The sequence below is a fragment of the Bacillus rossius genome, chromosome 1, assembly GCF_032445375.1.
Source record: "Bacillus rossius redtenbacheri isolate Brsri chromosome 1, Brsri_v3, whole genome shotgun sequence".
Taxonomy (NCBI): domain Eukaryota; kingdom Metazoa; phylum Arthropoda; class Insecta; order Phasmatodea; family Bacillidae; genus Bacillus; species Bacillus rossius.
The window spans coordinates 291,580,788-291,652,876 of NC_086330.1; the positions used below are offsets into that span (position 1 = coordinate 291,580,788).

The following is a 72,089-nucleotide window of genomic DNA, read 5'->3' on the forward strand; positions in this document are numbered from 1 at the left end:
AGAGTTGAAGGTGGCTTGATATATCGCGAAATGAGTGTCGCACAACATGGGATTTCTAATGAACTGCATCGCGGAGTTCGCAGAATTTTTCCTCGTAGACCTGTGTTGACACATGGGCTTCGCGATTTATTACAGATTGATTTGGTGGAGATGATTCCGTACAGCAGGATAAATAGCGGTTTCAAGTACATCCTTACTGCTATAGATGTTTATAGCAAACGTGATTATGCGGTTCCAGTTAAATGAAAGACGGGAATATTAGTCACTGCGGCCATGAAGAGTATTTAAATGAGGCGGGAAGTTTTAAGAATATTCAAAGCGATGCTGGAGCGGAATTTTACAATAAACATTTTCAAGCCTTAATGCAAAAGTATGCAATTAATCATTACTCTAGTTATAGCGAAGTCAAGGCGTCTGTTGTAGAATGTTTTAATAGGACTTTAAAGGATATGCTTTACCGTGAGTTCTCGGCACAAGGAAATTATAAGTGTCTTACACTTTTACCGAAATTACTTTCTGTCTACAATAATAGGTTCCACCGCACTATAGGCATGGCTCCGAATGCTGTGAGGGATAACTCTTTGCTACAAACAGTTTACAGATATGTTAAGAAAATCGATTCTAGACGGTTAAAGGCTCGCGTGGGTTCGTACGTACGTATATCAAAACACAAGACAGTGTTTGAGAAGGGATTCAAACCGAGGTGGTCGCACGAAGTTTTCAGAGTGGTCAAAGTTACGAATAATTTTCCACGTGTGTTTCATTTGAGTGATTTGGACGGTAATGAAATTAAAGGTTGATTTTATGGTCCTGAGATTCAGGTAACTGCATATCCCGATACTTATTTAGTGAATAAAATTCATAAAAAGTGTGGCGAACGTTTCCTAGTGTCGTGGAAAGGTTTTCCAGTTTCCGTAAAGACTTGGATTAATTACTGTGATGTTAGCCGGTAGGTTTGTGGGTCGCCCGTCATTTCCCCCTCCGGCTTTTGTTTTTCGGCCTCGCCGCCTGTGTCCGGCATAACAACTCCCCCCCCCCCCCCCTCGGGCGTTCGCGGATGAGTCCGGGAGTGGCGCTTTCACCTTCCCCCCTTCCGGCCACGCGCCGCATCGGTAAACACTTTCACTAGCGTCACACTCTTTGTCAACAAGTCATCTGCAGACGCATCGCGGCCACCGGTGTGAGAACATGCTTGCAGGTCCCTACACAACATTTAATTTATATTTATTAGTTACATGTCGCCGGGGTGGGTGGGGGTGCGTTCCGGTGAGTTTTTATTTTATGTATGCTTATTGGTACATGTTACAGAGCGCTATTTGGAGGGATAGAACTGATTTTTATTTTAACTTTGCGTACTTTTTTTTAACTATGCCTATATAGTTTATTTCTGGCATTCGTGCCGCAGCTAATTACTTAACGCTTCGTGTTACCTGTAGGGATTCCTTAATACATTCCTGGTCGCACGAGCGAGGTTTACAGCATGGTGTTTGTAACTCGACGTACAGTAATGCTTAACACATTGGCCGAGAGCCAATTACTACAAAGTGTTTGTAAAAATATTATAAAATTTAAATATGTTTAACACATTGTTTATACATTATTATAAAAATATAACTATGCTTATTTTCTATATTTATAATATTTATTTTACTCGACATAATGTAATAGTAACTATGCTAAACACATTTTTTTAACTATGCTTATTACTTAAAGCATTTTTTTAAAGACATTATGCTTATAATATGATGTGGGGATTATAATTGCGCAGTTTACGAGTGACGCTTCAGCGGGCAACATCTCACTCTCTCTTAGCGGGATTTTTGAGGTTATGTTTATTTAGTCATAGCTAATATGGTGGGTGGGGACTTTTAAGCATATTGAAACATGGCGGGTTGTTTTCGAAATTTAAATATGGCTGTTGGAAAGTAAACATTGCGATTAAGCATACTTTTCCAAATTTAAGCATAGCGATATTTCATTTCTTTTCGAAAGTTAACTGTTTAGGCATAGCTAGTATGGCGGTAATTTAATAAACATGACGGTATTTTTTTTTTACATTTAAGCATAGCGGTATTTTATTTCTTTTCGAAATTTAAATATGGCGATTAAGCATACTCGTAGTGAGGGGTTGGAGACGTTACTTTTCGAATACAACATGGCGGTTAAGCATATTTTTTGAAATTTAAAGATATGGCGGTTGTGGAGTGGTGGGGGTTTATAGACATATTTTTTTTTAATTTAAAGACATGGCGGTTAAGCATAATGGTGGGGGGTTTGCTTTAAGCATACATCATGGCGTCAATTGTTTTAAGCATACAACATGGCGGCGGTTGTGGAGTGGCGGGGCTTTTAAGCATATTTTTTGACATTTAAACATGGTGGTTTAAGCATACAATTTGGCAGGTATTTTAAGCATAGCAGTTTAGGCATAGCTAGTATGGTGGGGGTTTCTTTTAGGCATACTTGGGGTGGGGGTGGGTGTGGATTTATAGACATATTTATTTTTCGAAATTTAAACATAGCTTCTTTTAAGCATATTTTTTTTAAGACATGGCAGTATATTATTTTCCAAATTTAAATATGGCGGTTGCTTCCTTTAGAGGGTGGGGGTGGGTTTATAGACATATATTTTTTTCGCATTTTAAGCATAACTAGTATTGCTTTTCGAAATTTTAAAGACATAGCTTCTTTTAAGCCTAGCTTCTTTTAAGCATATGTACGTTATTTAATTCCCCATACTTCATCTGGTCCCGTGGTCTAGTGGTCAAGGCGTCTGCCTCGTAACCACGACGTTGGTGCGTCCCCGGGATCGAATCCACCCAGCGCCCCGGATTTTTTGTATACAATTCCCGCCTTCGGAGCGATGGTGGCGCGCTCCGGTAACTAAAGGCTGAACTAAGATGGCGGCCTCCAGCAGACGGTGGTGCGCCCTGGTAACTAATGTCAACAACAATGGCGGTCTCCGTGAGACAAGATGGCGGCCCCCATGAAACAAGATGGCGGCGCCCATGGGGGGGTACTGGCTCTGTGTTTACATTTCTATGTTTACATTGAGCCAGAACCTCCTCGTCACTCCTACTAATAAGCACTTAAGCATCCCCTCAATAAATATTTTGCCCAGTGAATAACAACAATATAAATTACATTGTTGCAACATTTCGGAGTAAACAATATTTTAAATCAGAATCTGTACTCTCAGAATCATCATGCGGTCCTGATGCTTCAAGGGAGTGGGGACAGTCCAGTAGTTGTATGGCATCTGGCGAGAGTTGCTTGATTTTTTTCTGAGGGAGCTTTCGTACACTAAAAATCATCGGATCTGAAGATACGAGTAACCAACTGAAACATCTTCCATTGTCTTTATTCTGGAACATTTCCTAGAAAATCCTTCACGATAACTCTTCATATCCTTATGCTTAGCTTCTTGAGCATATGCACTTTTCTTTCGAAATAGGGCGTTTAGTTTATTGTTTTAGTAATACGAATTTACAATAACTAGCTGCTAATAGGTACTAACCTTTGTGCACATTTTTTCCTTCATTGCTGCACTGGTGGCGACTCCCTGAGGCTATGGCGGGTCTAAGCCGACCCATCATTGTTGACAATGTGCATAGCCCGTCCAATACCAGATGCCTTTTTTCTTATTCCTGCATAAGCTTCACTAATTGTCAGTTCATTCTCGACATCGTCATCGATGTCTGTTAAAGTCTGGAGAAGTTTACTAGTGGTGGTCTAGCCTTTCAGAAATCTTTGATGAAAACCACATGTAGTGTTGGTATAGTGAGATTTTTTATTGATACGGAATTTTTACTACTGGTAAGAAACAAATATAAAGTCCTTCAAAGTTGTTCACTAAGAAGGACAATCGTTTTAGATTTTCCAGCTGTAAAATAACCATTAAAAAATATATGATGGGTGGGTACACACAAACCCATAAGGAATTTATTAAGTTTATGTCTTGTGTTTTTTTACAATTCAATGATTGTTATATAATGAGATGAAGAAACTTCCTAAATTAGTTCACGAGACTGATGTATGCAATGATGGAATAGAAGAAATTGCAACAATTGAGAAATTCGAGCGAAGTTTAACAGCCTAGGTCTTCGGTGCCAGTGACTGTGAATTTGGGTAAAATCGAAACATGAATGGAATACAACAGTGAAATGGGAAGAACACCGAGAAAACTAGATCTTCTAGGGGCCAATTCAGTTACATTTCCCCCCTTAAGAAATTCCGGATCGACCATAACCAAGAATCAATCCCGCGAATAAGACATTATTCCTAAGAGTCTACTGTTGCGAACGCAAATGATCACTGAACAAAGAACTTGTAAACGAATTAACCAAAAACAACCCAATGTAATGAACAATTTTTGACATCTTAATTATGGTAGAATTTTGTTGACTATTTCTTTGGTATTTTCTTTTTTCACTATAACAGAATGGCATAAAAATATCAATGCATTTTATTACACTATTGTAATTATATTAAACAAAATGTAATACTACGGTATTATCAGACTAACTGAAACTGTTTGTTTACTATTTTACGTTCGAGGATAATTCCGCATCCCGGACTTTCGGCAGTGTTTTGTTTTGTTTCTCGCATGGCGGCGCGCGCAGCTCTTTCTGCGTCGTCATGACGACAGCTGATGTAAATAAATCGGACGGCTCTGGAACAGCTTCGACGGGCCTATGCTTGTTTTGAAGTGACGTGTAATTGGCCTACTTAAAAAGGACGCGTACGTGTCACGGCCGTGATTGGCCTATTTCAGTTAACAATACTTTTAATCTAGAGAGAGAAAAAAAAGGAGTGAAAAATGATGCCATTTAGTGCGTAGTGAAGTTAATTCCCTCTGGGAATATTAATATCTGGCGAGTTTATTTTCTGCGTTCGCATCGTGAGAAGTACGCCTTCTACAAGGGAAATTGTCAGAGCCACCCTGACATTGAATGCATATGTCAGGCATTTAATTTCCGTGAGTTAAGACAGATTTTGTGACGATCATAATCGTCCAGCTATAAGGTATGGCCGGCGTTGTCATTGTATAGGGACGCCAACGCGATTTTACCGTTAAATTCAATAACCATTGTTCGGACCAGCATTAATCTACTAGCCAATTACATAAACAGTGACTTTTCGGCAGAGATCGGTACACAAAACACGAATTATTGCAAAAGTAACTACACACAGGACCAGTGGTCCTGCAGCTAGGAATCTCGTGCTTGAGCAAACCAGCGCAACCCCAAAACCTTTACGTTTCGAACACTTTAAGGAATTTAATACATTTTATTGTTTTAATATATTTATTCATTTTTGTTTAATATTCAGACTGTCTACGAGAAACACCATAGACTGGACTACTTTAGCTATATCATATTTATTTTGTGTAAACATGACCCGAGGTTTTTCATGCTGAAATGATTAATTTAATAAAATAATTTTTATAATTTCTGTTGAGAATATTATTTTTCATTTCACATGTTGTATTCCTCTGGCGCCCTAAAATTAATTCCTGCATTGAGAGTTCAAACGTATTTAAAAAAAATATTTATTCAAAGACACGTTTGTGTACAAAAATGGTATTAATAATTTGTGAATATTATGTTTTTAATACTCCTAATTGTTTTTAATCTATGTTACTCTATTCATACAGAAAATAATCCAAGAAAGGACTCCATTACTGCAAACCAATTTCCCTCTTTCCCCGACCTGAACATTTTTACCTGCCAAATGATTTTAATAAGTGCCATTGCATTGCAGTCATGCGAAATTTTCAATTTAGGATCTGGAGAAGAACTGGCATATACTAGGAGGGAGCTATTCCTGATGCTGAAGGGCTTATTAACTACAGATACAAGAAATAGTCTGGAACACCTACAGAAAGTGTTGTCCGAGGAACGGGGTTGCATTATAACGATACCTGCGAGTGCAAGGCCTGCTTTGTCCACGTTTTTTTCTAAGCTAAACACTAAATGGAAATAATCTTCAAGAAACATTGACTATTTTCTGAATAAAAATCAAGCATGGCTCAGCAAGAACATTTGTATTACGGTAAGTAATCCCAGTTCTGGAGAGTCGGCAAAGAAACGTGGACGCCCTTCCGTGGAATTTTGTTCAAGTAGTGAACGAACGAAACGAAGGAGAACAGAGCAACTACTTACAAATGTGGACATGTCGATGTTGTCTTATGACACTCAGATGAGCCTTCGTTCGTCTGGTAATTTAGATGCTGCCAACATAGTAAAAGACATAACCACAACTACCCCAACAAGAGCTTCGAAATATCGGAAGCATTATAGTATGCATGTCGAGAAAACAATATCTGCAGATGAGGCTTTGTCTACAATGGTTGAAGCTAAATTGAGTAGGCATCAATACAGTGTAATTAGATCAACAGCGCGAAAACAACTGCAAATTTTATCCCAGTTATGAAGCAGTAAGGGAAGCGAAATCGAGGTGTTGTCCACCGCTTACGAGTATCACAGTTACTGAGAAAAGTGCAGAAGTGAAGTTAAAAAGTCTGTTAGATCACACCAGTTAACGCATTTTACTAGTCCAAGAAGAAGTGATACAAAGTTTACATCCCGAAGATGTGTGTGCATTAACTTTAATTTGTAAATGGGGATGTGATGGGAGCTCGGGACACAGTGAGTACAAGCAAAGATTCAACAACGATTCTGATTCTGATGCAAATGTTTTCTTGACGTCTTTTGTACCACTGCAACTTATTTCTTCTGAACCGAAATCTCGGGACGAAATTGTTGTATGGAAGAATCCGAGGCCTTCATCTCCCAGGTTTTGTATGCCAATCAGACTGCAGTTTCTCCATGAAAACACTGAATGCATTGTAAGAAAATTGAACCACTTGTTCCACTGACTGTAACAATAAATGGGAATGAGATATCTGTTGCATACAAAATGATATTTACCATGATAGATGGTAAAGTGTGTAATGCAGTGTCATCAACGACATCTCCATTGCGTTGCTATTTATGTGGAGCAACGTCCAAGAATTTTAATGACATTAAACAGGTCGTTAAGAGGGAGATAAACGAAATCCACCTTTCATTTGGTATTTAAACATTGCATATTTGGATTCGTTTATTTGAATGTATATTGCACATGTCATACAAACTAACTATTGGAAAGTGGCAAGCACGTTTTGAAGCCGAAAAATAATTGTCAATGACTGAAAAAATTTGATTCAAGTTAAATTGAAGTCGGAATTAGGTCTGGTTGTTGATCGTCCGTAACCTGGCTACGGAAGCACAAATGATGGCAACACTGCTCGACTTTTTTTGAAAACTCGGATGTGAGTGCATCAGTTACGGGTGTAGACGTAACTTAAAAAAAAGATTCTACGTAATCTTGCAAGCAATTTCAAGTGGTCACGACATTAATGTCAATAGTTTTGAGGATTATTGTCTAAAAACTGCAACAACATACGTAGAAAAATATTCATGGTATCCCATGCTGCCAGCTGTACATAAACTACTAATTCACGGACCCAAAATAATATTGTCCGCTTTGTTGCCAATCGGACAGTTATCGGAAATTATAATAATTGCAAATACATTAAAACTTGGCAAATATTTGTGTAAAACACAATAAAAAATGTATTTGAAGCTATTCGTAAGTAAATAATCATAAGAAATATATTTTTTCCACTGCGGCATCTCTCCTTTATTTTTGCGCGGCATCTTTACTTATGTTGAAGGAGAGATGCCGCACTTACGGACTACAGTAAGGAAGCGGTTCTTTTACAATGCTTGTACGTCAAAAAATTCACAACACAACACAGAAGTAAATAAAACCATATTAAGCAATAAAGCTGTGAAATACAAATAGTAACAATGCTTTATACGTACCTTCATTAAAATATTTCGAGCAAAAACTCCTTGCTTTGCGTAAAAAATCGGCTACCACAACCAATACGAAGCAGCTATCCGGAAGTACTAACATGGCATCGCTTCGTGGATACAAAACGCATATTCTGCTCGAACGGTGCTGCGATATGTGTTGCAGTGTAGAAACTATCACGAGTGCGGCATCTTACCTGCCGCGGCATCTCTCCTCGAATTACCCTACACTTTTAACACTGCGGCCATCCCTGATAGACCTTACTGCTGCCTCTAATTGTTGCTTGGTCCACTTTGCTTTATCACTTGTTCGTTTGCGAGACCGTGCCATCTAAAAAAAAAAAAAAAAGAAAATAGGACTGATCGCACTATTAGGAAGCATTTTTTGGTCAAGAAAGTTTTCTACCTAAGTAGGTCTAGGTCCACCTAGAAGCACAAAATAAAAAATAATATAGCTTATTCAAAATTATTAATAATATTAGGGTTTCGAAAGCCTACTGTGGATAAATATTACCGAAAAACAAGGGGATAAAGGATAGAGGCGGGATGTTGAATGCTAACCAGAAAAAAATGTACCCAAGTCTCGTATGTTGTTCCAACAATGGCATAGGTAAATACTTCGGCCCAATGTCAAAATTCGTCTTGGCCAGCATTGACTATATTTTTTGTTTCGATTACAGTTTATTTCCTACAAAATGCTAAGAAACTTTATGTTGTCAACTAAACATCGGCTAACTGTTGGCACTACATTTGACCATTAGGGTAATGTGGGGCAAGAGTCCGCACTTAAGGACACATCTGTAGTTTTATCACCTCTGTTGCAAATTTTAGAACTGAAACACACATTATCATACATCTACAGCCTTAAGGAACAAAAATAAATATTTAGAATTATTACTGGAGGTTTTATGAAGTTTTAACCTAACAAAACGCACAATCATGTAAATTAGGCAAGAGTCCTATCACTGTGGGGTAAGAGTCCTACTTGCACACATCGCATGTAAAAATACCAGTTCCCATGTAATCTGTACAAGGCTCTTCCCACCACGATCTACATGCATGGAACATAATCCAGTCCACGTTCGGAGGCTCTTCGTACACAGCACCACAACCCCCACAGCAGTAGTCACATTTTCCTGAACATTTTATGCCTTTCTTAACCCCCCATGTTAATTGACAACTTGTTCCAATACCTTTAATGGCCAACTGTCTTGGCTTACATTTCTTTGGCATGTTTTTCTGAGAGTTCATTTCTGTTTTGCTGTTCGACTGTAAAGAAGGAATCGTTTTAACGTAAGGAGATTGTGTGAGCAGTTGAGATTTTTTGGAATTTTTATGTCGTTTTTGAGGACTGCTACGTTTTGGAAGAGGTCTTATTATTTCTGGGGAAACAATAGAACAAGCGTTTGCAGGAGTATACATGATAGTATCTCCAGCATGAGGTGAAAGGTCAGGTAACCTTGGCCTATCTGAAGCACACTCAGTGTTAGTGTCTGTATGAGAAGACCTAGGGCTAGATGGGGTGCCTGCACCAGTAGTGCCACAACTTTCCAGAAAACAATGCGAAGAGGACGATGTAGACGGTTCGACATTGATGTTTGAGGCAGGCTGGTCAGTAACTGCAGATGGAAGGTAGTAGTCAACATCTGTGAAAACATCAGGATTGAATGGGATTATGCCACATGTTTTGAAACCTTTGGCTGCATTTCCCACAGATGCTGCTTTTTCATATGCCAATCGAAAGAGAGAAGCAATTTGAAACTGTGTGATGGAACGTCCATGATGAGCTGACATCCATCTGCTGCACTCACTTGAATAGTAAACTTTCAAAGGTCCAAAGAACGTTTTGTCCAGAGGCTGAGCTTTGAGGAGGTAGATAAAGCAGATGGATGTGATTATCTTGACAGAACATGATAGCAGGTATGGAAATATGTGAGGAATGATTATCCAAAAGTAACAGGACATGGTCGTCTCTAGAAGGCTTAGTATGTGAAACAAAATGTTGAAGCCATGCTGAGAACAGATCAGAATTCATTTATCCAGAATCAGAAAGAAGAAATAAACTTGATGGAGGAGCTCCATCTGAAAGTTCAACTTCATTCGCTTTCTTGGAAATATCATCCCAGGAGGGACGAAATGCCCAGCTGCTGACATGCAGCAAACAACTGTCACGGTCTGACCCCGCTCTCCAAACACAACTTTGTTTACAATCCTTTGACCTTTGGTAGATACTATTTTGGGAATTCTGTTGGGCACAGTGGATAGGCCACTTTCGTCCATATCGTACACTCTGTTGGGTTTGGTTAGAAAACTATGTTTCTCGTCTATTTCTTGAAGATTTTTTAAATAGAGATCCATTTGAACTTTGTTAAATCCAACAGACCGTGCTATCTCACACCTTCAGGCTTCCTTAAACTTAGCGATGGGTGGCGTGAAAGGAATTCATAAACCCAGTCCCGCCCTGCAAGTTTTATGTCCTTATTAAAGGGATGAGCAATGTTATTTTGTTCTGCAAAATCATATGCCAAAGCTTGAACTTCCCTAAATGTCAAACTGTAAAATCTTCTGTCAGTGTCCTGTAAGTAACTAACTCACTAGCTGTCGCTCCAATTCTTGTGAAAATGTTGACGAAAAACGGCCGCATGAAACAGCTGGGCTACCCTATAACAAATGAGTATTTTGTTTAGCCTAAATACTGTTCAATAAATTTAAAGCTTACCTGAAATGATTAAATGTATAACCATTAACTATTTCTTACCACTTTAAATCGTTTCCGTAAGGTGGATTCCTCTACGTTCAAATCCTCAGCAATTGCCCGAATTGAGTCACCATTAACCCTTCTCAACTTCGCTTTTCGTAGTGTCTCGGAATCAAGTGGTTTTCTATTTGTCTTTCTTTTATAGTTCCTCATTGTACACAAACGTGTACTTGAAGAAATTAATATTTTCTTTTAAAATTACGTTGGAACTCTAATACAGAAATTAAAAACAGGGCGCCAGAGGTATACCACATGTGAAAGTAAAAATAATATACTTTATAGTTATTTTTATTAAATCAAACATATCAACATGAAGAATTTCGAGTCATTATTTCACAAAAATAAATATTAAATAGCTGAATTAGTCCAGTCTATGGGATTTCGTAGACAACCTGACTCTTAAACAAAATAAATAAAAAGTATTTAAGTTCCTGGAAGTGTTCACAACGTAAAAGTTTTGGGGTTGCTCCGGCTTGCTCGAGCACTAGATTCCTAGCTTCTGTACCTCTGAACCTGTGTGCCAATAAATTGTGGTTCGTAATTAAATTGCCGAAAGTCAATGGTCACGTAATTTGATAATACATTAAAGTTTGTTCTAATAATGTTCAATGAAGTTGACGGTAAAAATTACGTTAGCGTCCCATTACAAAGACGATGCAGGCCATACCTTATCTCTGGACGATTAAGATCGTTCAGAAAATACGTCGTAACTCACGTAAATTGAATGCAAGTCCTCTGCATTCAATGTCAGGGTGTATCTGACTATTGCCCTGTATGCAGACGTAATTATCACAGTGCTAACGCCGAAAATAGCCTCGCCACGTATAAATATTCCCCGAGGGAATTAACTTCACCACGCACTAAATGGCGTCATTTTTCACGATTTTTTTTCTTCTCTATGGCTTGAATGTATTGTTACTTGAAATAAGCCAATCACGGCCGCGACACGTTAGCGTCCTTTTTACCTAGGCCAATAAAACGTTACTTTTTCACAAGCATAGGCTAGTCAAAGCTGTTCCAAAGCCGCGCGATTATTTATATCAGCAGTTGTCATGACGACGCAGCACGAGCTGAGCGCGCCGCCATGCGAGAAATAAAACAAAACACTGCCGAAAGTCCGGGAAGCGGAATTAACCTCGAACGTAAAACAATAATAAACAGTTTCAGTTAGTCTGATAATACTGTAGTATTACATCATTTTCCTGCAATAAAATTTGCTTTGATAAAATATTTTCCTAATATGTTCTGGGTTTAATACAATTGCAACATTGTATACCTGTATCAGTAAAAAATTAATTGAACTATAGCCGATTCCATCGTCGAAAATCTGTGCAAATGTCTATAATAAAGTAGTGGAAAATCACTGCCTGTTGTGTGGGATTAAATTCATTGATTGATAGGAAATAGCGGCCAGTCAGAGAATAAACAAGAAATTATTAAATGTGTAGTTATTTTAACTAGGCAATGAATGTATTGTAATATTATTTACACTTACAAATAAACGCACTTGTATCTCAAACCACTGCAGTACAATCTTTAGTTATTTAAATTTCATATGTGAAACATTAACCACTTTAATTGTTATATTAATTGGGACTGCACTACGACGGTCTGCTCCGCAGTATGTTAAAATAAATAAAATGAGTTATTACATAAAATGTATTGCACACTATATTACATATCCTGTAAATGGAAACCGCACTTTAAACACATTTGATCCCACATTCAGGATAAATCATATTCGAATGTTTTCACTAAAGAAAATAAGAATTTTGGGTTTTTCAATCTAATTTCGCGGTTTCTAATCAATGTTTACAAACAAAAATAAAAACAAAAAAGGAAATGCATACTTAAAAATATAGTTTTAGGCATTAAATACATTTTTCAAGACAAAATGGCTATGTGGGGCAAGAATCCGCACAGAATGTAATACAGACTCTTGCCCCAGGAATCTTGCCCCATGTGTAACAAAATGTTTCATCCACTGGCCATTAATAACCCGTTAATATAAAAACAAAAATTACCCACACCAGTAGATAATTTAAAACTTAGGCTACTTCTAATGTCGATGTACTTTCTGCAGAATAGTTTGAAGATTTAATGCAAATTTATACGCTCTTCTAAATATAATAAATAACACCACACACTGCTTAAAACAATAAACTGCCACCACTCACACTGAAATGGGGGGAGTACCGTGACAACCAAGCCCAGTGTGTAGAAACGCATTCGAATGGAGCACATGGACATGCCAGTGCTATCTAGTTACACTGACTGCTACGAAGGAGGACTCTTGCCCCGTGCGGACTCTTGCCCCACATTACCCTAATCAGTATTTCGAAATAGGATCCTCATAAAACGTACAACATTCACTGTATTATAGTAAATTACCCTTTTATAATCGATTTTATTAATGAAAAGTGCACACCCACATGCATATAAAATCTTACGTTTAGATATTTGAACAAAAATGTCGTAAGGATATTTTATTGAACAAATATCTATCATTTAATCATTTAAAAAATAAGTCCGCTTTTATAAAACTAAAAATATTTATGACTTGTTCTAATATTCAATAATTAGCATAAGCATTAAAATTGGTGTAATCTTGTGAATATTATAAATACCTTCTTTTAATGCAAAATTTAAATATATTTGCAAATAAAATTTGTTGGGGTAATACCGTCATTATTGAGGCAATACCGCCACCTTGCCACAGAGTAAATAAGTGAACCAGAGACGAAATAGAGGCGCGGTCTCTTTGATCTTGGCGAACTCGACAGTAGACAGTCGAAAAATTGGCCGCCATGTTTGTGGCGTGTGCGCTGCTCATAAACACATGTTGGATGCTACGTTTTCCTGAAGTATGGATCATTATTCCATAAAATTTCTACTCGACACATAATTATATTCAATTTGCCATTAAGGTTTAATGCGTGGACCATACGTAACGAATGCATTCAGTTACGATTCATGCGTAGATTGGCTAGTGGTGAAGTATTATGAGACGGTGATTTTTTGTTGTGTTAGAGCGTGTTTAATTAAGTGACGAGCCTATTTGTCCGTGTGTGACGGCGTGTTTGCATAGGCAACTTACGAAATATTTTATTTGCGTGAAATCAGAGGTTATACAGCACAAAATCCATGACCATATCTGCATAAAAGAAAAAAAATCAGTGGGAAGACCTATATCAAATTGTTGCATTTGATCCTCCAGAAATATTTTTTTAAAAAATACACAAATGACGTGCACACTAATTATTCCTTTCTTTTGGTACGTACCTAAGTAAGTAAAGCATGGAAAGTATTAGGCCTAGTTCTAGGACAGTAGGTAGTCAACCTGTTGCAATAAATTCAAATTATATAGTAAATATCAGGAATAGCTTCTCGTGCAAAAGTCTTGAAAAAAAAATCCCTGTTTTTACTAAAGAACTAACTTAATCTCATTTGGGTGAAAGTTCCGTATTGCGTATCCAAGTTAACCCTGTGGTCCTGATGGTACGATTCTGATAGCACGGTCTTGTACAGCTGACCATGTGGTACATGATGCTTTTTTTTTTTCTTTTTTTTAGCAGTGGGAGGGACACGTAGCGCTGAGGCGTAGCGCGAAACCTGATGTAATTTATCTTACAAATAATTTATTTTTTATATCAGCTTTCGCGCTGTAAAATGTGTTGGCGCTACGCTCATCCCCACTGCTAAAAAAAAGCATCATGTACCACAGGTTCAATTGTACAGGATCATGCCTTCAGGATCAAAGGTATATCTGGATACACCTGGATACGCAATACGGAACATTTACCCTCATTTGTCAAGTATGATAAGGTTAGATTACATTGGGATAAGGTTTATTAGGTTAAAATTATGTTTGGTTAGGTTTACCTTAGGTTAGGTAACAACTCATTATGTTTCAATGTTATGAAATCATTACTCAACACTATACATCTCGGCCACATAACATCACGGATAAGAAAATGTACACTAGCTCATATCCGGGCCAGATCTGCCCAACCTTAACACAGTCATGTAATAAGAACAAGAAAAGAAAGTGCCAACTATCCGTGATTTCTCTAAATTATAATAAACCAAGGGAAACATGTGCTACAAAGCCATTTACACTCGCTTTGAACACCTAAAACACACAAATCCAGTCACCGTGAAACTAATATGTTATAGTTAAAAACTTATTCAATTAAGAGACTTACCTGCAGCCTAAGACGATTAGGCCTACCTCCTAAACGATATGTTTGCATCAACTGACAGCAAGAGAGGTAGCATTTAAACAGGACAAGATAGCAACAAAGAAGCCTGTGATTCTTATGAAATGTACGAAAAACGGTAACGTCACTGTAGGGACATGTCTTTACTACAAATTTTTTTTACAAATTATATCGAATAAAACACAAAATTTACGTGAATAAAAATTATAACTGTACAGATTACAAAAATAAAAACAAGAGTGCACATAAATTAATTCAGACAAATTGCTGTGACAAAAATTTAATCATCTGAAGCTTTGTTGAAGAAAAAATTGCTGTCACACCAATGGAACCATCTGAAACTGTGTTAAAGAAAAAAATTAATATAAAAATGAAATGTAGATACTTTTAATTAGAAGAAACAAATGTAGCTAACTTGATTTTGTACACATTAATTTAAAAGGCACACACATACCACCCACAACAAAAATTAAGTAATTCAAACCAAGGCTATTTATATTGAAGATGAAATTTTTATTCCAATATAAATGAAATTAATTTCCATAAAATGCTACTGGAAAGTTACTGAAATTTTGAAACACCTGGAAAATATTACTTGAACCTATGTTGTTTCGTAGTGAGCTAAGTGGCTATATGACATACCTAATTTATTTATTTATTTCTCAAGATTAGATGCAGAAATATAGCACAGTTACAATTATCTCCCTGAGCAGCATTCTGCTCCAGGTGGAGAACATACAAGATGATTACACATGGCAGGCTATTACGAGTTAGAAACAAACATGAACACTTTTGTTACAATATACAATTAGGTTGAAAGAAAGATGTTTATTTTATTTTATTTTAGTTCACTACATTTGACCCCTGTATTTGCAGTATGGAGCAAGTCAATTGTACATTACTACATTCTAAATATACATTTATATTGAACCACCTTATTTACACTTTAACTTAATAAATAAAAGCATAAAGTTCATACAATATCAAGAGGTCAATAACAAAACCCAGTTCAACACAGAAAACATTTAGGTTAAACAGAAGTATTAAAATTGAAAATTAATTTGTTTTATGCTGTGAACACTGCAACTAAAACCATTCTTATAGTAAATTATCCAGACTCAATATATACATTATCAAAAAACGTTAAGCATTTTTGCAACTTATTTACAAAATCAACATTTCACCAAACAGAAGTTATGTAAATATGCATTCCGAGAAATAAAGTACATAAGTAGGAAACTTATGGCCAATATTATATTACAATAACACCTGAACTCATGTATACAATTACATCTATAAGATATTGTCAATTTCTTAAAGAAGTTTCGAAAAGATTCATATTTAGTTTTGTAACAAAGGATTCAAAGATCTTTATTTCTAAAAAATAAAAATATTGTTATTGTTTACTGAATTGCCCCAATTAGTTACTATATATGTAGGCCTATTAATCTGTAAATATAGAGTGAATGGTTGAAGGTAAGACAGTTGAATTCGCTTAGGCAAATCCAAAAATATTTAGCAGTCCTAACAAAATAACATGGTTGGCAATTATAGACAAGTGGCTATCTATGATGGTAATATTTTACAAACTACAACATGAACAACAACTGAAATAGTTTACAAACAAAGTAAGGAAATTCTCTCAAAGACAATTAAAAAAAGAATGAACATAAATGCTTCCTTACATTACGAATGCATAACCTTGACAAGTTTCCTATTTGTACGCCTTGGCTTAACCAAGCTTAACTGCAATTTTTTATCCTTGTTGACACGTTTCAGTGAGTGGCAAATCATCATACGAATGAACAGTTTCATGGCATACAACTTTGGAAATTAAGCGCAGGGGTGGCAGAACTGAACTTCGGAACACTTGGAAAGTATTGTATGTCCTAAATTAGGATGGTGTTGTATTTCACTAAAGAGAGCTGAGAAAATTTGGTTCATTTCATTGATGAAAGTGACAAATGACTCGGAAGGCATACATAAACCACCAAAATCTCTATCTTCACTCTCATAGGCCTTAAAATAACAAAATAACTGAGAAGAACTATTCAAATTTGAGTTTTCATTAGCAAAAGCAGTACATTTGTTGCAGGTATGTTTCTGCAAACACTTACGCATAACATATCCTGCCACAAACAACAAACCATTTTGAGCTGGAATTTGAATGTATCTGTAATCTTGAGTCTGGACACTAAGGCTGTAATCCGACTTCATATGTACAGCAGAACTTAATGTCAATACAGTATCAGACAAATCCTTCACACTCAAAATACACTGGTCAGAATCCCATGAGCAGTTTCCAGTTGACGAGTCATGAAGTTGAATTTGTAAGGATAGTTGCTTGAATGCGGACATGAACTGATTTGCAGATGGGTTGTCGCAATTACCACCACGCTGACGTATTTTGCAAAAGAAATTTTCCAAAGCATCCTGGTTCAGCCTTCGTGTTAACAAAAATGAAAAATCTTTATTTTTTAAGCATTCCCAAATACTTAAAATGGCAGAGAGAGAGAGAGTTTCCAACCATACAAGCATTTGATGAACTTTGAAATGTCTTTTCCATGTTTATCAACCACACGCAGTTCATCCAATAACAGAAGCATTTGCAGAATGAATTTTTTGTGGCAAGATGTATCACTGAGTGCTGACCTGTACTTCTTTGAAGAATAAAGTGCAGAGCTATTCACGCAATCAAAAATTTTGTCAAAATTGTCGATCAAATCAGATGTTCCTTGTGCTTTAGCAGGAAGTAAACCCATTGCAACATGAGTATTTAATGCAGCTGCAGTAGAATGGCTGAACACTTGGGCAGCATACTTCACCTTCATTTTGGAAAAGCCATTCAAATATATGTGGCAATCATAGAGTTTTGGGGCCAAGCGAAGTGCAAGTGTCTTGTCGTGAAGGTACATCCTCTCGATATCACTCCACTTTGCTTCCTTCCCAAAAAATTTGAAGCTATACTTGATCAAGTTGTTCCTGAAAGCTTTAAGGAGATGTGGTATATCAAAAAGGTAATGCACCTTCAAGCCATTAAACTCAAAATATGCGTGATCTGGTGTGACACCCAAGTTACGTGCTAGTTCCACAAAGTTCGAACCCATGTCAGAAACAACAGCGCTTACCAGAAATCCTATTTTTTGAAGTTCTTTCATTAACTGAAATAACAACGGTTTTATCTGGGTAGAAAGACATGACTCTGAAACAAAATGGTATGACACAGGCTGCTTCCAATTTGCAGAAATCCCTCTGATCATGAACACCAACACAGAAGTTGCCAGAACCTTCATCCTACATCCACTGCCCAAGTCTACAAATCCTGTGACTTCATCTTTTGAAATGCTGTAAGATAAGTTGGATTTGATGCTCATTTCATCAATGCAGAGCACACAGTTTTTATCAAGGTCATTCAGTGTACTGACCTTCAGTTTCAGTACATTGAGCATACACATACTTAGGCCTGGTATGACATCTACTTTTGAAATTAATTGCTGCAAACGTCGAGGTGTGGGTAAAGGCAAGAACCCCCTTAAAAACTTGTAAGTTTGTGGACTTATGAAATGAACAGAGAGTGCGAATTTTTTTACAGCTTGTGAATGTATAACTTTTTCTTCTTTCTTGAACATTGCAAGAAAGTTCTGCAGCATATGTGGAAGGTTACTCACACAACATTTGCAATGAACTTCTGGGGTAAGTCTGATAGTCAGGTTTACTTTTACGTTTGTATGCTGCTCTGTTTAGACGTAAAGCACGAGATCTCCACTTGCTAGCCAGCATTCTCAATTTCTTCCTTGGAGAATATACAGGTGACCCCAAAGATTCCCTTCTAACAGGCTGAATATCTTCTACTCTCTCAGGACAAGCTTCATTAACATGCACAGTCTCTGGCAATCCTGGAACACAAATGTAAGTTTGTAATACACAATATGAAACATTATACAGTGTTAACAACTATTCATATGTGACATTTCATCCTCAAATATTCTCTGGGTCTGGACAGTACAAATGTAGCATTTCTATCATCATAATACAAAATATGTCTTGGGGTAACGATATGTAAAGACAGTGGTTTTTGTAAAATTAATGTTGCAACAACTTGCGTTACGTCTTATGTGCACATTTACAGCTGTGCTACTAGGCCATTGATTGTTTTTAAGTATCGCATTTCTTGGGGTTATACCAGCAAATCACCAGATGAGTCATCACACAGTAACCTCATTTGGATTGGCAAAGTCAAAAGAGAGACGTGTCTTCACAAAAAGGCATGCTTCCCAATTACGATCGAGCACACACACACACACACACACCAACGAATAATATTAACCTAACTTACTGCAGCATAGACAAGCATGTAGACCACTCAAATTAATTATGAAATAAAATACAACAACAATGGTTGCTCTAGTAGAACAGAGATTGCAGTCTGACAGAAGCACTTTATCAAAAAAACAACAAAGTTTGGATAGCATAAATGTGTTAAGTAATTTCCATTAGTAATTTTTTGAAGGTAAATTAAACTGATAACTGTAGCTAACTTGTGTTTTGTAAGCAACTTCAATTCTTTCCGTTAAGAATGGACATGATGCATAACTAACCAACATTTTTGTAAACAATTTTTAAAAATTATGTGATTTAGTATCACATGTTTTGTGTGCCAAAATGTGTGCACCAAATATTAATGCACCACTTAACTTATACTGAGCTGCTATAATTTTTTACTGGTAATACCTGATGTTTTTGACAGTGGAAGAAGGATTTCTGCTGCACTTTCCACACCCACATCATTTCTTGCAACAGAACTGCAAGGCATGGAAATGCTTTCATCATCTGACACAATTTTAATTTTTTCTGAAGAAAAAAAAATACATATTATGAAAATTTTACTTTCCACATTTCACAGTTTAAGGTTATTACAAATCTCAAAAAATTGCAAGTTCCATGAAACTTTCTAAGTTATTGTAATAAGTTTATCACAGCAACACCTCGTTCGATGCTATAGTTGCTTATTAATTTTTTTTCAAATATTTGAAAAGCAAGTAATGTTGCACTTTAGGCTGGCAGGGATGAAATTGGATGGAAACCATTGAAGGACAGGAGGAGAATAGAGAATTATTAGGCTGTACAAGGTGGCGAATGGTGAAGGTGGATAGGGAGGTTCGGCACGTAAACTAACTGCAGGAATGCTCAAGGGAAGAGGAACAACAGTGAAAATATACAGAGGGCGTGGAGGACAACAGTAAGGGTTAGACAGTCTATGCTTGTGAGGACTGAGAGGGAGTAGAATATTCTGTGGGAGGAGTTGGTAAATGTGAAGGAGGTTGAGAGATTTAGGTAGGGTTTGGAGGATTGGTACTGTGGGGATAGTAACGAGATCACTCACCACCTGGTTGTAGCCCAATTGCAAGTGTAATCTTTTATAATAGTAATACTGGTATCCTAGAAGTGAAAATTAATAGATTTAGGGATTTCATTGGTTGAAAACAACATTCATAACAATGACAGGTGAAGGTTCCCATTAAAACTTGGCAATTATAGTTGTCCTGATTCATCTACAAATTAAGTTACTAGCAGCTAATGTAAATTAACTTAGGTCATTGACAACATGCATAACATATTGACGTCCAAATTGTAAGATTTCACTACAGAAATTTTAATTATTTTATTGCAAGTTACCTATTTTTATTTTTATATTGCTCATCCTTTTGTTTCTTCTAACTATTAAATTTGACAAAATTTGTTTATGCATTCATGTGTATTGTGTGTAATGTAATGGCATGAGTTTCAGATATTCAGTAAAATATATAAACACCCACACTACTCCCTGTACTCTCTAGCCTATAGGGAGCCTACACTAAGTTCAGTACATTACAGCATCTCTAGAGGAACAATGAAGACATATATGGTGTTATTTCCTATTTCATTACAATTACAAATTTTTAATCATGACACAAAGGCAATACTTACTTGCAACAGACCCGAGTTCATGACATTCCATCTTCCTTTTCACATGTCTTCTTGTAGAAGAAATACGCGGAGGAGGATTTGGTATGTTGAAGAGGGTGGGGACAGCATGACTATGTATTCTGTTCTTCAAATCGTTCAAAAACATTCTCTCTTCGAAGTGGTCGCTACATATTCTGCAGTTCTTGTACAGATATGCTGAACTTTTATCATCAAGGTCGGCACGCCTACATGCAACAACCCATTTCCTGCACCTAGTAAAATTAAACCAAACAGTTACATTTCCATATTTGCTTTATGAAACTAAATACAAAAAAAATCTACAAAGACTACAGGCAGACATTTCATAAACATATTGAATAACAACACGATTCAACCAAATGCTCATTATTTCATTTATTAGCCACACAAGAATACTCTAAGCAAAAAATTAATTTCTTTTAGAAATGTGATGAACAACTGTAAATTAATTTGTCGAAGTTATTTTTATAGCGGTAGGTAGTTAATTATTTTAATATTAGGCTTATGTTTGTCTAGTATGTAATATGAGCATTAGGGCGTACTGTTTGGGATCATTCAAAATAAGGTAGTCCAAAACTTGTTCCTTGGTGATTTTGAAAATCCCTCGTGTTGTAACACTATGAGGTTGGAACTTTAGACATCCGCCTAATATTACTGAAATTTTTTATTATTGCCCTTTTTTTGCATTGGTAAAATAAAATATGCTAGCGTAATTGCTAGGTAAACAAATTTTTATTATTATAAATATTATTATATGGCAAATGGGTTACAATTACGTTTGGTTAGGTTTACCTCAGGTTAGGTAACTGAACTGATTACGTTTCATGTTAATGAAATCATTACTCAACACTATGTACCCACATGAAAAAAGTACATATAAATGAAAATTTTAGCCAATCACTTATGTTTTAAAGCACTCTGATGGTTTTACTCGAACACTTATAGGTCTATAAGCAGCTATTTTATTTTAACACGCTAGGCCAATTTTAATCGCGATTATTCCTATATTCGCTTACTGCATAAGTTAACAAACCCACATTACACTCTAAAATATTACTGATAATTAAGATAACAAATGGAAGGAAAGTAACAGCCACATTTTGCAAGTTGTGGAATCAACATTGCAGAACTTATAGGTATTAGGTTGACACGTTATTTTTACTTACAGTATTTCATCTCTAGGAAATCTGAAGAAGCTTCTTTTTTCAGGTTGACCACTGTTGTTTGAACAGTTTGGTGCCGAGCACCAAGTGGCTCCAAAACGTTTACGAACCTCATTCATTTTCATAAAACTGATCTCTGCAGCATCCCAAAGTTTAAAACGCTATACCAACGCCAGAATTATACTTGCCACAAAAATGGCGGCTAGCCTATGATGTGTCAACACGGCGAGTTCGGGTGTGCACAGCTGATTTCGCCTCTGGTTCTTATCTCCTCTGTGACCTTGCTGTGACGGTATTGCCCCTTGAACGGTTAGCACGCAGTTTTCCTCCTACTCACGAAACAAAAAATTTAATTTAACATGGCAAACAGTAAATTCAAAAATTGGCTAAAGAAATTGACTTTTTAAATATGTATAGGATGTCAATATTAAGCAACACTGAATAACACTTACCGCGTAATTATATAGTGTCGAATATTAGATGAATTATGCGCTATAATACATTTGTCGCCCTCACAAACGAAGCGTTATGCGCAGATCCACCACCTTACAGTTCTCAAGTGTTTCACTTGGGTGTCCAGAGATGGCACTGCAGTCGGGGAGCGGCCAACGCGTACAATACGGAATTTCAATGGGGTGGCGGTATTACCTCCTGTGGCGCCATTCCCCTTACTTCCCCTACGTCTTTAAATGAGCACAATACTAACCTCAGAATAAAAATGCGACCCTAACCCTCGAAATTTTATGAAATAGGCCTACTGACGGAAATTAATATTATACCAAAAATGCTGCCCAATACACTCAGTTTACAACATGACGATACACAATTTAATAACGATATTCACATACGCGCACTAAATTATAAGGTAACGTAAATAGGATTTAATCGCAATTCCTCGTGTAAATAGTTGTAATATAATAAATAAAGCTAAATAACCCCATTTGCATGTGTTATCTTCTCTTAGCGAAAAACCGCTGTTTTGATATGTTCAGTTTAACTTTTGATTCTGATAAAGGTTATGCATTTTTTGAAGAATTCGCGTACGATGAAGTTCACATACGAAACAAACAGTGGCCGAAAGACACTAAAATCTAACCCAAACTAAACACTAGAAATTAACCTTAGCTCCAAATGTAAACACATAATAGGCGTAGATTTACTTACCTGTCATTCTTAGGTTCTGTGTAGAATATGAAATAATTTCACCATAATTATATTGTACGTATCTTCGCTTCCGATTCTTTGGCCAAAATCTTTACCACGCTTATTCCAACCACATGTTCAAATGATGAAAAATAAACGGAAACGGAGATAATTATACCAACATCGTGACAAATCACATATTTGGTGTTCACAATTTAACACCTTTATATCATTTTTTTTTTAAAAAGTCAAACCCTAAGAAAAAGTGAAAATATAAACGCCGGACTTCACCGTGTTTTCTACCTTTCGTAATAAGTATCTATATTTCATGCAATTTTGACGATAATCGTGTTAACTGCGAAAATCAGTTTTGTGCTTTAGCACGAGATGCTAGTGCTTCTACCTGTTGCGCCTGCAGTAACTAGGCGTTTATACAAGAGTATATTTTGTGTCGTTACAAGTATTGCTCATGTAATTTTACAAGTCAGTATCATTAAAAGACTCGATCTTGTAGTTTCACAAGGGTTTGTGGCAGTACAAACAATTTCCTTGTAAATTTTACAAAAAAAATTTAAGAGTGTAGAGTCTTCTTCTTAAAGTCACTGTCGGCAGTCCTTATTTCCGTCATAAGGGGTGCAAAGCTGTTTATTAGTCTGTGGAGGTCCAGCTCAGCAATGATCTTAAATACTTCAGCTAGTGTTGGCTGCTCTACGTTGGCGGGCTCGCCCGTGGTCTCCTGTGGTGCGCGGAGCGCCCTCCAGACAGCCTGGCGCCGGCCAGCCCTCCCCTCCCGCGGCGCGCTCGTCGCAGGGGTGATGGGGAGGGGGTGTGGCCCTCCGCGCGGCCGCCGAGCTCCGCCTCCGGCCGGGCCACGTGACCTGGCTGGCGGGAGGGGAGGGCGCTCGCCTCTCCCTCCGCGGCGTGCGTCGTCATGGGTTGGTTCGCAGATGCACGACCTGTGCTTCCCCTTCACTGCTTTAAACTCCCTCCACGAGACCTACTGCCAAGTATGGGCCCGCCCCATTGTCCTCATTGGCTAGCTCCCCCGGGACCCTTGGGGGTGACATCCACGCCTGCGCTGGTGCGCTCAGGCTCGGCACATCGCACCAGGCAGTGGTGCAGAGAGGGCAGCCACTCTAAAGGCCGGGACACACATATCCGCACCGTGTCCGTGCCGCACTCTCTCCGAGCCGTGTCCGCAACACGGCCGACTGTCGGTGACTGAGACGGGAGGCCACACTGTTCCGAGTGTTGGCCGTGCGTACGGCTCAACACAGCCATCAGTATTGTCTCAGTTCTGTTCTCTGCGTGGTGTGTTTTTCTGATTTCGATCATGTTTTCAAAATTTCGGAACAGTGATCTAGCGATGATTGCCTTAGCTCTAGAAGAAGAAGAAAACGAGGATGCGCTGAAAAAGAGGAGAGAAAGAATGAGAAAATGGGTGGACAGTGTATGGAAATCAAGACCCATAGAGGGAGAATTTATCACCCTGTTTCCTCGTCTCATGGATGATGACATCAAGTTCTACGGATATTTTCGAATGACACGAAATACCTTCCATCTTCTCCTCAACAAGTTGGAAGAAAACCTGAAGAAGAAGGATACTTTCTGGAGGAAATGTATTCCACCAAGAGAACGTTTGGCGGTGTGCTTAAGGTACGTGCCCATATTTTGTTAAGTATTTTTAAAGAGCTCACTAAATAAAGATTTTCAAAATGAGATAATCAAAACTATTACCCAGGCTTCTCATTCTCAAGCCCCATGCTTTACGGTGAAACGTCTCGTTTTTAACCAAATATTCTCCTATCATATACGAATAAATGAGTTTATTTCCAAAGTACAAAAATTAATACAACACTTGTATAGCAGGAAAGTGACTGAACACGTGTTCCAGTAAATTTGTTTAGTGGACAAAATTAACAAAAATTGATTTAACTGTATTCAAAACATGAAATAGACTCTTATAATACAATTAAATAGAGTTCAGTCTTTCCATAGTCTAAATTGATGTTATTACGTTCTGCATTGTTATATTACTTTGTTTATGTCAGCCCCATCTTTAGGGAAGTCATTGTAATTTTATTTTAAATAAAGATAGTTTACATTTTTGTGCTTCATAACAGCAGTAGTGTTACTTACCCCTTTCATTCACTACCACGTTAAATGTAGTTTTGAAAAGTGGAAACAAGGGCTATGTACAGTATTTGGTTAATAAATCATATAACAGTTTGAAATAGAACAAATTAAATTTGAGACAGTAAACTGTGACGTATAGTTCTGGTAACAATATTGTTATGGTAATTAATTAAATAAAACATAAAATGTCCTGCTCAAAAACATTAAGCTCAAATATCTCAGAAAATATTTGTTACATACGCTATTCATCAACTGACCCCTTGAATTGTATGAGAGAGTTACCAATGGTAATAAAAAACACATAATTTCAAAACATTTTACTTATATTAAACAATATTTGGTAGTAAACATGTTAATATCATAGTATTTACATTTTGAAAAACGTTGTAGGAAAACCCACGTTCGGATAATTGTGTTGAGGTGATTCATTGGTGAATTCCGAATGTGAAGAAGAGTCATTGGTGCCTGTGCCTCTTGAAAATGAAGCGTGGTTCATCGTAGGCAAACTAAGCGGGTTTGTCATTTGTTGGTGGCTTTCGTTAGGGGAATGGCGTTGAGGTGATTCATTGGTAAATTCCGAATGTGAAGAAGAGTCATTGCTGCCTGTGCCTCTTGAAAATGAAGCGTGGTTCATCGTAGGCAAACTAAGCGGGTTTGTCATTTGTTCGTGGCTTTCGTTTTTTAATAACTGCTTCAACTCAAACTCTTGCACAGTGGTGAAAATTACAGTTTTTGCCTGGTTCAACAATACGGGATCCAAAGACTTTAGAATAGGAGCTAAGCCAGCAAGAAAAAGTTCAACAGGGTGTTGAGAATTGGTTGCACTGACTTTGCTTTTTTCTGCCTCTTTTTCGGCTAATATGAACGCCATTAGTTGGCTCGACGGAGACTGCTGAGCAGGTTTTTCATTATTGGGTCCCCTGCGTTTAACGTTGAATGGCATAGCAAAGTTTTTGTTTTTCCCAGGAATGGCTTGCATGGACTCAGCTAGAGGAACTGGAGAGGTAGGCTCAACTGTAGTCTGAGAACTGGTACCAGGATATTGTAAAACATCGTTTTGGCTTACAAACTCACTTTCGGGATCATGTTTAGGTTGCGCCACACTTGTGTCCAATTCAGAATTGTCACTTTGGTCTTCCATTGATGGCACATTTGAGAGGGTTTCTCTTTCCACAATATGAGGGAGCGAAAATTCTAAAACATCTTCGTACTTGTACCTTTGTTTTTTAGCTGCAGCTTGTCCTGATTTTGTTTTCCTCTTATGTAGAGTTCGACGAAACTGGTCACGAATTGAAGCCCACCTTTTCCTGCACTCTTCCGACCCTCCTAAAAACAAAAAAAAATGGTTTTAGAATAATATAATAATTGTATGTTACAAACTATCATATCGTTGTTTTCAGGTTTCTTGCAACTGGGGATACTTTCAAGACAATTTCCTATAGCTACAGGCTGGGCAGATCAACTGTAGCTGCTATTATTCACAGTACATGTAAAGCAATTGTGGACGTCATTCAAAACGAGGTCATGCCTGTGCCAGATGAAGCAAAATGGAACATTGTGTCATCTGAGTTTTGGGTAAAGTGGCAGTTCCCTAACTGCATCGGTGCTTTGGATGGGAAGCATGTTACAATTCAAGCTCCGAAGTTATCAGGCAGTTTGTACTGGAATTACAAACACTCATACTCCATTGTACTTCTTGCCTTAGTTGACCCATGCTACAAGTTCATTGCCGTAGACGTCGGAGCTTACGGAAAAAATTCGGATGGAGGTATTTTTGTAAACTCTAATTTTGGAAGAGCTCTGGAGAATTGCCAGCTCAATGTTCCCACGAGTAGAGCACTACCTGGAACAAATGTCGAACTGCCAATGGTAATTGTAGCCGATGAAGCCTTTCCTCTCAAAAGTTACATGATGAGACCTTATCCAGGAAAAGGTTTGACAGATGACAGGAGGATATTTAATTACCGTCTAAGCCGAGCCAGGAGGATTTCTGAAAATGTGTTTGGAATTTTAGCACAGAAGTTTCGCATATTCTTCCGACGGTTGCAAGGAAAACCTGAAAACACAACTACTTTAATACTAGCTGCTTGCGTCCTCCACAATTTCATAAGAGAAAATGAAGGAAGTAACATGGCAGAATTAAATGAAAGCAACGAGGGTATTGAGGGCAACTGCTTTCTTGAAGACCTACCACGTGTACGAGGAGGGTCAGCAAGAGAAGCGTTTGCTGTGCGAGACACATTCAAGGATTTCTTCAACTCTCCAGCTGGAAGTGCAGAGTGGCAAGCAAGGGCTGCACTGGCAGTATAATGCACCCAAGATTTAAGGGGTTTCTACATAATATATCAATACATAGTGTAATATATTTTCATATTGATTTTTGCGCAAGTTGTAGTTAAAAATAAAATAAAGCTCACTTTGGTTTTTTTCGAATACCCGAAAATATGTATTTACCCTTTTTTTGCACAGGAAATGTTAGATATCTCAAAACCAACTTAAGATATCTGACTGAAATATAACCACTTACCTAGGTAACATAATGCTACATCCTATGCATTATTAATATCTAGTCACTTTTCGATTTTTCTAACGTAATTTAAAAAAATTCAAATTGCAAATGTTTTAAAAACTATAATATTTATAAAAGAAATTTGAAAATATTATAGCAATATGAAAATGGATGGAAATTGAGTACTTTTAATTACCTACAAGAAAAATGAAACACAATACAATATATCACAGTATTTTCATAGCATATTAATTTTCATTGTCATCGTAAACACTAAAAAACATTTCAAATTTGTATTGCCAACTGTTAGAAATTGAAATTTAAGATTTCTTTTATGGTTTTCGCTACGCTCGCAGTTTAGTGTTTAAGCCATTATTTACCTCGACCTGCGACCTCGGCTTTAAGCTGTAAAACAAAATGAAGGAATATAAACATTTAACATACCTGGTGCTTCTAGTGTCTCGGTAATGATTTTCCACACCCTATCCTTGTATTCGGCATTCCGATATTTTTCATCACTTTGATCGTACAGGACAGGGAATTTCCGCACTTCTTCAATAAGTTTTTCTCTCTCCATGTTGCACGAGCCAGCACCGTCACCGTCAAAAAATAAACTGAACTAGTCTGCGACAGCACGGCCTCGGCGCGGTCTCCGAGCACCACGACGGTGCTGACGCGGTGCGGTGGTGTGTGTCCTTACACGTTTGAATGCCTTGTTTTTCTTTCTCGCCGTAGCACGTCCAACACTCGGCAGTGTGTTGGCGCGGACACGGTGCGGATATGTGTGTCCCGGCCTTAAAGCATAGCTCCGCTGTTCATACCAGTGTTAGCCACCACTGCCAACACCCACTAGACAAAAGGCCTGAGCGCTGGTTAGGGTTGAAGGCGTGACGACACGTACAGTAGGCCGAGAACCTGCACCCGGCCAGACCGTTAGCCCTTCTACCTGAACGAGCGAGGGTCAGTTCTTGCCTGGACGCCTGTCACACTATGTTTTCTGTGGAAGTCTGCAGTTGTCTTAGTGTTGGTGGTTTAAGTGCGCATTACATTACAATAAATATAATATTTTAAAATGGTGTACAATTGCTGTGTTCCTAACAGCAGAGAAAATTTTGCTAACGGACCAAAAGTGCACGTGTTTAAATTTCCTCAAGAAAATGACGCTAATAAGAAATGGCTTCTAGCTATTCCACGGGAAAATTTTGAACCAAGTCCTCGAACACGAGTAAGTTTTTATTTGTACAAGTAAACACTATGTAAATTTCAGTTTTTATTAATTATAACTTAATTATATGGTATGTCTGGGCTCAATCGACATAATAGACTGTATAATTAATAATAAATTACAAACTTCTACTGTCGCGCACGGCTGACCTACCGAAACGAAAACAAACGAGAACGAACTCGTCACAAAATGGCGTGGGAGCAGCAGCGTCACGATTCCAATGCTGCGGGCGGGAAATTCAAATTCAACATTTACACCCGGCCTGAACATCCCGCCCACCTTGAAGTGTCCACAGTTCAAAACAAAGTTATTAACAAACACTAGTCACACTATGTACAGACCACCAACTCCATCCTCAAGAGTTACTGAATGGGGAGGGGACATAATTTCACTACAGGTCGAGTGAATGTGCCGTGAGGAGTGCGAACTTCTGCGACACGCATGACTCCATCCTTGCCAAGATACACCTTAACAATTCTGGCTACCCGCCAACGCAGTGGGGGCAGGTTTGAGTCCTTGATGAGCACTAGTTGTCCTTCGGTCACATTCTTGTCTCCACTGATCCATTTTTTCTTCTGTTGGAGGTGATGCAGGTATTCCTGGTGCCATCGCTTCCAAAAGGATTGATGGATTTGCTGGACCAGGGACCATCGCTGTAACCTGTTCACAGGAGTCGAAGTAGTGTCGTTATCTGGGAGCACTTGTGGAGGCCCAAAGGTTAGGAAATGATTTGGGGTCAATGCAGATGTGTAATTGGGATCAGTTGACAGTGCGCACAGAGGTAGGGAATTTAGGGATACTTCCACCTGAGCCAACATGGTGCATAGTTCTTCATAGGTGAGCAGTTGCAGTCCTACAGACTTCAGTAGAAAAGATTTCACACTCTTAATCCCTGCCTCCCATAATCCACCAAAGTGTGGAGCAGCAGACGGATTGAAATGCCAGGTTGTCCATTTGGGAGCTGCAGTCTCAACAAAGAGTTTCTTCATAGTGGCATCAGCCAGAAATCTTGCAAGATCAGTCAATTTACGATTTGCACCAACAAAATTGGTGCCACAGTCACTATATATGTGGGCACAGTGTCCTCGTCGCGCAACGAAGCATCGAAAAGCAGCGAGGAAGGCATCTGTAGATAGGTCAGATGTAAGCTCAATATGTATGGCCTTAGTGGTAAAGCACACAAACAGGCAGATATATGCTGACAGAATTCGAGGTTTTCTTACCTTGGCCATGGTAATGGACAAGGGGCCACCATAATCAACACCGGTGTTGAGAAAGGGTTTAGCCTGATACACTCTAGATGCTGGCAAACTAGCCATGACAGGTGAAACACTCTTTGTACGAGTTCTGAAGCATTTTAGGCACGCTTTGAAGCGCCGGCGAATTAAATTCCTGGCACCTATTATCCAAAACTCTTGCTAGAGCAGTGACTGTACCGTAAGGGCGCCTGGGTGCAGGAATTCCTGGTGGAGCTTGTCAAAGAGGAGAACAGCTAGGCGACTGTTCTTAGGAAGTAGTATGGGATGTTCCTGATCTGACGGTAAGGCATAATTCTGAAGCCGACCGCCCACCCGTAGAATACCATCACCATCCACAAAGGGTGTCAAACTCTGAATGGCGGTAGTGCATAACTGGTTGCGTGAGAGTCTGGCAAATTCCTCAGCGAAGTCAGTTTGTGTTTCCTTGATCAAGGTCTTAAACGCAGATTGCATTTCCTTAGCTTGTAGTGGACCTAGAATTCTTGTACGGTTCGGACGTGCATTTTAGCTAAATCGAAGACACCAAGTCACTATTCTTTCTACTTTACGCAGGCAGGAGAATTTGTCCATTAACGTAGCTAACGGAGATGACTCTATGACAGTGTGAAGAACCACAGACGAACGTTTCTCAGAGTGGGCTTCCTCAGATATCGTGATTGGGAAGACAGGCCAGTTTTTTTGGGCTTACGAAGCCAAGGAGGGCTGGACCACCAAAGTGGATGCTGTACTAATTGTGCCGGAGTAAGGCCACGCGATGCACAGTCAGCAGGATTGTCTGCGCTAGAAACATGACGCCAGCAGTTTGAGGATGTATAATCATGAATTTTGCTTACCCTATTGGCCACAAAGGTTTTCCATTGATGTGGGGACGCTTGGATCCAGGCCAAAACAACTGATGAGTCAGTCCAAGCGTATACTTCCCTCATTGACACCTCAGGGGAGTACGCTTCGATCAGAGTATGTAGGCAACATGCCAAGAGGAGAGCTGCACATAGTTCAAGATGAGGGAGTCACTCATTTCAAAGGGGCAACCTTGGATTTTGCAAGTAACAACTGGGTTGAAATTACACCTGAGGCGGACACCAGGTGCAGGTACACAACTGCAGCATATCCCTTCTCAGAGCTATCAGCAAAGCCATGTAATTCGATAAGGGCCTGAGGATGATGCTTGTTGATGCAGCGAGGAATGGCAATGACAGAACACGAAGACAGCTCACTTCTTATAATTTCCCATTTTGCTGCTATGTCGGATGGAACAGGACTATCCCATCCAATGTTTACTGACCACAGGCATTGCATCAGGTGCTTGGCTAGAAGCATCAAAGGCGACAACCACCCCAACGGGTCGAAAATGCGAGCTATTTCGAACAAAATCCATCGCTTCGTGAGTACAAGTGATCGAAATTGGAAGTCATATGAAAAGGTATCCTGAATCGGATTACAATGTAACCCTAAGACCTTTACAGAGGAGCTATCATCAAATGAATATGTCTCAGAAAGGTGTAGTACAGCTTCTGGAGGTAGGTCATTGAGGAGTTCAGTAGAGTTGCTGGCGAACTTCCGCAGTTGAAAACCACCAAGCGAAAGTAACTGTTGGAGGTCTTTCCTCAGCCTTCGAGCTGACTGCAAATCATTGGTCCCTGTGACAATGTCATCAACGTAAGTGTTTTGTAACACAGCTTTAGCAGCTAACGAGAGATCTCCCCGTTCATCCTCAGCCAGCTGATGTAGTGTGCGTAGAGCCAGGTAGGGAGCCGAACAAATGCCAATAGGTAACAGTATTCAATTTGTATGTCTGTACTGGTTGATCCTCACTTGCTCGCCACAGGATACACTGATAATTTCTGTGATCGGGATGTACCAAAATTTGACGGTACATCTGTTTGATGTCAGCGATAAATACAATTGTGGGAATCCGAAACTGCAACAATGTGTTTACAATGTCACATTGTAGCTTAGGTCCGGTTAACAATGTGTCATTGTGCGAATATCCTGTGTTGGTCCTAGCAGACGCATCAAAGACTACCCTTAATTTAGTGGTAGTGCTACTAGGTTTCTGAACACAATGATGAGGGATGAAGTATGACTTGGCAGGAACCTCATGAGAACCAATAGGACTCATGTGTCCGCTGGCTAGGTAATCATCCATGAAATCCACATACTGTTCCTTCACTTCTGGTTGTCGATTCAAACAGTGCTCTAAGGACTGAAAGCGACGAAGCGCTGAATTGTGTGAATCCCCTAGGTCTCGATCGGTGGTCTTGAAGGGCAATGTGACAACATATCTACCGGTTTCAAGTCGAGTGCATGTTTGGCTAAAAATGCTTTCACACTCCTTTTCGTATGGTGTGGGAGTGAGCTTGACATCTGGCAGATCCTCCAGCTGCCACAAACGTTCTACAGCAGCATCTAGAGTCTCATTACAAGAAGAAACAAACAGGGATGTAATTTCAGCAGTGGGCAAGAGAGTTTCGGTGGTGTTTGTTACTCTACCCATAAGTAACCATCCAAAGCTTGATTCTAAGGCAACAGGAATGCCAGGAGGGCCCTCTAGTTTCCTCCCTGTCAAGATATTTGGAATCAGTTCTGCGCCTATCAGCAAGTCAACATTATCGGGAAAGGCATATGAAGGGTCTGCTAACCTCAAATGGTTTAGATGATTCCAATTGTTTGTTTTCAATGGTGATGATGGGATAAGACCTGTTAATTGAGGAAGGACTAGCATTTCTGTTGAGAAGTTAGGCCCTTCCTGTCCATTAGGTCTAATCAAACATGAAACAACTCCACGTGCTATCGTGAGTGGTGTTTGGGAAATACCCTGAAGAGGCTGCGATGTCCTTCGTCGACGAAGACCCAATCGATTAACGGCTCCCTCAGAGATGAAATTGGCTTGGCTTCCAGAGTCCAACAGTACTCTGAGTTGCTGAAATGCTCCCGACGTGTCTTGAGCTTCCACAAATGCTGTGGAGAACAACACTGTGGTGTAAGTAGATCCTCCGGAGAATGAGGACAGGACCGATGTAGGTGTGTCACTGTCCACCACAACCTCCTCATCAGGTGGCTCGTTGCTGACCTCTTTCTGCCGATGTTCAATGCTTTCAAAATGCAGCAGGGAATGATGGCAAGAAGGACAATGACTACATGAAATTGACGATGGGCATCGTTTCACAGTATGATGGGGCCTTAAACAGTTTATACACAATTTTAGATCCTTGACAAATGCGAATCTGTCCCTTGCATTTCGTTTAGTGAAAACCGAACATTGGTACAGAGGGTGTTTTCTATTACACATACAGCAAGCTGAAGATGATGCAACAAAGTATGTGCCAGATGCATTGTGCTATTGGCCTTGGGTTGTGCGGTTGATAACTACCTTTGAAGGCCCGGGTTTGGGATCCTGGCCGCGCCCACTGACACCCACTGCTTCTACGGATCTGCACTGTTTTTCCAGGAATACCACAAAGTCTTGAAGTGCTGGTGTTTCCAACTCTTTAACACGCAACTCCCACAACCTTCGTAAATCTCCACTAAGACGCTTCTCAAGCAGATGAAGCAATAATAGGTCCAATTGATCTATCGGTAGTCCTAGTGCTTGCAAAGCTGCCACATTCTCACCAATTGTAGATAGAAAACTACGCAGGGTAACCACTGAGGTCAAGTTGCCAACAGGAACCTGCAATATGGCATCTAGGTGATGTGATATTATCAACCGCCGGTTATCGTATCTTCTCCCCAATAATGTCCATGCCACCTCAAAATAGTCACCTGTCAATGGCAGTGACTGCACTAATGACAGGGCCTCGCCCTCCAAGGATAGCCTTAAGTATGCGAACCGTTCCACATTTGACAGGTCACGATTATCGAGAATAAGTGTTTGAAACAAGTTAGCGAAGTTGGTCCAAGAGGCTATTTTACCTGCAAAACATGGTAGCTTAATTGAAGGTAGTGACACTCGCGGTGCAGGTGAAGAACCTTTGGAGACCTGAGTCTGTTTTGAATCACATACTGCAGTGTCAAGGATTGACATTATGACATAGTAGCGGTCATAAAATTCATCTAACCTATTTGTGTGCTTGGCGAGGTCAAAATGTGGTTTGTCCTTGCACGTCAATTCGAGTGTCAGGTGATCCTGTTTAAAACCAAGTTTTAGGTCTGGTAGATCTCGGCAGGTGGATATAAACAGTCCCCGCTGTGAGTTGTCAGTCTCAAACTTGTTGGCTAAGGCTGCAGGTCATTGTAATCTGTTCTCAGCTCGCTCCAGTCGGCTAATAAGAACTTCTGCCTTTTCAGACATGACGTGCACGAGATAAGAACACGTGCAAAAACGTAAACAAATGGACGTGAACGACCACACAATTACGATCGATTGGTCGCCATCTCGAACAATCGATATAACTCGTACTGCAAGTGTTGACGTCACAGCTTCATCACCACGTCAATACATGTACATATATTTCATTATAAAACACGTTTTCTTCTCCAAATCTATATATATTATTTCGATGTCGATGTGCCTCCTTAAATTATCCAGGTAATACAACCACGATTCCACGGCGCACAAAGCCGGCACAACGCACGCGACCGAAAGACGACACAATACGAGACGAAAACACGTAAACGACTAACAATTAATGTTGTAGGATCTTGGATCCGGCCCGGAGGACCAAATGTCTGGGCTCAATCGACATAATGGACTGTATAATTAATAATAAATTACAAACTTCTACTGTCGCGCACGGCCGACCTACCGAAACGAAAACAAACGAGAACGAACTCGTCACAAGATGACGTGGGAGCAGCAGCGTCACGATTCCAATGCTGCGGGCGGGAAATTCAAATTTAACATTTACACCCGGCCTTTGAACATGGTAGGAAGTAGTTAATTTGAATACACGTTTTAAGCCTGCACAAAATAAAATAGGTACCTAACATAAAATTCAATTTTTATTTTCTTTCCGTAAGCAAAAAGACGAAATATGTACATGTTTTGTTCAGAAGGATTCATTTTTATGGTATTATAATATATCATAATCGTGCATTTACATTGGAATATATCATAGAAAAAGTGAGCGTATCATTAATATAAATAAGCATTTCAAAATATCTTTTTTTTTGTATAATTTTAAATTTGTTTTAGCTTACATGTGTTTTTAAGTTGTGGACTACAGAAATTGCCAAGTAAACCTGCGAGCCAAAATTTAGCTCGCAGGTTTACTTGGCAATTTCTCGCAATAAAAAAATTGAACGTGTTCTCAAAACTTTCAGTTGAAAACATTAATATCTCGGTACGAACCATTTGTATTACAAATAATATATTAAAACATCGTTTACAAAATTTATAACTATCATTTACCAATATACATTTTCTACAACCACTAGGGGAAGGTTGCTATCAATGGGCCAGTTAAACGAAACTCTTCATAAAATCGTTAAATTAAATCAACTTTCCAAATTTTATAAGTAAATGTGAACTCTGTCTATTGATAAACACTTTATAAACATGACAAGCCAAAAGGATGTAAATGTCAATACATATTTAAAAAACTAAAAAAGGTGTAAACGGCTCAACGAAGGAAACCCATCTCCATCATTGGGCCAGACAGTTGCCATGAATGGGCTGTTGTATAACAACTGTTTAACACGAAACACCTGTTAATATATTCATTGTCAGTATTTATAGTCACATGTGGGACCTCTGTTAATTGACTGGTCCCCGCCTGAGCCAATTGTTTACTGTTAAAACTCTTTGGAAAATGCATGAACAAAATTTTTATGACCAAACATAGCCTAACTATTTCGTCATTAATACATAAAAGCTATAGGCCTACATAGTCATGCAGATACTGTTTTCTGCAGATAAATACATTGAAAATATTAATACAAAACAATTACCATCAAAACCATTCTAGAAAACAGGCAAGGCGATATTCTTTTACAAATTAGTCACAGTTTTCACAAAAGAATACTTTTACCCCTTTCTTAACACCAGCACAACTTTCATGCACCCACTCCTTGCACCATAAACACTGAATCATATCTTCCTTTATGTCCTGGGAACAGATTGCACAAAACCATGACTCTTCCTTAGAATGGGACTTAGCTGACAAAGGTGAAGGAAAACAGAGTTTGGATCTTGCTGACTTGCAGGAAGTATGAAATTGGAGACGTCGTTTCTTGGTAGTCTGATTTTTCTTGGGCATTCGTTTCCTTATTTCAGTGTCTTCCAGAGTCTGTTTATAAGGACTGCTTGTAATGACTATCGCTTTATGTGCCTTTTTATTTGTACCTCGTCCAGCGTAACTTTTTTCTGGAAATGGAGAGATTTTATCTAAGGAATCATGCACTTGTGATGCCAGTGTTTCAACTAATGGAGGTGATTCTTGATCATCGTTACTGGTAGAGGGTACAGCTTCTTCAGCTGAAAATGTAGTAGGATGAATGTGTCTACTGAGTGGTAAGATTGTTTCTGGAGTTTCAGTAATGGGGATGTCATCTGTTTCAAATTGCATTGCTGCTACAAAATGGCAATCCTGAAACACATCCCTGTTGACTGGCCAAACTCCAGTTTTCGCAAACCCATTCACTGCAGTCCCTACTGTCACAGCTTGTCCATATGCTTTTCCAAATAATCGAGCTATATGAAACTGAGTGACAACTTCAGGTTTGCCTTCGCTGCGTTTTTGGCGAAGGAACTTTTCAATTACATTTATGTAATAGCTACTCAGCGGCTCAAAAAAAGACACATCAAGGGGCTGGAGCTTGTGTGTGGTGTGGCCTGGAAGCGACAGCATTATTATTCCGTTTTCACGAGCAATCTCTAATGCACTGAGGTTTTTAGTGTGGCTACAATGACCATCTAGAAGGAGCAAAACTTTCCTTTCTTTTGTAGGGTTGATAGTCTTGATGAAATGTTGCAACCAAACTACAAAAATATCTTTGTTTATGTATCTGCTTTCTGGGTTATATGCAAATATAGTTCCTGGTGGAGCTCCTTCTTCCAGCCCGTTAGCAGTGCGAGAACGCTTATATATTATTAACGGCGGGACATACTGGCCAGCAGCACTCGCGCAGCAAACTGCCGTGGTAGTTGACCCCCGTTCTCCACTGGCTATCGAACCTACTACCCATTTACCTTTTTCAGCTACCACTTTCCTTGGTTTCTTTTGTACTGTTGACAGACCAGTCTCATCAACGTTAAACACTCGCATTGCATCCAGCTGGTTTTCATCAACGGTCCTCTCTAGAATGTCATAAAAATTATGCACATTCTCCTTAACCTTTCGTTCGAGCAAAAGAAGTTGACTCTGGCTGTCGCAAACTGAGTTCGGGATGTCTCTTCATAAATGCATAATACCATTTCTCCCCTGCTATTTCTTTTTCTGTATTAAACCTGTGTGGGATTTCATTTGTCAGAGCAATTTCAAACGCCAATTTATGCAGATCTGTAGGTGTTATGCCCAACATGGATTCCTCTAATTTTAGCACATGTGAAACTAGTTCGTGTTCTACTTCTGCAGGTAGATCAGCAGTACTGCCTATCATTTTTTTCTGTTCAACGGCAAAACTATTCCTACCTGCCAAGTGTCTCTGCAGTGTTGCCCGTGGTATGCTGTACGTTCTGGCAGCCTCATTGACGCTCATATCATGATTCCGCGCTGCAGCTAACGCGCGACTCATATCATCCTCCTCCCACCGACCGTATTTCCTCCGTACAGCCATCTACAACAAAAAAATAGGTGTTTTTGTGTGAAAATATACCTAAAACGCTTTATTAACTACAGCATTAAATTAACAGATGCAATTGTGTATTCTACAGCTCAAAATAATCGTTGTGATCGCCAGCAAACACAGTTACCTTCATTGAGCCAGTGTTTCCTTGATTGGGCCAGTGGCCCATTCATGGCGACTCGATATAGCTCATTGGAGGCAACTCGCACTATCCTAACCTACACGGCCATTTCTATACTTGTAAAACATTCGTTTAAAACATCAATATGGTAACATAATGGGCATGAAACATGCTTTCAGTGAATGTAAGTGAAGAATAAATCATAATGAACATTTCCCTTATAATCTTGTTTCTGTAACACTAAATTACAATTAATATGTGTAAAACTTACCTTCGCTTATATGTGCCATGCAGCTGCATGGAACAACTCGTGACAACTATGGCGCGTGTTTGCCTTCAAGTAGTTCACGTTACAATCAACAGAGCGCACCACTTGGCTATACGTGTGGCGTTATCGAAGAGGCCCGATGAAGGAGCCGGCCCAACGATAGCAACCTTCCCCTAAATGTTAGTTTTTGCCAAATTTATATAACAGTCAACTAACCTTACGGAATTATTATCAGAGTGATTACAAAGACCGTGTAAACAACAAAATAGGAACCAAATAAATAGTAAATTGTACTTGGGTAGTTTTGTCACGTCCAAGCCTAATTAAAATGTGTGAAAATACTGAGAATGGCCCATAACTGTAATAAGTTTGTCTAACATGCTTTAGGCGAAAATTAAATTTAACAATGTATTTCAATTTTAAAGGTTTGTCATTTGCACTTTAAAGAAATCGATGTTGTTTGGAAAACCAGCTGCTATGACGAAACAACTGGGAGACTGTTAGAAGTTACACTTTCAAGACCCAAACTTAGGGATGGTGCTGTTCCATGTGTGTTCCCTGGTTGTACGTCATATTTATCGAAGGACGGAGGAAGTCGTTAACCACCCGAGCAAAAAAAAAAAAAACAAAAAAAAACAACGGTTGGAAAATGAAGCTATAGGGCGTGCAATCGCGGCCAGTGTTCAATCAGCGAAAGTGTATGATGAAAAACACAAGTTCTCAAATTTCGATCAAACTGCAGTGAAAATATTAATGTATCACCATTTTGGGACAAAATAGTCAAAAGGGACTGTATAATACCTATATGTTATTATTAATGTCCCAACAGTGCCAGAGTTACATTACTCAGTTGTTGTAAATATTGATCTTAAGGTAAAAGTTACATGTAGAGGCTATCCCTTAACTACCGATATTGCAAGAAAATTTGACTACTTTAAAAATCAAATGTGAAGAACATGAAAAATTATAAACTTTTTAGCATCCCAACTGAGGTTAATGGAAAACTCGAAACATCTGAGATACCTACCTGATGATATTGTGTTCGCATCACTGGTGTCTTTTCTGTCCCCGCGCGCGAACAAATTTATTAGAGATACAGGAAATATCATTCTTCCTCATCCGAGTACCATTCAAAAAATTTCTTCATCATTATATATAGGCCCCGAGACTGAAAATCTTGACAACAACTTTTTGCAATACATGAAGAAAAGAGCAATCGAACTGAAACCCCATGAACGCTATGTCACTCTGATGGTTGATGAAATACATATCAAACGATATTTGGATTATAAAGGTGGTAACATTGTTGGCTCATCTTTTGATGATGAGAAACTAGCTTCAAGTGCTCACACATTTATGATTCAAAGTATTCTTTCACCTTACAAGGATGTTGTTCACATACTACCAGTCAGTTCGTTAACAGGTGATGTTCTGCAACGTATCTTGAGGAAAGTAATCATAGGATTAGAAAACATTGGCTTTAAGGTAATTTCTGTTATCACTGATAACAATGCCATAAATAGAAAAGCTATGTCATTTTTTACAAGCCATCGTAAACAAAGTATCGCACATCCTCATCCTGCAGATGCAACACGACCTTTGTTTCACATTGTTGATGGAGTTAATCTCTTCAAATGTATCAGGAACAACTGGTAACTGGTTGAATCAACGCAATGATGGACTTTGATTGTTTTACCCAGATTTTGAAGGCGGAACAACCTCAGACTCAGTTGCATCATTCTCAGTCTTAAGAAACCTGTACTCTTTGGAAAACTAGAAGTTACTGAAGTATGGTCACGGGCTGTCTCTAAAATCCCTTTGGCCATCAAATTTGGAGAGACAGAATGTAAAGTTAGTGATGAATATTTTTAATGACAACATCCCAGAAGCTTTGAGGGCACTTGGACAAGAACACGAATTGCAGCATTATGATAGTACAGCATGTTTCATCGACATCATTACCACGTGGTGGAAAATCATGAATGTTCAAAGTCCTTGTAAAGGTCAAACATTGAAAGACGTTATGCAACAGCCACTTACTAATGAAGAAACTGATGCTAAAGTTCTATTCCTGAGAAAACTTGTTTCCTGGTTAGATAGGTGGGATGAAATGCACAATACATCTGGTAGTCTCAGCAGAGAAACCATGTCTGCACTTAAGTTGACCACTCACTCAATAATTTAAGTGACCGATTACTGCATAAGAGAATTAGGGATGAAATACATTTTGACAGCAAAATTTCAAACAGACGCATTGGAAGACAGATTCGGTAAATACCGACAACTGGCTGGATCTCAATACCACATAACGATGCGCCAAGTATTTGAAATTGAAAAAAAAAACTACGTCTTTCTAATTTAATGCGGTTGTCATTAAACTCTGAGAAAAAGGGAATTATTGAAATTAGTTCTTTCGATGATGAAACTGTGTGGGACACTTTTAAGGCTGCAAATGACACATGTGTAGTTCCAGAAAATAATTTCATTAGTATAACTGTAACAGAAACAGACATCGGAGGCATCGAAACATATCTACCAGTGATAACGTATTTGGTTGGGTATTGCGCGCGTTCTGTGTTACGAAGACTTAAAAGTGGGATAAATAGCTACTAAAAATTCCAGCTGCTTGAAGCGTAACATGTGCACCTGATATTGTACGTTAGACCGATATTGCTCCGAGTCCCTCGCGATAGGCGACACTTCTCAGTCCCACGATAAGGACCGAAAGGGGTGGGGTGGCACTGCGAGGCAGTCGGATTTAGTTTTCCTTGCTGTCGCTGTGTTAGGTGGGAGCGGGATTGGCCTATCTGGGAGTGGCGCTGAAGGACAGGTGCCCGGGCCTAAAAACGGGCTGTAAACTGCACGGCGAGGTTTCCCCTTTAGCCTTGTAGTCGGTGAGGGGATTCAGGCAACCCCGAGGTCTCCTCTGCCTGTCCTGAGGTTCCCACATACTGTTAGGAAGGTGATTGTCGCTTGAGGTGTCGGAACTGTTGCCGGTTCTAGTATCCGAGACATGAACCACCAATCCCGCGGAAAGGGTGTGTGATGCGATTATATAGCCTCTCCACATCAAATGGCAACCCTCTGCCTCCACGTTGGCACCACTGTTGGGGGAGGATCGTGGTGACTATGTTGGGAGGGTTCCCCAACCGCTGGTCATAGCACCTCTCTAACTAAAGAGGGCGCTGCCGGGTCTAACTCTGCCTCATTGCATCCTCAATTGCATGTATGAGACCGGAAATGGTGAAAGGGCTGAATCTGCGGGCAACATCAGATGCGATAGAAACCTTTCCGGGGGGTTCGACGGCCGAGCCTCGGTGCATCGGTCCCAAAGGGCCCCATAGTGAATGGATCAGGCCCCATGGTAAAGGAGTTCGACTGGGTATGGTGGTTGCGGTGTCGGGCGACCAGGCCTAAAAATGGGCTGTAAACTGCACGGCGAGGTTTCCCCTTTAGCCTTGTAGTCGGTGGAGGTACTGAGGAAACCCCCAGGTGCCTCCTGCCTGGGCACTGTAATTGCCATTTTCCAGCTGGGGTTGACGGCGATCGTCGCCCGACGAGTGCAGTCGCATCCGGGCCTTAATCGGCTGTAAACCCGCCGGGCCGAGGTACGGCGGGTCGGAGGGTTTTCCGAGGCGACGAGGACACCTCGTGGCTGCACTCCGAAGCGCGGTGGTCTGGTCAAACTACCGGCGAACAGTCTGCCGACGAGACCAAAAGTTGGTCGTAGTACGGGGAGAATCCACCATGTTTGAATGGTGCTCCGCTGAGGTTTCCTCTAAGGCCCAGGATTCTTGTTGGGAAGGACTCGTACTTGGGAGTGGTGCCCCGAGTGCTTTAGGGGCAGGTATTAGGGTTCCCTAACCCGCTGATATGCCGGCGTGTTGAGCGGCGAGAACTGCTCCGGTTACCAGCCTGGTCAGCTGGGAGAGGTTGGGTAGGCCTCCACCGGACCGCGGGTTCGCAGGGGTTATTGAGGAGTCCCAGTGTGATGCGGGAGACTGGGGTAGGCGCCAGAAGTGATGACAACTCCGGAGGGCTAAGGGAGCATCCAACTTTCTGGTCAGCTGATTGGAGTGGGGGGCCGGAGGTGGTGCATAAACTGAGATGGGTAGCCTCAGTCCCTTTGCATAGCCAAAAGCTTACACTCTTCCTGGTTGCGTATGCGGCGTATCCGCATCCACACCCGTGGGGGCCCCAGGGCGGTAGGGCTTATTGCTAAGAGCGCTGGGTTATCAAAGAAAAGGGGGGGAAACCCTTATTTGTGACTTATGTCGCTGTGTTAGCTCGGGATATATGAATGGATGTTCATTTATAAATGGCGAAAACAAACGCACATTTTGTAAAAGGTAATGCTTGTGGTAAATTGCATTTGTCTGTGCGAAGAAAACGGAATAGAGGTAAAAATATAGCAAATTGAAGAGAGAAAAATAAGTAAGTACACAAATTATTTATAGTATTCAAGGGTCGTTTTCAGTGTATAGCTTCAGGCAGTGTTATTAATAAAAACATGTTTTTTTTTACCTTGATTTAAGGTTAAAGGAAAGCACAAAGACCGAAGAAAGTACGCCAATCGCAGAAACTACATCTGACAATGCTAAAAGCAAGAAAAAATTACGTTATGAATAGTTTATATTGTGTATTTTATTTTGTAATAAAGGAAAAACCTTTTTACTTCAGTAACTACTATTCATGAAATATACATGTGTTATACATGTGATACATTATATATAAAATACATTTTAGTGTTAAATGGGATACAAACAAGAGATACTTTTATATGCTACGTAATGAAACATTATAGCTTTGAAAACTTGTAACATTTTTATGTATATTATCAATTTGTATGTAACTGCGAGGTAGACTATTGTAACTTATGTATTTTGTTTACAAATCAGCTTTACAGTTTTGTGTAATTATTCGTATTTTGTGCTGTGCTTATAGTGTTGGAACTGCAAAATCTGTAAAACGTATCCCCAAATAAATGCCTTGCAAAGTAATATCCCACGGTATATTTAGTTCATTGAATTTTCATACAACAATTATTATTTGGTTGAAAATAATATGTATGCCATGTAACCTAAAAACAATTAAAAATTATTAATTGTATATCCACAATCCAGTTAAATATTTGTAAATAAACGGTACTATAAAATATATATGTGCAAAGAATACTCTAAGAATAATGTAAATGAGGTGGACTCGAATGTAATGACAAGAGAAATGCAGAGTAGAGCGAAATGAAGAACTGCCAAGAAGAGATGAAGAATGAAACGAAGACTGAAATCGATGACATGAAGAGGCATCAGGAAGATATGCGTAATGAACTCGTGGCAGCTCAAGAAGAAATGAAGAAGAACATTGTTGAAACCAGCGCCCAGTTGGAGGGCAAAGTACAGAGTTTGGAGCAGCACATCGCAGAGCAAGAACAACAGCTGGTTCAGCTGGAACAGGCCACCGAACAGCGAATGGCACCACAGCTAGTACAACTTGAACAGGCAACCGAACGGTGGATAGAGGCTGTTACTGAGGAGTGCCGTCAGATGATCAAAGAAGCCACAGCTGCTGCAAGTCTGAAAAGTTATTCCGGGGAAGTGAAGAAGGAAGTGGCTGCAAACAGCCATCCAAAATTCAAACCACCTACCTTCGATGGCCAGTCTTCATGGACAGTTTACATTAGACAGTTCGAGGCAGCCACAGAAGTGAATGGTTGGGGCGAAGAAGAGAAAGCTACAGCACTCGTCCTAGCCCTGCGAGGATCCCCACTCGAGCTGCTCCAGACCATACCAGTTTACGAACAAAAGGACTATGGAGCACTGGTGGAAGCTCTTGAACTGAGGTATGGAGACCAATACATGGGTGAGGTGTACCGAACAGCTTTGAAAACACGTCAACAGTGATCTTTGGAAACTCTCCAAGAATTCGAAGCCGAGCGTCTGGTGCACCTCGCTTACCCAGAGGCACCAACCGAATTCCGCCAGCAGCTAGCCACCAGCGCATTCATAGATGGACTGAGAAATGCGGAAATTCAACAAACTCTCCGGTTGGCTCGCCACAAGAATGTTCGCAATGCTTTTATTCACGCCCTGGAACTCGAAAGTGCCTACATTGCCTCAAGAAACATGAGCATCAGGGCGAGGCAGGCTGTGATAGAACCTTACCGCCAAATGAACGGCAGCTCGGGTACCAACAAAGAGACCCTACTTGAATCATTAAAGAAGCTGTTGAATAGTCCTCAGTTACAAAGAGCCAGAGGCCGCCCTCGGTGCTTCGCCTGTTGAGAACGGGGGCATGTCCAACGTGAGTGCCCGAAGTCGTGGTAGGAAAATTGAAAGAGGACCTTGCAGTGATGACAGAAATGGACAGGAAAAGGGTCTGCCGACCCGACGATCGAGAGGTCGTCCACGGTGCTTCACTTCATGTAGTCAGCGGTGATAGCTTGGTCAGCATGGCTGCCTCCCAGCTTCCACCAAAGCGATCTAGATTTGATCCCTGACGAATATTGTAGCAAGGTTCAAACCATGCTAACTGCTATTATTTTTGTAGCAGCAAACCACGGTCTGATTACCATCTTTGCCTTGCTAGGTGGATCTTTAGGTTTCACCAGTTTATTAGAAATGAACAAAAAAAACAAGGTGTGATTCCGCCTGAAATATAATTACTCCATACTAAGGAAACTTATAACAGATACAAGAAAATATTAACATACAATATTAATTACATTCTTAAAAAGCTCTCAAGAATATTAAAAAAAATATTGGCCGGCCGTACATGGAATTATCAAACGTTTCATTTACTAAAAATACATAAACCAATAAAAATATACAAATATGTCTAAATAATCCCAGTTGAGGTATGTACTTAAATTCCAGAAATTATGTTTATCTAATTAACTGCATATGACGACGTAATTTAAAGAAAGTTCAGAAAAGGGTCAAAAGATACAGAAGCACCGGAAGCCGGGGCTTCGTTTCCCGGAGATCACGCGGGTACATGATGTCAGGGCGCTTGTGTCTTGTTGTGGAAGGGAGATGAAAAATGCCAATTCGGTGTCCAGCTCTCGGACCCTGTCAGACAGGGGAGTTGGCTTCTGTTTACAGATGCGTCGCCCGCCAGGAACTGGATCCCGCGAATACGCGGCTGGGCGCGGTTGATTTCTTCATTTTAAAAGAAATTTAAAAGAAAAAAAACTATTACATTTTGTACTACGCATACGGACTAAACTACATAAAGAAGATTATAGGGATAACATCCCTTATTTAAGCGACTACATAGTCGGTTGCGGCCGGACGGAAGTCTTACAGTGTCTCGTCGACTCGCCGATAATCGCGAAATGGCCCGTCTGCAGTCGCGACGCGAAGTGTCCCGCGGAGAACCGCGTCTCATAATTAAAAGTGAATCTTGAATCAAAAGTGGAGGGGAGGGGGCTGGGAGTCCGGACCGAAAGGTCCCGAAGTTCCCCGAGAGGGCGTCATATAAAAAACTCTGACATGTCTCTAAGTTGGTAGCACTGGCTGACTTAAGTGCTACCTGTTGAGAGGTGTCTGAAATAAAAAGAATCGACTCGCCCAAGGCGTCTGCTTAAACCAAGGGTTAAAGGGCGCAGTCTAGTGCTACACTCTGGCGGCCAAGATAATAAGTTACTGTTTCTGCCGCGAGATGTCGTGGGGTGGTCCAACTTGGCACACACATTTTTTATGCGAGGTGTCCTTGGAGACGATCGCTGCCTGCTGGAGTGTATGACCGGTCATTGGTCTTAGGCGAATACTTAGAACTGAGGGGGGAAAGGGGTGGAGTAAGGGGGGGGGGAGAAAACGCAACGACGCTGGGAACAAGCATCCATGACGTGCTTCCAGGGGAGTGAACCTAATACGTATTCGTGACAGTAAAGGCTATGGTCAGCTCGTCTCTGAGAAATGGTAACAGCTCGTCCAGAGCTGCTGTAGGCGGTTTTAGTCATGAAGTGAAGTAACGTTACAGGACTGGGACGTGCCTGTAAGCGAGGGAAATTTTAAGCGAGCTGCCAGCAAAGTATTAGATCTGCAAAATATCAGATACGTCTCTGGGAAAGGTGCTTCAGACTACTGGCACAAAGTTTAACTTAGGGAAGTACACCAGACTAAGAAAGTGTAAATCGCCCTTTAGTAACCAAATTATAGAGCAAATGTAATTTCCAAAAATAATTTAAACTCATAATAAAAATTTAAAACCAATCGTGTCGAAATGCCTAATTTCCGGCATAATATGCCGATTATGTTACCAGAGACTGAGAATTTTCTCGAGGACCTTATGTTTTTCTTATCCCCTTTTCATTCCGCCGCTGCTCTTTCAGTATCTCATTCAACTGTCCAGAATTAAGGGACGACAGATCTGTACCCCATGTAAGGCAGTTGCTAGAAGAGTGATGAAATAATAATGAAGTAAATACGGAACGTGGGCGATACGACAATACATGTGTGTGACTTTTATCACATGTGAAAATCATTGTTCGACATTATAGGGAATAAACCTAGATAACCTTGGTTGGAAGGCCGACATGTAAACAGCACGACCACAGAGACTTAAATTTTTGTTAGCAAATTATCTATGTGTGGCAAATTTCTAGAAAAAAGAATTAAAAATTTATACAGTCGGGAAAGGTTTCACATCTAACAGAACAGAATGATTAAAAATTTAACTGAATTTCAGTAATGATATTTCTCAATAGCGAGCGCACGACAAAGCAGCGCTGTCACTGTTTGATGGGTTCCGTGTTGGCCTTGAAGCGCATCGTTTCCTCTTGAGTCAAGAACTGCTCTTGTATCCCCCCATCATCACTGTAAAATGGTCTTTATGTTTTTAGTTAGACGTTTAATTGATATTTTATCGCAATAAACAGCATCGAAGAGGGTGAAGTGATATAACCCGCCGGCAACGTCAACCAAGTTTTTTTTTTACATGCGAAAACGCAGATTTGGTTCCGCAGGGAAACGAACACGTATAGTCTTGGTGGGGGCCCAGTGTTCTGACCACATGACCACTTTTAGGTAGATATCGAAGAAAGACTGCCTATAGTAGCTGTTACCATGGCGCGACTTCGGAAAATTTTTAAATATTGTTTTTCTTTGCATGGTCCATAGACCCCAAAAACATCGCCAACACGAAAATTTATATCTATAGGCCTATATATATATATATAACATATTATATATATATATACCTATAATATGTAATATGTTATGTATAAAACAATATTTTTATGGACGCGATAACTGCTGTAATTTTGCACAACTCACTACCAAACTGATGAACAAAATATGGCAATGGAAAATCTCGGCCGAGTTCGTTAATGGGCAAATCCGTCCAAAAGCTAGAAATGTGTAAGAATTTTTGAAAAGAGAAACATCGCTATAGCTCCAATAATATGACGAATATCGCATACGTATAACGTGCTTCACTCTTAGGGGCAATACAAAAAACTTTTGTCTGAATAAATGTTTGATATGACCAACCATAGCTGCAAGGGGTAGAAATAAATAGCTAAGGTTTGAAGGGAAAAATCATAACTACTTTAGTAAGCACACCATACGTACAATACGTTCGATTGTTTGTAAATTTTCTATATTTTTATCTAAAACTATTGTCTGAAACAATTTCTGATAAGGCGAACCATTGCTGCAAAGGAGTTTGAAAAAACAGGGCTAGAAATAAAAATAAATCATAATTCCCTTATCAAATCCTTTCTAATTTATTATGAAACCTTAAAATATTTTCTAAAACTTTCGTCCGAAATAATTTACTGTATTTTAAAATTCCAACAAGATTGTCATTCCAACCTACAAAATTAGTATTTTTGTAAGATATATACAAGGCACATCCAAGATAACGTTAATGGATATTATGTTTCTGTGACTGACAAAATCAATCAGTTTCGTAAATTTTAAAGAAAGAGCTATTGGGTATTTTGCGCTACTGTCTCGTTACTTTACATTTCATATGAAAGTGTGAAAATTTCCCTGTGGCTAATTTTGACACTTATTGTGTCAAATGTGTTTTGTAATGGTTACTATTCTGTCGTTTCCGAAAACCAGGTTTGGTAGTGCCAAAAATACCACGATAAAATGTGTTGTAGACGCGAAGTAATTGTTCCTTGGGAAAAACAGATTATGTTATACTATGAAAGGAGAACGATATGCAGTATTGTTAGCATCGTACACATATGTTAAAGAAACGATAAGATCCTTAGAAGAAAATTGCACGAAATATAAAAAAAACTATAATAGAAATATTTATTCTGTTTTATGATTTCGGAAATTCATTATTCTGACGTGTTTCAGGTTAATATTGCCTACTATACGAGTCTATAAAATAAATCTACAATTTATTAATATATATTTTTAACTGTACTCCAATTTTCTGTTAATTTGTAAAATATATATCCACGGTAACCTCCTACTTTTTTAAACGAACCTTTGAAAAAACACACCAGGATGCAGCATGTTTGGTTCGTTTGCAAAAATACTTTCCGTCATATGCATATTAAACATGCATTAACACTAAATTACCGTATAATGATGTTAAATAAAATTTTACAAAAAAAGTAACTATCTATGTACAATATTATTAATATTAATGATCTCGCATGTGTGTAAATGAAACAGTGAGAGAAGTGGTGTGTTGGCAATGATTAGAACGAAATAGTTCCATAGCCAAAATATATATTTTTTGACTTTCCGCGTGTATTTAAGAATTTGTGTGGGTATTTGTTAAGTTTGAACATTTTTTTAAATCTCTGGTGAAATAAAAACGTTATGTTAACGGTAAAAAAATATTACGTGCCGAAACCGTGGTCGCGCATTAATAATGTTAATAGTCACTTGATTGTTTTCTCTTTCAGCCGTTTGCAGTCTGCACAGATTACGCCATATTGCAGTGTGTTTTAATATATTACTGACCGTGAAATAACGTACAGTTTGTGTTTCAGGATTTTGTGTTAATATTGTGTATTTTAACTTTGTTATATTATTTATTATCTACTATTTTAATGATGGAATTTGTTATCGTTTTGATATTTTGTGTGGTTCTTGTGATTGCTGTAATGGTAATTGGTTCCGGAATGGGGAAAGCTACTTCTTAGCAGCGTCAGATGGACATCATTAACGTCGCTCAGAACTTATATGTTTTAATTAAAAAAGGCGACTTGAAGAAATGTGACGTTACGCAGACGACCGCGTTTCTTCTCAACATCGCAAAGTCAACTGTTCTCAAGTAAGTAGGCTTTTTTCGTTTTCATGCACGTAAAAAAAATATCGACTGTGTCCTAAGTATTGTCGGCCTGTGTTTTAACTCACGAGGTTTTTTGTGTTTTATTTCCAATTTATATTTTTTGGTGTGAGACAACACCGCCATGTGGCGTCTCTGTTGAAAAGTTAACCTAAAATCATATTAGGCCTACTCAGGTCCTAACAATAACAATATAGGCACTTTCAAGTATTTTTATGGGTGTGATACACGTTTGCTTATAACGATGTTTATAAACTTTATGATAGGTTTAACTATAACATAAGGGAGTGATTTTATAATTTGCATTTAATTAGTTTTTCATCTGTTTGGGAGATCAAAAAATAAATAAAAAAACACTTCATTAATTTCGTGGACAAAGTCTGTCATGTTTCCATTTAGTGACCACAAAGCAAATATTTGTGACAAAATGCCATATTTGGAACACTGCCTAACTGCGTATTGTGAACGGGTCCCCGGAAAAGTGTTATGACAAATGTTTTTTTTTTTTTTGTTAGGTACTACAAGAAAGACATTGAAGAAGTTTCAACACCAGGAAAAAAGAGGAAAAAAAGGCCACAGGAAGGAAAGTCACTTGACACAGTCGACGATTTCACAGTAAATGCAATCAGGAATGCAATTTACAGGATGTACGCTGAAGGTAAAAATTTGATACTGAAGAGTAGTTTCAATATCACTGGGGTAGGCCCTACTTAATTGTATTCATTTCATATATCCATATGCAGATTGACCGGTTCAGTTTTTTTCCCGATATCATCTGTCCTTTAAAAATACTTAACATTTTTGAGTGGTTTGTTAGGTTTCTTTATTGATATGGTATTGATATATAGAATATTGTGCAACATATGAAATAGGTACACGTCCTTTTAAGGTTAGGTTAAAGATAGAAAGAAAATTGTTACATTCTAAAACTACAAGTAATGTTTATATTGTTATACACAGTATACATATTAAATAACCTCAACTTTTATGATGTATCAGAAGGTTAAATAATGACTATTTCCAGTATCAATAATATCCAGTTGTGCGCTTTAGCAGTAATTGGTTACAAATTAGTGAGTTGTGGTCTAAGCAAGCATGGTTATTAAAAAAAAAAATTGGGATACTTAATTGGCTAAATTGTACTGTGTGGCAGGGTCCAGTACAATGTATATTCTATTGCAAAATAGTGTCATGCCCCGCCTAACCCTTTAGAAAATATAGGGGTATTGTTATTTTATAAACAATAGGCCTACTTCATTGTAATGAAGTATCATATGAAAACACAACTTAGCCAGACAAACTGTGTGTTAGTGTATGAAGTAACAGAAGGTTATAAAACAGAAAAAGTTTAGTATCGCGTATCCGATTCGATACATTGATCCTGATCGCATGATCCTGCAAATATTGATCCTGTGATTGATGATGCTTGCTTTTCTAATTTATTACGTTTAAAAATCCTGTACAAAACCAAAACTAAAAACCTGTGATGTAGTAATGAGTTATGATTTAAAGTTGAATAATAATGAAAATATATATGTTTTATTAAACTTATGATAATTATTCTTGCTATACCACAATATTTGATTATGTTCAGGATCTTTGATCTGAATAAATGAAAAAAAGCATGCACCACACGATCAATAGGATGTACAGGTTCATGCATAAAGATCTAGGGATCACATGGGATACACGATACAAAACATTTACCTATAACACAGTGTAGAGCTTGTAACTTATTGATTGCTAAATTGAATGCTGAAATAATAATGTTTTACACAACTTCAATACAAACGCGCAATATAATCGTCATATCATTGCAGACAAAAATACTGCAATGTAGAATTCCTCTAAGCAAACTACAAAATTTAAATTAATTTAAAAGTATTTTTGAAATGTAAGTTTATTAAAACTATTTAATAAATGTAAATTGTGCACTTAAATTATCTTCTACGGGGTTGTGGTTTCGCTTAGTTTTGTGTACCTCTGTTATTTCATGTATTGTTAATGTATGCAATAAATTTACAGGTTTGAATGTTACAGTCGACACCATTTTGAAAGAAATCAGGGAAAGACAAATAGATTATTATGGTGGAAGATCAAGTCTTCATAAATTGTTAAAGAAGATGGGATTTTCATGGACAACTGTTGATGGACGAAAAGCTTTGATAGAGAATGAAAACATAGTATTGAAGCGAATAGATTTCTTGAGAAAGTATAAAGAAGAAAAAGAAAGAGGTGCCAATTTCATATTTGTTGATGAAACATGGATTTTCCAGAGAGGCAAGGCATTAATTTATTTGAAAATTTGTTCTGTGGTCCAATACAAAGTATTTCATTTCCATTTCATATATTTTTCAGGAACTGTATCAAAGTCATGGCAGGACAAGAGTCTACAATCTGCGAAGAGACGTACTGTTGGAGATGGTAAAAGGTTTATTGTTGTTAATGCTGGAGGGCGCACTGGCTTTGTGCCAGGAGCAGGATTACTTTTTGTTTCAGGTCAGAAGACTGCAGACTACCATGGCGAGATGAATGGGGAAACTTTCTTGATGTGGTTTGAAGACATGTTGGTGCATCTGGAGGAACCCAGTGTCATTATAATGGACAATGCTTCATATCACAGCACCCAGGTATGTGCAATGGTAAAGCAGTGTCTTTTTATTGCTCAAATTGTAATGTGAAAAATTTACATGTGTATAAGTACGAATATTCGAGACTAATACATTTTGCCAGCAATAATTGTTATCTTAATAGTATGCCTACACTACATTTTTTTAAACTATAATGTTTGAGCTGAAATTGATTACACACACACACAGAGATATATATATATATATATATATATATATATATATATATATATAATGTAATTGAATTACATCATAGTGCAAACTAATTTAGTAGAGGGTTTGAAATACCAAATAAATTTTTTTTATTGCAAATAGCATTTGAAAATGACATAATTACTTGTTTGGTAAAAGGACCCACTTTATGAATGCTCTGTTGCCCTACTTAATAAATTAAAATAATATTTTCAAAAAAATTTCTAGTCACTAAACTAACATGCTTTGTTAAATTTAGAAATTCATTACGACAATATGCCAAAACACATGTTTGCTTTGCATAAGTACAGTAGAACCCTGTTATAATTTGTTTTTAAGGGGCTACAAGAAAAAAAAAACATAAGCAGGAAATTCAATTTAGTACTTTTTAGTGTGGATTTATTGCCAATGGACTCAACAAGCTGCATAAAGATATATTTGATGCTCCAATTTGCTTGTAGCAAGCCAAAAACAATTTTTCTTTAACATCATAGTGCTTCCAGCTTCTATCTGCTTTGTCTTTACTTACACATTGTCTCATTGCTGTAAAATTGTCTCATTTCTGTATAATTGTCATAATTCACGACAGTGTTTACAGTGGAAATGCTTAAGTCCAGTTCTTTTGCCACTTGAACATGTGATTTAAGTGAATACATTTGAAAACACACAGAATGGCTAAAAATTTATGAATTTATTTGTTTTCCAAGGGTGTCAACAGGCAGTTAACTGCTAACATACACATATACATAGACAGTATAGACAAAGGCTTTTAATTTTTTTCGTCTTCTAAAATTTTATGAAGTGAACATTACAAGCACGAAACGCATAATTTGTGAAACATTATATCCAGGAATTAAATACATTGTCCTTATAGGGAAAATATTGGACTTGAAAAATAATACATTATAGGCAGGAAAACTTTATAAGCAGTAAAATTGTAACAGGGTTCTACTGTCATGAATTCTTATCAGCTACTTGAGTATTTAGTTAAATGTTGGCATAACGTAGGTTGAGAAAACACCTACAACAAACTGGACCAAGGATGCACTGATCGCGTGGCTGGAGAAGAATGAGATAAAACATGAAAATAATTTGTTGAAAGTGGAGCTGCTGAGAATAGCTAAACAAAACAAGCCCCGAATACGGTATATTATTTCGTTTTTTTTACAGCATTTCTTTAAAAGTGAGATAGTTGCAAAAAATTACGTATACGCCTTGTTCTAACACACTTTTCAGATATGAGGTAGACGAGTTGGCTTGTAACTATGGCCACAAAATTCTACGACTCCCACCCTATCACTGCCACTATAATGCAATCGAACTAGTTTGGGCTCAATGTAAACACCATTACAATAGTAACGTGGGGCGAGCCAAGAGATTTGACAATGATGCAGTTGCAGCCATCTGGAAAGAGGCTCTTGATGCTTCCACACCAGAGAGGTATTTTCATGTTGCATGACCAATGGGGTATTCCTTTTGAAGTAGAAATTGTTTTATTTTCCTGTAGAACATTCCTCAAGCTTCAGCAAAAACCTTACCATACATTTTTACATAATACGTAAGTATTGTTGCCTAGCAGCCTGGTCCTACCATTCCTTTTGATAACTTTGTGTGCTAGTGTGTGTATAGTGTGATTATCATTTTGTGTATATTCATATACCAGTAATACAGTTTTAAAACAATTGGTAAAAATAAGTGGTTTGAATTTGTGTAATTGTCGTTTTGAAAATGTGTTGCATGTATGTGTTTGTGTTCGTGTTTGTGTTTGTAATTTTATTCCCATGTGATTCATACATATTTGTGTAGTTTCTAGATCTAACAGTGGTGACTTATTTGCAAGGTTTTTTTTTTTGTAATTGCAGTCCATTTGCAATTGTTTCATTTCCATAAATAGTTTTGTATTTATTAGTAATTGTGATATTACTTTCTGTTATGCTTAATCTTGTGTCAATGACTTTAAAGTTATGGTGGGTTCAGTGCTGTAGGCAGATTTCAATATTCAGATAAAATTTCAACGTAGAGAATTTTGAATATTTTCATCTAGCGAACTTGAATAGGTATTTACACATGTAGTTCTTGCACATTAGTATTTTCAAAAGTTATGTTATTATAGTGAAATACATATACAGTAAATCATCAAAACTATTCAAAAAATTAAATTTTCGCTATATCTCACTGTTTTTTTCTGGGACAAATTTTAACCAAAAACAAACACAAAAGTTATGAAATAAATATTTTATCATATGCATTCTAAGCCTTTATTGATAACATAGAAAATATTTACAGCTTTATTATATCTTGAATAAACCACTCAATTTTTTTTTTTTTCAGATAACATAAAACAAAACATGTTACTTCAAGTATTAAATAATAGCTTTGATAGTTGAGGAAAACACATTAAATGAGTTTTGTTGTGTTTAAAAATAGTTTCTTGTGGAGTGAGTTCAAAATTGTATGTAATAAAGAGCATGCCATGCATTGTTTACTATGCCGTTTTGACAGAAACAAACATATTTTGTTATAGAGTGGTTTTTGCTATAAACAGGTCATTTATATAGAGGTTTTACTGTATACATTAATTTTTTTAGATGGGCGAGGTGTGTGGATCACGTGGAGAAGCTAATTCAAGCAGACTGGGAGAGAGAAGTCCACATAGACAGCGGCACCATTCCTCCACTCATCATCCACCTCGGCGAGGATAGTTCAAGTGAAGACAGTGACAGCGAAGAATTTGAGGTTACGACACAGCAAGTAGATGGAGACAGTGAAGTACTGGCAGTTCCTCTTGATGATTTACCCGGGTGTTCTTATTGAGGTCTGTATGTAATAAACATCTGGGCAACTGTAAGTATTGGGGTTTGAAACATTTTTTTTCTTTTATGCATTCCCATTAAGTATGTTGATTACTGGAACTTTATGTATTAACTTTATATTACACATATTATAAAATTAATAATAAATTTCATTTCTGGATTCGTATAGGTGTATGTGAAACATTTTATTTTGTTGTGTCTCTTCATTTTTCAGTGAACTTACTTGGAAAACAAAAAGCCAGTCCCCATCCAGGGCCACAAATAAATAATGCATATAAGTGGTATAGAAATTACTGTCAATTCTTTACCACAATTTTACTGTTCATAAAATTATGATTTTGTCTAATAAGTATACTCAGGAAAATGTATATAACCATATTTTTATTTGTGGCCTTAACCGGCAAAATGGTAGGGGTTTATTAAATAAAAGAAGAAAATTCATTTTTAAATGTTTTCATCTGAATTTGTTAATTTTATTAAACCTTCAATCTTTAGTCTTTTCCAGATTGCTTAGATGGACAGCCATATGTATAATTTACAATACTTTTTTTTTCAGATGCAGAAAACTGTGTTGAACTGTACTAAAGGATGATATTTACATTTATTTGCTTACATAAATGTTGTAAATTTATATGTTCTCCTAAAAATTTACTTTAAATTATATGTTATTTCTTTAGCTAACAAACTTATTTTTTAATATTTTTACCATTGGGTATCATAAATGTTATGCACATATACATGTATACTTAGATCATATTCAAATTACTTATATATATATATATATATATATATATATATATATATATATACACATACATACATACATACACACACACACACACACACACACACACACATTGTTTTGACAGCTGGTGATTGTAAACAAACCATTTGACATTTGTCACATGGCAATGTTTTTGTTTACATACGGCGGAAGGATACATAGTGACATTAAAGTAGATCCGGTGAAAAGCAGGGCTTCAGAAAAGTAGGAGGTTACCGTGGATGGACTATAAGCATTACATGAAATAGTATTAAAATATTAAAGTTAAATATTTGTGATTCTTATTTGTGCAGGAATTATAGGTCACGAGCTGAAATATTTAAATATTTTTAGGTTCAATCGTAGCAGTATGTGTGGTATTTCAAGTAGGTGCATAACCGAAACCACCATCAATAAAAATCTTACGTTAGCAGATTAGCAATTGTCAACGATTCCTAACTTAAATGCACTTCAAAATGCAGACGATACCCACAAATACAATTCAGCTTCTATATCATGGCTGCATTGTCGCCCATTTTCATTGGCTGGAATTAACGACCGCTAATACAGTCATTAAATGTTTAAAATATATACATAGTAGTTATTTTAACAGGTAGATGAATTGACTGTCTGTACCAAAAGCTGACTGACTACATTTAGAGCATGGTTGATAAAACTCAGAGGTTGTCAGCACTGAGCTCAGCGTGAAGACTATTGAATGCGAACCCTGACCGCCACCCCCCCCCCCCCCTTATCATTCATCACTAATCCCTCAACTAGTTGTTTACACCGGAAAGCCTCCCCCCCCCCCCCGGGTAGACACCACTCATCAACTACCCCCCGATGTTTGCAGCTGGCGTACCTGGATATTAAGTCTCTACCTGCCCACCATTCTGAGTTCTAATTTTTTTTGTGCCTAAAGCCTCCATGCTATCCTTATATCTGACACCTTGTTAAAATCGACCTAATGTTCGGAAATAGTTTAATGTTTTCACTCCACTGGGTATACGTCCGGGTTTAGAAATATTCATAGTGCAAATACTGCTCTTGTTAATATAATTGATAACATTATTCTTATTTTATTAGATTTAAAAAAAAGTTTGACAATGTTGATTATGATATTCTTTGAGGAAAACTATAATATATATCTGTAGGAGGTTGTAAGGCGCCTAAGGCGCCCGTTGAAAAATTTTGAATATGACAAACTTTTATGTAATGTACACACAATGTTTATAAAAAAAATTCAATTTATTTTAATATTTTGCAAATTATAATCATATGTGATGTATATAGTAAAAAATAAATTTGGCAAAAAATGTACATATATAGATAAAGTGCATCTGGGTAATTCTCATGAAATCTCGAAATTCTTGTCCTTAGAGTTTTTATAAAAACCTATTCGACATATGTTGGTAATTATTTTTTCCTTGAAAAGCACATTACTTAGGGTAATAGTATAATTTTTGAACCGTAAGGGCACCTTTAAAAATAATAAATATATAGTACCCTGAAAATCATTTCCTCACTATGTCTCAAACTCTAGATTGTAATACTTTCAAATTTTTAAATAAAAATATTAAAAAAGATTTTTATTTGCGAATTTGACTAATCGATTAAAAATACAACAGATTTTTAAACATTATTTTAATTTGGAATAAAAAGTAATTTACAAGTTTTCAAATACATTTTTTTACACGTGTCCCATTAAAAAACATTATTCCCTCACACCTTTACCAACAGTCGATACATGAACGCACTTTCAATTATTCATAATCGTTTTTATTGGTTTTTGATAGTTGGCAGTACTGTTAATTTTTACAAATGGCCAATTTGTCTTATGCGTGTTAGAGTATCTGTGTAGCAAAAATATTATATGAAAATTATTCAAAGATTACATTTTCAGCCATCATTCCCTCACATAGAATAAAAACAGAGTTAATTACTATATCTAAATATTAATAGCACTGTGAAGTAGGTCATTAGAGATATTAAACTTACACAAAAAATCAGGTGTAGCAAAAGGTATGTAGCAAAAATTTGTTAGGGTATGTTTCATTTCGTCATTCCCTCACCGTCATTCCCTCATTTCAAATTGAAATGAGGGAATGACGATTTATGATTTAATGACTTCTAAACTAGTCTAACTTGGCATTTTTATTTCTTTGCTAATGTAATCCTTGAATCTATCGTTTTTTACCCTAGTTTAAGGACAAAAAAATGGCAAGAAAATATAAATTATCTGATTCAGAAGCAAAATTAAAAAAGAAAGAATACGGTAGGAAGCGCCGAGAAAAAGTGAAGTTTAATCCTGAGAGTTTAGCAAAACTTCGCCAAAATGCAAGGGCTAAATACCTGGAAAAAAGAGGAAGGCCAAGTGTAATCTATATCAGTTATGAGTTCCAAAAAAAAAAAACTAAAGAGAAAAAAATTGGAAGAAAAATAGCAAAACATATGGAGACCAAAAATCAAAAATCCGTAAGAATTTGAAAGGCTCTCAAAATAAAAAAAAACCTTCCTTCTAATTCAGGACCTACTATACAACCCATTTTTCAAAATACGTCAAGGCTAGGTAGCTTCTCAGAGAAGTTTGCAACTAAAAAGGCACACAGCAATACAATATGCGAAAATAGCCAGGTTTGAGAAAAGTTTGAAAGAAGAAACAAGAAACAATTATAAATATCGTAAAAGATGTAAAAGGCAAACCAAAACCGTTCAATCGTCTCCTGAAGCTAAAGTATGAGCACTTTTATAAAACGTTCTATTTTATAAGATAGTGAAAATAAGCTAATTTTTTCGGAAGTTATTACTAAACAACTAAAAGACAACTACACACATTTGAAAAAAAAATACATAGTGAAGAAGAAATTCTACGACATTCTAAATCCCGACCTTCTGAAAAAGTATAAATTACTGCATTTATAATTTTTTTTTAAAACATGAGACCTACAAAAAGAGCGCATCTATGAAATTACATGTACAACTGATAAAAATTAAACTAGACGTTACAAATTTTTTAGAAAAAGATGAGAATTCCAGGATGTGTCCCGGGAAGAAAGATTCCCTCACATTAGTCGTCATTCCCTCACTTTTAAGTTTTTAAATCATTCTTTGATTCGCTTGAAATAAGTTTATTCTGGGAACCACTATATTAGTACAATCTAGTTACATAAGTAGCCTACTACAAAATTGACAGAAAAATTCAATTTAATTAAAATATTTGTTATTAATTTTTTTTATCTAATTTCAAGATTTCATGGGAATTACACATCTGTGCTATTTACTGATAATTTTAGCAGCAAGAAGTTGACCACAAAAGAAGGATATAATATAACAATTCTAAAGGGTGTAACTACAAAAAAGCAAAGCTGCCAAAAATAACTTTCTGGCATACAAATATAAATTATGAACATAAAAGACAAAAATAACAACCTATTTTGATAAAATTATGAAATATACAAATACAAGCATAATTTAAAAAAAGGTTATATTCTTAAAAGCCAAAAAAATTATTTTTGAATATTTTAATTATTTTATGGCATTGAAACCCTCGCTCCTGGGGAGGTACGTCGTTAACACTTCGGGCAAATTTTCCACTATGCCTCGGTCTCATGGAAACACAAAAAGCATGGTTATTGGACGTAGCCATGGCCTAAGTAGTATACAGGTCTGCTTTTGCGCACCTACCTTAAATTCCGAGATCATCTAAGCCTGAATCCCTATCCGGGGGAGCAATGCATGAGAGGAGATGAGATTGAGTAGGAATTCGTGCGCGAAACTAGATTACTCCGGGAAAACACACAGTCTTTGGTATCGTTTGCCACATTTCTCATTTGCGAAAATCCGAGTTCGACTTTGCCGGGAATCGAACCCCGTGCGCCATCGCTTTGGGAGAGAGGGGATGTTCTTCGTTTGTATAGAATTTTTTTTTATTTACTCGAATACGCCACATAATCTATTATTAAATATACTAAAAAATTACTTCATACAGAGTCATATTAAATTATATAGCCCTTGGAAATTTATTTAAAATTATACGTTTTGTGTTTAATTTTTAGTTCACGAAACAATGAAATTGTGTTTTATTTTTAAAACCTTTATATATTTTACTCTTTAGTTCTTATTGAATTAGGTTTTTTATAAATTCCTTGAAATGCTAAACAATATCAATTTTAAATTCTCCAAAAATTTGGAGGCTAACTAAACCCGACGGTACCCAAAAGAATTGGAAGCATGGTGAAATCAGTTAACTTCGTTTTCCTGACGTTAAAAAAACCGGTGGCGAATGACCTCCTCGTTGGGAAGAGGAGGTGTTGAGGGATTCCTATCCTTAAGGGGGTGTGACCCATTTCAGGTCATGATTTTATATTTACAGTAGTTACGTATCAACCTGCAGACTTTTTGAATGGTTTAACTTTCACAAAATTAAAAATATTAACATCGCATACTTTTTGCATAATTGGCTGCCAAAGTTACATTTTTAACGTTTTTGGGGGGTACAAATAATTTTATCAGTTATTTAGAATTGTGTTATGTTTTAACAGTAAAATTTACAATTGGAAAACACAAATATCTACAAGTACTTTATACCAAATGTTTTATTCGGGTTCGTCCTAACTCCATCTTCATCACAAAAAAAGGCCATAAAAACAAGCTGGCATTATTCTACCTAAGCATAGATATTAGTTGTTACGGATTTTTATACATTGCGTTACCATTTTCATGAATGAGGCACCGATTTTATGGGCAATATGTTATATTTCGCCTTTTTTTAATAAGTAATTTTTGTTCAGTCAAAATATAAACTCATCTGTATTTTTACAATTTCATACACACATAAAAATATTGAGATAAAAACATCCTACGTGTTTAGTTCAGTTGACTACACTATTAATTCATACTAACAACATTAACATCATTTTTCATTCTACAATAACAACTTTCATTTTGATTGAAATTTATAATCGGTTGGTTTACATTTGTATCTTTTCCAACAGAAATGATCATGGAGCAGAACAAGTTCCTTTTCATTTAGTGAGGCAAGCAATGAATCGATGCAGGAGGGAAGTGATGCCTGGTATTCCCCGTGACGTGGAAGAGCTGGTAAATGGACTCGAGGAAGGAGGCTGGGCGAACTCTCAGGGCGTGTCAGCAGAAACCAAACTGTGGCACGATCACGTCAGAAACGAAGATGGTCTGCTATTTACAAACTAATCATTTTTGCAGCAGCTGTCTGAGCTCCCCGCAGAGTTAACAACCATCGCTGTTGATGCTACTTTCAAAGTTGTGCCACAACACCCAAGTGGACTTCGTCAGTTACTCACTATTATGGTTTTTATTCAAACTATGGTAAGTAGAACCTACAAATAAGTTTCTATTGCTAATATCAATTATTAGTTAAACATCAAGAACCTTTAAAATATTAAACTAGCATAAATAATTTGGGTTACAAGACCTTTATAACCGTACATTCAAAGATTTCATTAAAAATTCATAAATTCTCATAACCATATTTCCATTGTCATAGACTAAATACGGGGTTTTTCTAAAAAGTGTTTTTCGTCAACCAAGTGTTTTATTGACGCAAAAAAAAAGTAATATTTAGAATGAAGTATCGTGAAGGGGAAGGGGAAATCCACCTCATTTTACCTCAATGACGTTAACAATTAGAAACATAAAAAAAAAACACAATGGCCCTTGTAAAGGGACAGGCAGAGTGCCAGACGTGTTGTGCAACCCCTAAAGAAATAAGCGTAAATATCAGAAATACAAAAATACACAACTTTATTATTCTTTAAATCAAGCCCCATATGAATGTAGAGGGGCAACACATAACAAGAATTACGAAAGAAAGAATTACGTAAATAGGTACTGGTGAGCAATACAAATAGCCAATATACAAATGTTATGTGCTAACGTTATTTAAATCAAGCAATTGCAGATAGAAAGCTGTCTGTCCGGACGTGAGAGGTGCGGCGGAGAAAAACGGCAAACGCCCTTACGGAAAATGGGTCGAAAGCAAAAAAAAACAAAAGCAAGGAAATGCACAAGGTGAAACACACTGGCAATGCAGTAGTATACGAATGTATTTTCTGGGACATGGCGCTGGCGCGTGGATTGTGATTGTCGGTCCGCCATCTTGGATTTGTGACGTCACGACGGCAAAAATTCCTCAAAATTCCTCAAAAATGCCTCAAAATGACTCAAAATTTCCCGTTTTAAGAAAAAATTTCCCGTTTTCGAGGGAAAAATTCCCGTTTCGAGGGAAAATTTCCCGTTTTATTCCTCAAAAATCCCAGCGGCTAGAAATGTCCTGATAGAGGCTTAAGCATCCTTAACACAAGCCTAAGTTAAGCCTCTATCAGCATGTGACCTTGACCTTTGAGCTTGACCCCGACGGCCATCTTGGATCCACCATCTTGGATGACGTCATTTCGTTTTCTCGAACATTCCGGCATTGTGTTATCGGCCATTTTGAATTATGACGTCACCGTTGCAATTTCCGTTATGGTCGCCATCTTTAAATTTATTATCCGATTTTAATAGAAAAAAATTTAAAAATTATAAAAAAATTAAATAATAAAATTTTTAATAAAATATTTAAAAAACAAACATTTACGACACGGAGCTCGGAGTCCTCGGTTCAAACCCGACGAGTGCAAAAAAAAATAAAAATGGCGACCGATCCTTCCCCCGCGGTGGCTGCAGGCATACTGACACCCACCACTTTTTTTCAAAGCATATATATCGTCAGGTAGTATGACGTCATGTCCGCCATCTTGTCCTCGTCTGCTGGAAGCCATCATCAGTGTATCGTCGGCGAGAGTGCGCTGACGCCATGTTAGTTTAATTCTTATCCGCTAGAGTGCAGTAATCATTTATTATTGCTGTGACACCCGACATCTTGTCATTTGGCCGCCATCTTGAAAATCCGTAATTATTTAGCTAGAAATTCGGGAAAAATTCCAAAATTCATTAAATAAATTTGTAATCTATATACTGATTGATTAGGTCGACTAAGGTCCTTGGTACGATCTAGGACGATGCAAAAAAAAGTAAATATAACATCAATTTAACATAATAGTAACAGGTTCGAGGAATTAAACACCACAAGTTCTTTTACAAACATAATATTTATTACATAATTTCTATTCTACTACAGGATCATTTGCGAAAGCCAGCAATCTTATAATCATTTAGTTCCGCAGCGGTGTGAAATGACTAATTCTTAGCTCCAATCGGTTTATACTAGACAGAGTCCAGCCAGAACCTTTACAGACATAGTCCACCTCTTCTTGACAGAGTTTCTGGATACCGTTTTTAACAGTTTGCTTCACATCGTTAGAACTGTAAATTACTGCAGCCGATGTCTTGAATGCACACTTCTTCACTTTGTCATCGAACGGATATGGCTTTCCATATATACAGTCCAACCACAAGTTATATTTCAAAGGTCCGTTTGTTGCTACAACATCAGTAAGCTGATTGATTATGTCCTCTCTGATATCATCAAGAAAATTACAAATGTCTTTCGACTCACCTAACGTATTTAAATAATAGTAGTCCTTCAATGTTCCACGAAATGCAGACTGCGCCAAGTAGAAGCCATTATCGTTCACTTGTAATGCGCCGAACACAGTCTTAGGTTTATTTTCCTGTTCACACGTCATACCAATCGGTTGCTGCACATCGGTTTTCTTGCTTGTACGCTCACGAGCCTTCAACCTAAACCGAGGAGTCGAAATTTCTGCAGGTAGTTCAGCAGTAGGCACACGGACTTCACCTTTACAGTTTTTCGCATGTCGTCGCAAATTATCAATTCGAGTAAACCATTCATGACACTCATCACATCGAAACTTCATGCGAGATGGATTATTCGTGCATTTGCTCCGCTCATGTCTTCGTGCATCATGAGCAAATGCGAACGACGTATCACAGTAGCTGCAAGGATACCGTGGTGATGAAGACGAACCTTTCAGACCCGATCCAGATACTGACGTTGCCGCAGTTGCACCATCTCCAGGCATACTCTTATGAACATCAATGCATCGTTGTTGCGCCGAAACCTTTACTTTCTGCCGAACAGCAGGACCTTTGCATGCCTTCATGTGCGTTTTCATATTATCTTTTCTGGCAAACTGCTTATGACATTTCTCACAAACAATCATTTTACGATATAGGTTCTTGGCACATTCTCTATTCTCATGTCGTCGAGCATTGCTGTTGTTTGAGAAAATCTTGTCGCAGTAACAGCACCGATGTTCGTTAGTTGTTGTCGATTCGGCATCCATTGAAGTCTCCATTGATGGCGAACCAGCGTTCGCCGAGTTTCCCTGTGCAGCCAGCACTAGCGGCATTAAAGTCTCTTCTGCTGGCGGTACCACGTCTGTTGAAGTCTCCTCCAATGTTGACGCCATCGTTGCCAACAGGATCTGCACCTTCTCCATCGTAGCTGTCGTCAAAGTTCCCGTAGACGATGGTACAACCTCCGAGTTCGACGTTAAAGACGGTAAAGATGCCATCGAGGTCTCAAGAACAGCTAATTGACACGACTTATGCACCAGAAGAAACAAACTAGGTGATCCTTACACCGCCGACGTCAGTAACAAACTGAGCGTCCTGCTGTCTAGGACTCGCTTATATACATGCACCGTATGGAATAATACGCTAGTCAAATCAAGAACCATTTACAATAATACTAGAGTCAAATCTACAAATTAAAAAGAGGATCATTTGATCGAAAAAAATATCGATCTCTCCAATATACGCCAGGTTCCAAGAGCTACAATTCACGCCATCAGATCCATCTACATTTTGCTCCTATGCTTCAATTGACCATTAGCTGCAAGTGCTCCAACAGCTCCATCAGCTTCAACACGTAATGTACGCAATGTACGCGCAATACATGCAATTTACACGCAATAAATGTAATGATTACACAGTACACACAGGAAACGGAACGTACACACACAGTACACACAGGAAACGTAACGTACACACAGTACACACAGGAAACGGAATGTACACACAGTACACACAGGAAACTAAACGGACACACAGTACACACAGGAAACGGAATGTACACACAGTACACACAGGAAACGGAACGTACACACAGTACACACAGGAAACTGAACGTACACACAGTACACACAGGAAACTGAACGTACACACAGTACACACAGGAAACGGAACGTACACACAGTACACACAGGAAACTAAACGTACACACAGTACACACACAGGAAACGGAACGTACACACAGTACACACAGGAAACGGAAAGTACACACAGAAAACGGAACGTACACACAGTGCACACAGAAAACGGAACGTACACACAGTGCACACAGGAAACTGAACGTACACACAGTACACACAGGAAACGGAACGTACACACAGTACACACAGGAAACGTAATGATCACACATACAGTAGCGGAAACACACACACACAGGCTTAGTTGGAAATCAGAATACAAGAAATAAAAAACATTAAATTTTTACTTTCAATATTTTATTACTTCTCAACATTACACAAATACAAGTAAAAGAAGCCATTATTGTATGTAGCCAGCTTTCCTCAGTTCTTTGAGTATGAAGGATATTTCTTTGATGCACGGATAGTTTCCTGCACAAAGCGAGCCATGTAGAAGTCTTAGCCGGTCAACCAATATGTTTGGATCTTTCCATGATGTGTAATCAATCTCTTCTACCACCATCTTACTTGCTTGTTTATTATAAATACTTTTAATATCACAATCATCCCAGTGATCATGATAAGCATTATCAGATTTATTTATTATAACACGACGTTTCCATCGTTTCGGTCTCAGGACATCGCCACATTCTTCGATCTTGTCAGCTCTAGGTGCTTCATCACAGTCTATGCCTTTGTCAACAGCCTCAGAGTCACTGTAACAATCACTGTAGAAGACATCCTCTTCACCCAGATTACCGTATGAATTCGCTATCGATGATGTCGAAGTGTCTTCATCGTCTTCATGCTTCCTTTTTAGGAGTCCATCATTTTTACAAAGAATGGAGGATCTACTGAATATAGGCTTGAATGTATTCTCACTTTTCACGGTGTTGATACTTCCATTAGTTTCAGTCTTCCCGAAGCCATTAGCAGCCTTCAATTTATGTTCTTCCTCACGATCGGGTGAGCTAATACCATCACGCTCAGGACAAGGAAAATTATTGTCATAATGCAGATCACTCTTCTTTAGTCTAGTGGATCCATCGGTGTCCTCTATGCCGTAAGCAGTCTTGACTTTACATGTTCTACCATGTCTTTTTAAGCTGTCAATTCGTGTTAACAACCTGCTACAACGATTACAGCTTAACATGTTGCGTAGTGGGTTTCTAGCACAATCATTCTTCTCATGACGTCTAGCATTCCTTCTCATGACAAAATCCTTGCCACAGTATCTAAAGCGGCTTCCTTCCGATTCAGCTATAGATAACAAACCACGATCCATGGTAGCTTCTGTGACTAATGTTAGATACAAACTGTCAGTTTTCTCCAATTGGAACCATTTCTTAAATAGAGTTTTTGAAATATTTCATCAGCGAGAGTTAAGTTATCTAATGCAAAGCAAATTGATGCAAGTAGTTCCGGCTGTCGTCAACAGATGGCGCCACGTGTTGCTTGCAGGTAAATAATATATATTTCATTAATGTGGGATGCGGAACGCCCACTATCGATCGCAAAGGGAGGTTGGCTTCGATAGTATCCAAGGAGAAAAAAGTTCGTCCTTCCTGCTAGTGCTTCTCAGATTTCTCACGATCCACAATCTTGGATTACGACGTCACAGCGGCCATATTGGATGGGTGTGACCTTGACCTTTGACTGAAACCGCAGGAATGATCGCAAGCACACGGATTAACCATCAAAATATAGATAAGAATAATCAGGAGCACACAGAGAAAACCATCATAATATTGGCAAGAATAATCAGGAGCACACGGAGAAAACCGCCACAAGTTTTCTTTGATATCATTAAAATACAAAAAAAAAATTAATAAAAAATAAAAACGAAAAAAAATTCAAACATTCTGGCTTGTACTAGAACTCTATCTTTGCTCAACAATGAGAAGTTCACAAGCTAGCAGAATGTTTGCCACAAGGAGGCAAGCCAATCTTAACGCAGAAGGCAAACTTCAGAATTATCAACAAAAAAAATGTAAGACACCGACCAGAGAACACCTCGTAGCCATGCGTGACACGGCGCGACGCCGAAGCACCCCTCACGGCGATCGCTCCCGGAACAGAACAGAACCAGCAAAATAATTACAGCCCTATATATAAAAAAATCCAGATGGCGCTAGTGTCGCATTCAGTAGGCCTGGAAGGAGGCGCCTACGTCACGCGGACGTCACGAGGGAGAGCGGGAGGGGGTTTTAAGGGGAACGAGGGAAGGGGAGGAGCCGGCGGGCGTCTGAATGCCGAAGCGCACGTTGCAAGAATAACAAATATTGTATCTAGGTCATTGTATGAAAGGATTGCTTAGTTAAACACGTTATAAATCAGCAGCAACGTCAGTTACAGTTTTGAATTGTGGCAGATAATGAAATTACATGATACAAATGCTACATAATTGACTTACATGTATTTTAGAATTAATATTTTTGGTATAGAAATCAAGTCATATTTAACTGCACTGTGTAATATTTAATATTTATATTATTTTAGAGTAGATGAAATTACTGTCCATATTTATGGCCATCGTGACATATAAAGGCGTTCACAGCGTCCGGACTAAAATCGCAATCACGTCCGATCCGGTGACACTCCCTCGCCCGCGTCACTCCAGACACCTGCCAGCCTCTCTTGATTGCTCCCATCACGCCGCTCAGTGACTCCCGCACACCAGGACACAACTCACTCAGCCTGACAATGCACGGAGAATTAGGCAACTGTTTTTCTCCAGGTTCATCGTATTTTCGTGTTTTTCATTACAACCTACATTTTTATCAACACAAATTTTTTAAATGAGCATTTGAAATATTATTTAGCACTAAAAATATTTTAATAATTAATGAGTTTAAACTCTGACCACCTTCTATTGTAATTATTAACAATGATGGATGTTGAAAGGCGCGTTACAACAGCTGCATTCTCTTTAAAGGCCTACATGTACCTAATTATGAAAGTTTATATCATTCGCAAAACAAAAAAATAATAATTTTTCTCAAAGTGTTTTGACAAAATATTGTGCAGAACTTGCAGACAGGAAATTTAGAGTGAGCGTTTTTGTTTTTTTCATTTTGATGCCATAATGTAATGGGCATACATATTTTAGTATTGAATATGTAAAAAAACTACTCACAATGTTTATCTAAAAATCCAAATATTCGTAATGTTTAAGTAATGCCAGTTGAACTATTTTGTACAATTATGTTTCATTTTCTGTTTACAGGGATTTCCCATTTTCTTTGCCATAATGCTTAACAAGCTGCAATCTACTTACGTGGCAGTTCTAGAGAAATTTCGCCAAAAAACTGTGACAAGGCCAGTTGCGACTGTAATAACTGACTCTGAAAGAGGTCTTACAAATGCTGTAGGCCATCTCTACCCCAATGCCAGACAAGTTCGATGTTTGTTCCACTACTGTCAGGTGTGTATCGTTTGATGTAATTTTAATTTTTGTCGTAAGACTGCATGGAAACGTTTCTATATACCTAGTTGAAACTATACAGTACATGCATGGAAAATTAAGAATTTCATTCTTTATCTCGCCTTTAACATATGAGTTTACCATACACGTAGATTATAGGAGGGGAAGGTGTTTAGATGCAAGAGATAAAATATCTCGTACCAAGCTGGTAGCATATATTATTATTTTTTCTTCAATGAATATTTATTGTGCAACCATCTCCATTTGTCTCTACATTGTTAAAGAAGATTTAAAATGAAACACACCTTTTGTAAAACTTTATCGTAGCTGGAAATCTTCTATCATGGATTCCAACAAGTGTTTGAAATATTAATTTAGCCTAGGTTTATCTTACTTCAACGAAACGTTGATGAAATTTTAAATGTTCGCAAAACATTAGATTTATATTTTGTTAGCAACTGTAAAGTACGATAAACATATTTTAGAATTCGTCAAATCATACCTGCAGTATTTTCGTTTCCGAAAAAAAGGAGCAAATTTACTTAAATGTATATTAAAGGTTTAAAAACCACATAGGGTAACCGTATGCAATAACGCCACTACTGTTCAAAATTCCATTTTACTTTAACATTTAATTTTTTTTTTTTAAAGTAATATTATGCATAGGTGAACACCAACAATAATACCAAATGTTTCTGATGCTGAAATAATTGAGTAAATAGTGGTTCCATTTTTTTATTAACAAATGTTATTAAATGCATAATGGCGTTATTGCATCCATATTGGCTACAATAACGCCATATTAAAAAATATATTTTAAAATTACATTTAAACAAATTAAACTTTAACAAATGATTCGTCAATTATTAAAATTGACTTAGATATGTTGACAGAGGCGATGGGGCAGTCTATTCACTGTCATAGTCAGTGCAGATATCACAAAAACCAGTTCTTGATACCATCCCTGCACAACACTTTTCATGGAACCAACGACTGCATTTTGTGCATTGAACCCAGCTTACTTTCTTTCCTGCATCATCATAGTAGTATCCCCCACAATCTCCACAGTAATTGCTGGGATCAGTACAAGTATCTAAGTTGCTGGTTTCATGTGGACTTGCAGAAGTTGATGCTGATGGAATCGTTTTAGACATACCAGGAAATGAAAGTTTTCGTGGCACTGTTGCATGGACATTCTTAGACCTTCTTGTACTGGGTTGCGTTCTTTTTATTTCTGGCGTTTCTATTAAAGTTCTGAATGAGGACGTTTTGCGAGGTGGAGAAGCAGCCTGGCATACTTCGGTTTCAGACACTGAGGGTGATGGGGAAGTTCCAGTAGCAGCACTTACAGTGGGGTTCAGATCATTTGAATGTTGTGATTTTTCTGAAAGTGTACTAGGAGCGAATGCAGTGAGTGGAATAATGTTAGGATTAAACGGATGTATTCCAGTTGCACGGAATGAAGAAACAGCGTTATTAGAAGTGGCTGATCTAAACCATGCACCACAAAAGATTTTACCAAATTGGAGTTTTCCAATAGGACGACCAGGATTCGCTCTTCGAAATGTGTCTACCGCTTCTGTCCAGTAAACTTTTAAAGCTTTGAAAACTCCTTTGTCCAGTGGCTGAAGCTCATGACTGCAATGGGCAGGCAAAATCAAAAGTTGGATTCCAAGTGATTCGGCTGTATCCAGAACACTGATGTCTTGGTGGCTTGCATGTCCATCCAGAATCAGAAGAACAGTTCCCTGTAGACGATGGTTGTTGAAGTGATGCAGCCAATTGCAGAATTCTTTGGTTTGCATGTAGCCCGTTTCAGTCATTGCAAAAACTGACCCAGGTGGAAGTTCATCCCCATACTCCACTTTTTTATTTTTACCCTTAAAGATCACGAAAGGTGGAATCCAGTTAGTTCCTGTAGCATTTACACAGCCTACAACAGAAACTGTTTCTCCTTTCTCAGCATTTGTTGCTGCATAAACTCTTTTACTTCCCTTCTGAGCAAGCACTTTCTCAGGAGAGCCGTAGCACAACTGCAGGCCAGTCTCATCAACATTGTAAATAAGTTGCGGTGTGTTTGACAAGTTCATTTCCAAAATGGTATCTTGTAAAAACGTGAAATATTGTCCCACTGTTTCTTTGTTGAAACGCATCAACCTACCGTAGCTGAGAGGTTCAGGAGTTCTCATAGACAGTTCAGGGTGACGAAGCATGAAATCCTCAAACCATCTTCTTCCAGCTTTCTCACCACGAAACTGATTTTTGATGTTATTTGAAGAACAGAAATTATAAACTACCTCACAAACTCGCTTTCTTGTTAAACCGAAACCAACTGCTTGCATTTTCTTTATTCTACAAACGAGATTATTTTCTTGTTCTTGTGTCAATGTTCTGTCCCGTCCGAGTTTCTTGAAACAGCTGTTACGTAACAAGTGATCACGTAATGTTCTTCGAGGAACATTAGTTTCCTTAGCAGCTGATGCTACTTTGGATCCCTGCTGAACGAGTTGTACTGCCCTGAGGAGCTGTTCCTGCGTCCAGTTGCCGCGAATTCCTTGTGATTTGTATCGCCCCATTTTCCGCTAAAAATAAAAAATAAATAAAATTAAATAACATTTTGGTAGCGTGTTTTTAATTAAGCGGCGAGTCTCTGGGTTTGAGTCCAGTGCAAGGAAGTGGTGTCAATTTATCTTGTCTTAAGTTCGTCTTTACGTCATTTTTCTATAGGGGAAAGGCACCTAAGAGTGCGCACCTAACAAACAATAGTCATATGTGACTACATTTTAAATTAACAATAAATGTTTGAGTCAAATTCGGTTTTATTAATCTATTATGCATTCATCTACATATGTTCAATTATGTGAAAACTGTTCATATTGTTATAAAACACACAAAAACAAATACATGCAAATGCGCACTCTTAGGTGAGCTAGCCCCTAAGAGTGCGCATTGTTTACCCTAAGAGTGCGCACTTAACACAGATCACAAGTAAATGTTACAGATCCTTCAAATGACGAACACTGCTCATGCCACCACTGTTGGCATTTAATACACTGTATCCAGTCTTCTGAGATTGGTTCAGTATATCTCTCATCACATCCTGGACAGAGTACATCACTTTCCACTGTCTTTGAAGTTTTACGCTTTTTCAATGGACCTGATGATTTTCCTTTCTTATTTGACTTCTGTGAATCTTGTGAACGTTTCTTTTCACTCTCCAGCAAAAGAGCATTTTTAAACGGCGAGCTTGTCATTACTTCCGATCGCCTGGCTTTCCTTTGTCTCTTGACTGTTGTGTCTGCTTTGGGAACAGGTACGATGCTGGCTGGAGAGATTCCCTTTCCCTCACTCTGATCTACCTTCATAGGACTATTATTTACAATGCAGGTGGAAGAGTTAATTTTCTTAACATTTTTCTCACTTGATACACCAGC

General features: G+C 38.1%; 1 protein-coding gene across 2 annotated transcripts; it reads left to right on the forward strand.

Annotated features, from left to right (window-relative positions):
* The first annotated feature begins 49,415 nt into the window (after nucleotides 1–49,415).
* LOC134527739 (uncharacterized) lies at nucleotides 49,416–55,310 on the forward strand. Of its 2 annotated transcripts, XM_063360665.1 has the most exons (5): nucleotides 49,416–49,624; nucleotides 50,155–50,297; nucleotides 51,665–51,919; nucleotides 51,998–52,269; nucleotides 55,050–55,310. In XM_063360665.1, exons 1-5 carry the CDS (start codon nucleotides 49,503–49,505, stop codon nucleotides 55,161–55,163), a joined length of 906 nt encoding a protein of 301 aa, XP_063216735.1. In that variant the 5' UTR covers nucleotides 49,416–49,502; the 3' UTR covers nucleotides 55,164–55,310. The 2 variants fall into 2 exon arrangements, with proteins under 2 accessions (XP_063216735.1, XP_063216734.1); XM_063360664.1 differs by having other exon boundaries at nucleotides 51,665–52,269.
* Nucleotides 55,311–72,089: the final 16,779 nt, after the last annotated feature.

Coding starts and splice junctions, on each gene's coding strand:
- LOC134527739 (XM_063360664.1), top strand. CDS start 49,503: ATGGACATCATTAACGTCGCTCAGAACTTATATGTTTTAATTAAAAAA. Junction 49,625..50,154: donor GCAAAGTCAACTGTTCTCAA/GTAAGTAGGCTT, acceptor TTTTTTTGTTAG/GTACTACAAGAAAGACATTG. Junction 52,270..55,049: donor CTTCATATCACAGCACCCAG/GTATGTGCAATG, acceptor TAATTTTTTTAG/ATGGGCGAGGTGTGTGGATC.